We start from the raw sequence: 57018 nt of genomic DNA on the forward strand, positions 1-57018 counted from the left end.
GGCATGATCCCGGGATCCAGGATCAAGTCCCACATCGGACCCCTTGCAGGGAGCCTGCTTCTCCCTCTGCCTGTGTCTCTGCCTCTCTGTCTCTCATGAATAAATAATTTGTCTTTAAAAAAAATTAAAGTGCAGATAATTAAACCAGGTTCCCAGGTTCCTATGGCATGAGTGTGTATGATGACATGCTTCAGAGGGTGCAGCAGGTGGAAAGTAAGGTCTCCCTGGTACCAGTTCACCAGTCAAGGCTCACAGAGCACTCCCATGGGGGAGACTGGGAAAAGTGAAGCCAACGTGGTGGAGTCAGGCCTGTGGGACTTGCTGGGGCTCTGGAGAAGGGAAAGCCAGATGCTGACCAGTGGGAAACTATGATCCAGGGTCTGAATGACTCAGAGAAATGGGAACTGTGGGCACCAGTGATGGGGGCTCTGAGTGGGAGAGCTGTTAAGTTTGGACAGAATGTTGGGGAGTGAGTTACAGAGCTATGTGGTGGAAAGTCTGTAGGTTGGGGGATCAAGGATCCTAAATTCTCCACCAAGGGAAAGGACCAAAGGTACTTTGAGGCAACTCCAAAATGTGGGGTGATGCATACTGTTGGAGGAAGGAGGGGCAGGTGCACAAGCACCTGGGTAGGTGAGGCATAGACTGCTCACACTGGCTACATGTCTCTCAAGGCCCAGCACATCTGAACCAAGCCTCACTGCCCCTGCCCCTTCCCAGGAGGCCCCTCTGATCACACTCCTCTTTGACCAACACTACATGCCCTATAGTCTGTTGAGCTAGAAGCAAATTTCCTGGAGTAAAGGTACCACCTAAGTGGACCAGGTGCTGCTTTCTTTGAGACTCAAATCCTACATTCATTGGTACCTCCTGCCCCACCCGTTCTCCACACCTGCCCATACTGTCAGCAAAGAGACCCTCATCACCCTGAGTGGCTCAGGACACTGGTCATTCTCCTGCCACGTCTAACTTATTTTGTTTCTGGTTGGAAAGCTATCCTTGTCTGGACTTTCTGCCTTTGGGTTCTTCACGGTCTCTTGTCTCAACATCATGACAAATCATAATTAGGAAGTGGATTACTGCCCTTCGCCATCATCAACCAAGTTGGCCCTTAAGACCATCCCCCAGGCACCATGCCATTCCTGGTCCTAGCATTCTGCAGACCCCAGGCCTCTCCTGAGACACTATTTCTGTTCTCCTGGGAACTGCACCTACTGTTTCTCATGCTTTTGCTTCCATCTAACCTCAGGGAAGTCGGGAGGTGGGGTGGAGATGGGGGGGTCAACAACCTCTCCTCTTATTCCAAATTTTACCTTCCTTGCTGTGTCTGGCATGGTGTTTACATTCCCAGTGTTTTGCTGGAAAGTCAGCTCTTCCTAGGAGGACAGCACCGTTAGCACATCCATATGGATGTGGATGTTGGATGTGGGCATATGGAGGAAAGAACAATTCAGAGGAAGAAAAAGACAGAATGAAGCAGAGAAAGTGAGGTAGAATGAAAGAGTACAATAAAGGATGGGGGAGTGGGTCCAATGGGCTCATAAAGACCAAATAGCAGCAAATTCCGAGTGATCTAGACAAGATTCAGTGGGATAAATGAAAACAGAAGTTGGAAAAAAAATGTTGGACCATGAGAGATGAAGGACAGAACAGAAGTAGGCCTTAAGAACAGCATAGGGCATAAAGGAAGGGCAAATGTCATAATTATTACATTTTAAAATTTTTCTAAATTACTTCCCACTCAAAATTTATTGTCACAAGACCTGAAAATATTCCTCAATCTATGTTAAATAATTTTACATAATATGTATTTTTTTTTTAAGATTTTATTTATTCATGAGAGACACAGAGAGGGGGTGGGGCAGAGACACAGGCAGAGGGAGAAGCAGGCTCCATGCAGGGAACCCGATGCGGGACTCGATCCTGGGACTCCAGGATCACGCCCTGGGCCGAAGGCAGGCGCTCAATCGCTGAGCCACCCAGGGATCCCCCAATATGTACTTTATAAGAATATTAGATTTTTTATATTAATAAAACCTTGTATAACCAGTTAGTCTAATATCCAGCAGTATCTCTGCTATATGTGATCTTCTGACTTATTGAGCAGTGAGCTCAACAAGATTCATAAACTGCATAGAGCCATTTCTAAAGAAGAATGTCAGGCAAAAAAAAAAAAAGAAAAGAAAAGAAATTAAGAGAAGAAAGGAAAAAGAAAGGAAGGAAGAAAGGAAGAAAAGGAAGAAAAGGAAGGAAGGAAGGAGAGAGAGAAAGAAAGAAAGAAAAGAAAGAAAAGAAAAGGAAAGAAAGAAAGAAAAGAAAAGAAGAAAAAGAGGGGAGAGGGGAGGGGAGGGGAGGGGAGGGGAGGGGAGGGGAGGGGAGGGGAGGGGAGGGGAGGGGAGGGGAGGGGAGGGGAGGGGAGGGGAGGGGAGGGGAGGGGAGGGGAGAGGAGAGGAGAGGAGAGGAGAGGAGAGGAGAGGAGAGGAGAGGAGAGGAGAGGAGAGGAAGGTCAGGCTTTCCTGTATCTTTTACTCATAATTTTCATGCAATCAAACATAAAACCTTGCCTTCATGCCCTCTTTTTTGCCCTCCTGTGAAAGGACTCCCTATTTTGTTATTATAAAATATTACTGAGAAAACTGACTTCATCAACATGCCAGAAGGATTTTTTCCTGTCTTCCTCTCTAAGAACACTGATTAGATCCAGGATGAGAGGGCCTTTGTGGAAATTCAGGAATCCCGCAGAGAAGTTCCAGCACACTACTGGAGCAAGAAAGAAAAAAAAAAAAATCAAAGATTGGGTGCATTAAAAGGGTAAGAGTGACAGCGTGACTTTAACTGTATCACAATTCCCCCACGATGGCACAGCTCTGTGCCAGGAGAGACCATCCTGGCCCATTTTCTCCCATGGGGAAAGGGAGAACATCCAAGTGAGTGACCTGCTCCTCTAGCTGTGTGAGAGGCTGCCAGAGAAACCCTGTTCTTTCCTGCATGATCTACAACACTGGGGTGTGCTGTGTGATTCGGGGCTGGGAAGCACCTGTGAGAAGAGCAGAAGGGTCTTACAGGGCATCAAAGAGATGTGGATCCTACTGACTCCACTACCACCACTCCAGGAGTAAGCCTGTCCACAAGCTGCCAGGAACACCGCACCTCTGAAACCCACCCCAGCTGGCCCACGGGCAACCCCTCAATGCTCAGTGCACATCACCCACACATCTCTAAACCTTGTGGCCAGCTTCCTGCATACACTCGCAACTGTGTTCAGAGGGAACTCTGACAGATGGATAGTGAGAATGCCAACAACACTGCCCCAACCTGTAGGACCGTGAGTCAACACAAACCAGGAACATTTAGCAGCACAAGAGAGAATGCAGGACTAAGGCTGTCAGCACCTAACTTTGCAGTAGCAAGAGAAGGCATACATGTCCACAGGAGGAGACAAGAACTGCAGAACAGGACTATACACAGAAAATGTATGGGAAAAGACACAGCAAACACAAAACTTAAAAGAACATAAGTGCACTTGGGTGGCTCATTCAGTTAAGCACCCCACTCTCAATTTTGGCTCAGGTCCTGATCTCAGGGCTGTGAGATCAAGCCCAACACTGGGCTCCATGCTTAGCAGACAGTCTGCTTGCAATTCTCTCTCTCTCTCTCTCTGCCCTTCTCCCACTCATGTTCTCTTTCAAATAAATAAATAAAACTTAAAAAAAAATTTTTAGAAACCTCCCCAACAATACTTCACCTAGCAATGTTCTTTCCTAAATGGAGAGACAAAGACATCCCCAGATAAACAAAAGATGAGGTAATTCATCACCAATAAACTTCCTTATAAGAAATGCTGAGGGGAGTTCTCTAAGTTGAAATGAAAGAACACAAATAATAACCAAAAAAAAGCATATAATGTAGTAATATAGCCAAAATCAGAATACTGCAGTCCTACTGTATGGTGATTACTTCCAGCAGAAAGGTCAAAGGAAAAAAGAACAGAGAATAACTACAGCGACCATAATTTTTAAAGGACACACAATATGAAAAGAAATAAATCATGACATCAAAAACATAATGCATGAGAGGAGTAAGGTTAAGTTGCTTATCAGCTCAGACGGTTCTATCTAGATGTTTTACAGAAGTCATACAGTAGCCACAAACCAACTGTAGATACAGAGAAGATAAAAAGGCAGGAATCAACAAGCATCAATACAAAGGCACAGACATGAGTGAAGGATCAAGACAACTGCAAAACATCCAGAAAAGAACTAATAAGATGGCATTAGTAAGTCCTCGTCTCTAATCATTATTTCAAATGTGAGTAAATTCTACAATAAAAAAGACTGCATAGTGGCTGACTGAATAAAAAACAATACCCAAATATACACCACCAACACAAGATTTGCTTCAGCTTTAAGGACACATATGGACTCAAAGTGGTGGGACAGGAAAACATATTCCAGGTCAGTGGAGAGAGCAGAGGTAGCTCTACTAACATCAGACAAGACAGACTGTAACTCAGAAGCTATAACAAGTAACAAGACCACTATATGGACACAGAGATGAGCTCATCGTGTTTAAGTGTATTAAACAACGTAATACTCAGACTAAAATGAATAGAGCATTTTATACCGACAGAATAAGGAAGACTTCCAAAATAACATACAAAAGGTAACAGCAGGAATTAAACATTTACATTTCACTATATAAAAATCATAACTAAAACAGATCAAAGTGCACACATGTATGTGTATATGACTGTGTGTGTGCATAAAACTATGTAATATAAAATATTATATAAAATTACATGAAAAATGAACCAAGTAGGAAAATTGACATTTCTATAAATACAACTGTGTTAATAACATTTATTCAGTAATCAGTGAATTATAAATGAAAACAATAGCCATTTTTTATTATATACAAAAGAAAGAATGTAAGTCTTGTCTATATCTGAGTGAAAAGCCCACATTTTGGGGTTGACAATATCACTGCAACTCTAGGCAGGGACTGTCTTGCCAGAATCTACTAAACATGAACACACGCACCATACTTCAAACCAGCACTCAGACTCCAACCTGCCCAAAGCATAGGAACACATAGACATCTTCAGAGAAGCCACTGTGCTCAGAGGCAACCACTGAGATTCTTTACAAATCCAGTAATGTCAAGGTCTCTTGTATGTGCTGCAAGCTATTTTTAAAATGCTCTTAGTCATTTAGGTTGATCTCATTTTTACAAAGCAATTGTGGAATAAAACCCACCCTATCACATGGATTAAATGCAACCTTGATCTTCATGATCAGTTTCTGCATTCTCCCACTATATTCCAAGTAATGATTATTTTGAGGTCAGATCCACACAGGCGCACTTTGCCAAGGTCAGAATGTGCTACAAAGTCAGGTAGGATCAAGTTTTCTATTACCAATCTTCTCTTCCAGGATTTTCCAGAGATTCCTACACACCAATCAACAACTTCCCTGTGCAGTTTTTTTTCCCCCTGTTCAGTTTCTTTAACTCTTACTCATAGAGAATTGGCAGGACATCCTGATACCCTAGGAAATCCCTGCTACCTTACCCAGTTGAAACCACAGTACTCACTCCCCAGGCTCCAATACATGTGTGAATATGACGTCCTTCCAATGATTCAGCCCCAAATGGAAATACTTCACAACTCTCACATCAGTAGTTCATAGAGAGATGGATCATGGTTCAGGAAACACCATGAGTGACTGTGAACAATGTGTTAGGATACTTGAGCTGAAGATTAGCAGGCTCTAAAAAGGCATTTCAGGAGGGAGAGGACATAACAACCAAGAGAATAACTTTTTTTTCTAAGAAAAAGGCATTCCTGACTCCTGCTCACCTTCCTTCTTGTCTGAGCTTCCTTACAAGGCAAGATCACTCTTAACTCCCTTGTGAGTGCTGAGACTATGCCTTTCAGGGCTGGAAATCAATATACCCCTTCTTGTGTCAAAACCATACACGCTGGAAGGAATTCAACATGTGGAGATGAGTCCTCTGCGTTCTACTGAAATAGTGGGACACCTCCCACAGAGACTCCTACACTGGATTGTATGGATGGAAGTTTCTGTGATGCGTCCTGCATAACCCACCACCCCAAACTGCAGGGACATAGGCAGGCTAAAGCAGGTTTGTAATACTCGTGCTGCATGACTGACCTCGGGGGCCCGCTTAGTGGACATTAGCTGGCCTCCTAGTCAGAACTGGCGCTCTGGTCTGCACACCCAGGACTGTAGATCTTGTCTCGCATCCCCTCCTGCTCCAGGCTGGGTTGGCCCCCCAGAATGGAATGCAGGAGGGGAGGCAAGCACACATGGCCTGGGCTCCTTGAAGATGTGAAGACATGAAAATGTGGAAATGCAGCTCATTCCATACTGCAGGAACACATACATGTTTAACCTCAGACCCCATCACTGGCCCCATAATACAGCCCTGGTGGGGATGGTTGAGGGAGAGGTCTCACCTGAGAGGAGGATGTTATGCCTGGGTGTGTGTCCAGGGGGCTTCCCCAGCTGATGAGGTTGGACTCTGTAAGCACTTAATGCAACTATGTCATATTCTCCTTTACTGCTCACTACTGCCCTCATCTAGGTGCAGATCTCCCTTCTATTCTTTGTTTCTCTTCTGTTAGATTTTTATAAGATCAAGGAAGTGGTTTCTCATCTTTGCAAGTGTTTGGCTGCTTGAATCTCTTCTTCAGAAGATACATGGATGATAAACTCCAACATGAAGACCCAGAGTTTGGTTTTTCTGCTCATTTCTTCAGAAAGTTTTTGTATCCTAGTTAAAGCCACATGTCACTTGGCAGCAGTGGTTTGTGATTAGGGGACTGGCCTTCACTTGAAATCAGACAGTGAAAACACTTGTAGTTCCTGCTGAGCAAAGGATCTCCGGGTGAAGATGGGCAGAGACACTTGTTTTTCCTGTTCCTGATCTTCCCAGGGTCCCACTCCTGATTTGTCACCACTTCACCAAGAGCCCCTGTTCTTGGGAGACACATCTGTGTTCCGTCTTGTCCTCTCCTACTGCCTGCAAACCCTGCTCCCATATATTGGGCCAGGCAAGAAAGCCAGCGGAAGCCAGCAGGACGCAGCCACTGGTACCCCTGCAGGGACACTGTGATCTGAATGCCCTAGGGTCAGCCCTTCTCTTCCCTCCCCTATGTCCAAAGATGACAGACCACACTGCAGACTCCTCAGCAAGAGCAACTTATCTGTCATGGTTTTAATCATAATGATCACAAGTATCTCACTCTTCTAAAACATCACAGTGAACTATCAGAAATTAGGAAGAATTCATTACTGGCCCTGGAAATCATGAAGGACGGCCACCTAAGTAAACGGCTCCTCGTGACCCACTCCTGAGCAGACAGGTTTGTTACAACACCTCACCCTTCAACCCTGGCTGCGAAGGCATAAAGGGAGCAAGTCCTTAGTGGGAAACTGTTAGTTCACAGCCCACAACGTTAAAGTATCACCTTAAAAAATGAAGGCATAAAGGGAGCAAGTCCTTAGTGGGAAACTGTTAGTTCACAGCCCACAACGTTAAAGTATCACCTTAAAAAAAAAAAAAATCTAGGGCAGCCCGGGTGGCTCAGCGGTTTAGCGCCACCTTCGGCCCAGGGTGTGATCCTCGAGTCCCAGGATCGAATCCCGCGTCGGGCTCCTTGCATGGAGCCTGCTTCTCCCTCTGCCTCTGTCTCTGTCTCTCTGTGTTTCTCATGAATAAATAAATAAAATATTAAAAAATAAATAAAAATTTTAAAAAATTAATCTATTATTAGACAAACCGGTTAAACAAAATTGTGACTGTTAATCCCAAAATAAAAAATAAAGGTCACTATCCTTAACAAATGCACATTGAAACAGTGCAAAATGATGAACTTCCAAAGATCTTCTACAATAAGGAGCAGAAAGCTTCATAATCTAAGCACGACACAATAAACACAGAAGATTATGAGAACAAACTATGACGACTCTGATAGCTGCCCTTCGGTCACCGCCCTCCTGCTCCGCTGCGCTCCGGCCTCCCTCCGGGGTCTGCGTCCTTCACAGTCGGAGCGTGCTCCCCCGCCCCCACCTCCTCCCCACGTGCACACGGCCCGTCACCCCCTCTTCGCCCCTCCCCACGTGCACACGGCCCGTCACCCCCTCCTCGCCCCTCCCCCACGTGCACACGGCCCGTCACCCCCTCTTCGCACGCACACACCCGACCCTTCCCCGCCCCGCGGCCACCTCCAGGTTCCCACGGACGGAATCCAGATGGTCCCGGAGGAAGTTGCCGGCGGGACCGTAAGCACACCCCGGCAGGGACAGCCAGCCGCATGGCATCCGGGACGCAGGGCAGGAGGCGTCCGGGGAAGCGCTGGTCGTACCCTCCCAGCGCCGGGCTCAGGGGGAGGACCGGGCCGCACCCCCACCGCGAGCGCCGTCCTGCGCTACGAGACCGAAGCCCGCGCTCACAGGCGGGAAGGGCGCCCCCGGAGAGCGCTTCCGGGTCACAGGTCGCGGGGAGGCGGGACCTGAGGAGGGCGGGGCCAGTGCGAGCGGACGCAGCACGTCCTTCCGCCAGGCCGCGGCGCTTCCGGTCTGTCCTAGTCCTCGAAGAGTCCGCGCAGGTGCGCCGGGCGGCGTGCGTTCTGCGGGTCCTTCGGCGCCTTGCAGGTTACCGCCGAGAGGAATAAGCGTCGTCAGCGCCGAGATGTTTCCTTCCCAGCCTTGGAAGGGCTTCTTCTGTCACAAAAAGCTTTTTCAGGGGCGCCTGGGAAGTCAGGGTGAAGGGCTGCCTTCCGCTCAGGTCAGGATCCCGGGGCCCTGGGGTCCTGGGGTCGAGTCAGGTCAGGATCCCCGGGTCCTGGGGTCCTGGATCCTGGGGTCGAGTCAGGTCAGGATCCTGGGATCCTGGGGTCGAGCCCCACATGGGTGGGGGGGTCCCTTGTTGGCGGGGAGCCTGCTTCTCTCTCTGCCGCCTCCCCCTACACCCCGCCTGGTGGTCACTCTCGCTGGCTCATGCTCTCTCTTAAATAAGTTAAAACATTTTTTTTAAGAAAAGCTTTTTCTTGGTTTCGGCTTAGGTGGCCGACGACCGCGAGGCCGGGGAGGGCGGTGGGCGCACCAGGGTCAGGGAGCCGGGGGAGCAGGTGGGCTGCAGAGGCCGGGGACCAGGGCCTGGCAGTCGCCACACTAGGCCAGGGCGGGGACTCCGCAGAGCCTGACTGGTTTCTGGCCCGCGACTACGCAGGGGTTAGAGACGCCGTCCCGGGCTCTGCACCTATAGTCCTCTTTCCGTTTAGTTCATTCTGTTCAGAAGGTGTAGAGATGATTAATAAATTCTGATGTCTTTGAGTTAAATGAGGGTGGCATTCCATAATTAGTTTTTCAATATTTCCAGGCATATTTGTTATGGATGTCTGTTATTTTACATGAATATTTGAAAAATAATAAAACTCCATTTTCGAATTTCAGAGGCCTCAGTAATACCTTTAGCAGGTTTTAAGATTTTATTAATTAGGGCAGCCTGGGTGGCTCAGCGGTTTAGCCCCTCCTTCAGCCAAGGGCCTGATCCTGGAGACTTGGGATCGGGTCCCACATCAGGCTCTCTGCATGGAGCCTGCTTCTCCCTCTACTTGTGTCTCTGTCTCTGTCTCTGTGTCCCCCATGAATAAATAAATAAAATCTTTAAAAAAAATATTTTATTAATTATTTGACAGAGCTCTAGCAGCACAGTGAGAGGAGCAAAAAGAGAGGGAGAAGCAGGCTCTCCACTGAGCGGGGAGCCCATCCCAGGACCCCAGGAGCTCACAAAGACAGATGCTTCACCGGTTGAGCCACCAGGTACTCCCCTATTTACTTTAAAAATTCTTAAGTTTTTGCTGCCTGGATTTTGGCAAGATCAAATCCCAGTCATTCATGCTGCTTTTTTTTTTTTTTAAGATTTACTTATTTACTTACTTGAGAGAGTGCAGTTGTGCAGGGGTGGGGGTCCAGAGGGAAGAGGAGGACTGAGAATCCCCACTGAGCACTAGAGCCCCACCTCAACCAAGAGTTGAATGCTTCACTAACTGTTCCACTCAGGTGCCCATCATGCTTCAATTTCATAGAGTGTCTCTAAATCTGAGCAGTATTCTGACATTTCCATAAGTAATACCAGTTTCTCCCAACTTTTGAGTATTTTTTATATTTTTAAATATATTGGGTTTAAATTGTAGAAAATAACTCTCTCTTAAGCAAAGGAACAGAAACTAGTAGGACTGAAAAAGTGGAGGAGAAATCATCTCCACTGCTGCTCCAGGACTGAGTTCCCTTCTGCTCAGACTTGCAGTAAAGTAGGTGCAGATAAAGGAGTGAGGTCTGCGCATTACTTGATGGTCAAGGAATCTAGGTTTCCAAAACCTCCAATTTAAGTTTCCTTCCCTCTTTTCATTGGAGTCCAGCGATAAGACTTCTGTCGGTGTAAACTCTCCAGCCTCCAGCCACCTCCCTCACATCTCCTGTGTTTGTATTTATACATAGTGTGTGTCTGAGGTAGAAGGGACGTCCCCTCGGCTCTGAGTGTCTGTTTACCTCACTGGAGTTAGAGCCAATAGAAATAGGCCAGTAAAAGGAAATGACAGGGCACTGAAGCATAACTTATTTGCTTTTCTTTGCTGCTATTACAATTAAAAAAGGATTTCCAGGCATTCGTTTGAAGAGCCCCCTGATAAATAAGTATTCCTATTTTCAGGAAAAATTCAGCCCTACCTAAGCACAGTAATGCTCAGATGGCCTCGATGAAGAGGTGGCCTCTCTAAAATGCAATGCAGACACAAAAATGAAAAACAATGCAGTACACAGAAGGGACCCTATGTCCACTTCATTCCGTGAGGGATAAGAATTCCTCCTTGTTAGGACTCTGGTGTCCTCTCATCTTAGGGAACCTCTCATCTCCAGCTTGAGAGGAGAAATCTGTTGAGAACTTGCTGCACGTCAGTTCATAGGTTTGGTTAGGATGGTACAGAAAGGAAGCCCCCATTCCCCGTTGTGAGGACAGGAGCACATGGCGTAGAAGGCCCTGGGGTAGCACCCATGTTACTTTTCAGTATTAAACTCATCTCTCCAAGCTGTGTCTTGAGCACGTGCACAGGTCCTCCAAAATCACTGCATGGGAAGTGAAGAAAACACAGCAATCCTTGGTGAATATGTGAGCAAAATCCATTGGCCAATGGCCCTTACATCCAGACGTAGATACACCCTTAGAGGCCCTGGCCTCACGGGAGACCTCAGTCCTATCTACGGGCAGACCTCCATGCCCCAGGCAGCACAGAGTCACCCCTGAACCCAGACGCTGTGGCTGTGCACGGGGTCCACCAGGCTGCAGCACAGACAGCCAGGGTGTGCGGGGGTCCACAGCACAGCACCTGGCACACAGCACATCCTGGCAAACCTGAGAGCACACAGTACATGCCCAAACAAGCTTGCTCCAATGAATGCACATGTGTTTCTCAAATACTGCCTTGCTCAGACACTATTGACCTCTCCGTTTAATAAGAGCCAGCGAAAGAGGTAACCACAGGGGGAGTCAAAGGGGATACCAGTTGTACTGAGAACTGATGGCTGTGAGGCACTAGTGTGTGCTGTGCTCACCCCCATAGGGCATGTGAGGGGCATCTGGGGGCGCCCATGTGAGCACCACCAGTGACTTTTTTTTTTTAATTTTTATTTATTTATGATAGTCACACACACACACACACACACACACACACACAGAGGCAGAGGGAGAAGCAGGCTCCATGCACCGGGAGCCCGACGTGGGATTCGATCCCGGGTCTCTAGGATCACGTCCTGGGCCAAAGGTGGCTCTAAACCGCTGAGCCACCCGGGCTGCCCAAGATTCGGGTTTTTAATAAGATACAGGTCCTGGGACCCCTGGCTGGCTCAGCAGTTGAGCATCTGCCTTTGGCTCAGGGCATGATCCTGGAGTCCTGGGATCAAGTCCCTTATCCGGCTTCCCTGGAGGGAGCCTGCCTGTATCTCTGCCTCTCTCTGTGTGTCTCTCATGAATAAATAAATAAAATCTTTTTAAAAAATTAAATAAATAAGGTACAGATCATACCAACCTCCTTTTTATTCCCAGATAAACTTTGATGAATAAAAATAATTTACAAAATGTCTTCAATGCTTAAAAGTTAAGATACCTGCATAATATGTCAAATTTGGAAGAATTTTATTAATAATGAAATAATTTTTTAAAAAGACATACTTACAACAGCATCTGGCTGGCTCAGTTGGCGAAGCATCTGCCTTCAGCTCAGGTCATGATCCCTGGGTCCTGGGATCAAGCCCCATGTGGGGCTCCCGGCTCATTGGAGAGTCTGCTTCTCTCTCTGCCTCTCCTCCCTGCTCAAGCTCTCTCTCTCTCTCTCTCAAATAAATAAATAAATAAAATCTTAAGAAAAAAAAAAGCCAAAATATACAGGACGATAGACTATTCCCCATGATGATTTTCACTGAAACACTTCAACAGAGCCAAAAACTCTTATCTCTGGAGAGGACACTTTAAAAACTACACACCAGGGATGCCTGGATGGCTCAGTGGTTGAGCGTCCACCTTTGGCTCAGGGTGTGATCCCAGAGCCCCCAGGATCGAGTCCCACATCGGGCTTCCTGCGTGGAACCTGCTTCTTCCTCTGCCTGTGTCCCTGCCTCTCTATCTCTCTGTCTCTCATGAATAAATAAATTAATAAAATCTTTTTTTAAATAAATTAATTAAATAAATTAAAAATAAAAATAAATAAAAACTACACACCACATAGGTGGGTCCTTTCACGGATTTTATCAAAATGTAATCATTTGCAGACCAAATGCAGATTAATAGTATTCTATTTAGATTATAGTTTAAAACCTACTCACACAACTTGACTCATTTTTTAACAAAACTAATTAAAAATAGTTCATATTCCAGTTTAATAAGTTCCTTTCTTTTTTTTAAGATTTTATTTATTTATTCATGAGAGACATAGGCAGAGGAAGAAGCAGGGTCCTCCCAGGAAGCCTGATGCGGGATGTGATCCCCGGACCAGGATTACACTGAGCCGAAGGCAGATGCTCAACTACCGAGCCACACAAGTGTCCCAATAAGTTCCATTTTAAATACAATTTCAGGGGCAGCCCGGATGGCTCAGCGGTTTAGCGCCGCCTTTAGCCCGGGGGCCTGATCCTGGAGCCGCGGGATCGAGTCCCACGTGGGGCTCCCTGCATGGAGCCTGCTTCTCTCTCTGCCTGTGTCTCTGCCTCTCTCTCTCTGTGTCTCTCATGAATAAATAAATAAAATTAAAAAAAAAAACTTTAATTATAAATACAATTTCAGGAGCACCCGGGTGGCTTGGTGGTTGAGTGTCTGCCTTCAGCTCAGGTCGTGATCTGGAGACCTGTGATCCAGTTCCAGATGGACTCCCTGCAGGGAGCCTGCTTCTCCATCTGCCTATGTCTCTGCCTCTCTCTCTCTCTCTCTGTGTCATTCATGAATAAATAAATAAAATCTTTTTAAAAATACAATTTCAGGGGCAGCCCCGGTGGCTCAGCGGTTTAGCACTGCCTTCAGCCCAGGGTGTGATCCTGGAGACCCAGGGTCAAGTCCCACATCAGGCTCCCTGCATGGAGCCTGCTTCTCCCTCTGCCTGTGTCTCTGCTTCTCTCTCTCCTCTCTGTGTATTCTCATGAATAAATAAATAAAATCTTTAAAAAAAAATACAATTTCAGTTTATATAACTAAATATGTGGTGTCTGCATGTGTCCCCGAAGTGCTGTCTGGGATTCCAGCATCTGCACACATGCCAAGCTGGAGAAGCACTGCAGAACCAGAAACAGCTGCCTCTTACATCTTTGTCCTTGTCGATGCAGCAATAACCTCCAAGTCACATGAGACAAGGATGCATTCACATCCTGCAAGGGGTCTCCCTCCCAGTCATTCTTCTCAGGGGGACACCAGAGGTCTTCACAGAGGACACTAAAGGGGACATAGGGACAGCATCTGGAAAAACTGAGGCGTCTGAAATTGAGGTGTATGCTTCTCAGGTGGATGGAATGAGAGCTGCTATGAATCTGGAGCTTCATCAATCGCCGTCTACTGTGCTGAAGACCATTCTGAAGGATTGGCCTAGAACATGGCTGGATGGTGAAGAATGAGGACCAGTGCAGGTGGAGACGGCATTCAGATGAAGTCTGTGCTCAGAACCTCAGCTGCCATCTTCCTGGTCATGTGGGGTTTTCCTTTGGTCCAAGTCCAGTTGTAATGGATAGAAAGTGGAGAGTTTGAACAGTGTCCAAATCAGGTCTCTGAGGCTCTCCTGGGTGATCTAGAAGGGAAGGAGTCTCAGTTTATTTGGGGGCTTATGGGGAGTCCAGATGGACATCTGGTCAGATCTTTTGCCTGATACCTTGAGGCTGAGCTTAGAATCCTGGCCCAGTGTCCACGCAGCAGGCCATGAGTTCAGGTTTGAGTTTACATCATGACACTAGATTTGTGCCTGATGGATTAGGACATGGCCCAGTCCACATGTTTTAGAGGCAGCCCAGGGAACATCATGGGAACAGACTTCAGGCCCGTTGTCTGCCAAAGTGATAATGAGGGCAGGGTCTGGGCCACAGTGCCTGGACAGTGTCATTGTGTCAGTGACAGCTATTTCCTATCTTCTCTCCAGTCCATGAAGTGAGGTAAAGCTCACTTCAGGTCTTTCAATGGGAGACCCTATAGAGCAGATGGTTCTCATAGGTTTCTTTCCCAGCAGCTGACTTGTGAGAATAGGGTTCAGGGTAGATGTCTTCTTGGTTCTGTAGATAAGCATAGGTCTGTCTGAATGCTGTGGGAGGCCACACCACACACACACACACACACACACACACACACACACCATACACACGTATGTATATACACATATAGCTGACCCTTGAACAACACAACTTTAAATTGTGTGTGCCCACTTCTGCATGCCTTTTTTTCAATACAGTAGGATACAGTAAAATTTTAAGATTTTATTTATTTATTCATGGGAGATAGAAAGAGGCAGAGACACAAGCAAAGGGAGAAGGAGGCTCCCTGCAGGGAGCCCTATGCAGGACTTAATCCCAGGACCATGGGATCAGGACCTGAGGCGAAGGCATATGCTCAACCACTGAGCTATACCAGGCAGTTCCTCCCCCTTATGTTTTCTTAATATCAACTCTTTTCTCTAGCTTATTTCATTGTAAAAATACAGTACAAAAATGTGATATTGATTATGTTATCAGTAAGGTATCCAAACAACACAAGGCCATTAGTAGTTCAGTTTTGGGGGGAGTCAAAAGTTATACTTGGATTTCCAGCTGGTGATATAAGTGTTAATTAACTTGACTGAGAATTCTCCACAATGTATATGTACATATATGTACATCAAATCATCATGTATGGGGATGCCTGGGTGGCTAGTGGTTGAGCGTCTGCCTTCAGCTCAGGGTGTGATCCTGGTCCAGGGATCAAGTCCCGAAAACAGGCTCCTTGGGAGGAGCCTTCTTCTCCCTCCACCTACGTCTCTCCCTCTCTCTGTGTGTTTCTCATGAATAAATAAATAGAATCTTAAAAAATCATTTTGTATAATTTAAATATATTCCACTGCAATTTTTTTTTAAAGCAAGACCCATCTATTTGCTGTCTACAAGAGACTCATTTTATTTTTTTTAAAGATTTTATTTATTTATTCATGATAGACACAGAGAGAGAGAGGCAGAGACACAGGCAGAGGGAGAAGCAGGCTCCATGCACCGGGAGCCCGACGTGGGATTCGATCCCGGGTCTCCAGGATCGCGCCCTGGGTCAAAGGCAGGCACCAAACCGCTGTGCCACCCAGGGATCCCTCCACTGCAATTTATTAATTATAACACAACAAAGCTGAAAAAAGTAAAAAGTTTATTTAAAGTGTTAAAATCTATATGAATATTATGTATACATAAATACATTAATATACATATATACCCACAGACCTACAAGCAACATTAAGACAATGCAGAGATCATCTTAGGAGTGAAAGGCTAAATCAGTACTTCTTTTCTGAATCAATACTTTTTAAGTGAATATAATTCACCATATTATCACAACAGTGAAAACTCAAGAGATGCAGGGAAACAACAAATTTCAATATCCAGTCATCTTGCACACTCCAAAGATACCAGTAAGGGAAGGGAATTCCTTTAATCTGGTAAAATGCATCTACAAAACAAACAAAACAAAACAAACAAACAAACAAAAACCCTAGAGCTAACAGGATACTTAGTGGTGAAAAGGAAAAAAAAAAAATGCTTTCCATCCAAGATCTGGAACTTGTCAAGGATGTACCTTCTCACCACACATTTCAGGGCACCCTGGGCTCGGGCCTGGGAAGAATCAGCAGGCTATGAGTGGGGGCCATGAGCCCATGAGCTTGGGGCCATGAGCAGAGGCTGTGAGCAGGCGGGGGGGCTGGTTATGGGCCGACTGTGTCCCTCACGGTTCCAAAGCCCTGGCAGCATCCGATCAGTGTCTGCAGGCTCACAGAGCATCTCCAATGTCACTGCTTTGGTCTGCTCTCCATTTCTGTTCCTCAGCTTGTTCATTGCTGGTATTACTATCAACTTTTACCCTTCTTTATTTTTATATTGTTTTTTTCTAAGTCATTCTCTTATACTCTTGTCTTTGCTATTTCCTTACTTCTATATGCTTCCTGAAGGAAACAAAGGTGACGGATTTCATCTTTCTTCTACTCTAATGTGTCCACAGAAGTCTATAATTTTACACAAGACATTGATTTAGTTGGGTCCCATGGTTCTCTCTTGTCTTCTCAAACCCTGTGCCCCCCAACCATGTCTGTCTCCAGCATCACCATGCCATGTTTTCCTCTGTATATTTCCAATGCCTGTGCCCACAACCCATGTCTGTTGTCATGTGTTTCCAATCACTCTGCCAGTTCTCACCAGGTCTCAGAAGTCTACGTTCTTTCTGCCTACATCCTATGCCAGCACAGGGCTCTTCATCCCTTCCGACAAACACATCATGGACCTCATTTCGCCATCTCCCCATGTGCACACCCCATGCAGTTTCTGCTGCCAGGAGCTCACTGGCCTTGTGGAGAGAGACTCAGGTGCCAGGTGTCAGAGCAGCAGACAAAGCATCAAATCACAAATGAAAGCTTTGATCCTATAATCACTCATATGATGGCACAAGCAAGAGCCTTTGCCACAGAAGTCCTGGCTCCCCCTGTTCGACTCCCCATCCCAGGCAGTGTCGTACAGATCACAGATCAGGTGAACACAAGCATGGCATTGGTCTCACTGTTTAGGAAACCCCAAACAAAGTTTATGGCTTCATTTATTTATTCATAGGAGATAGAAAGTGGCAGAGACACAGGCAAAGGGAGAAGCATTTTCAGAGATCCCTGGGCTGGAGAGAGACTGAGAAGCACTAGGGGCACAGTACTCAGTACCATGTCAGAGTTGGAAAAGTGTCTTCCAGGTTTTCCCTTCTCTTCCTATAAGGGGGTCTCAGCAGAAGCATCTGCGGAGGACCTCATCTCAAGATTCAGATGAAGATAAGCGTGTGTTTCAGGAAATGTTGTCCTTCCCTGAGGTTTCTTATGCTGAAATCCAATTGGCTGCTAAGCCTCCAATTCCTGAGTGGCACCATCATTTTATTATGAATGGAGAAATGGGATTCCACAGGAATGTTAGGAGCATTTGTCAACAGTTCAAAATGAAAAAAAAAAAAAAAAAAAACAGTTCAGAATGGGCACAAGAACGTAATGTCAAATATTGGCATCAGAAATAGAGACCAAAAAAAAGAGAAATAGAGACAGATCTTTGCAATTCAGTGTTACTTAATATATAAATGTAGAATATATATGTGTCTGTGTGTATCCATAGTAGGGATAAATATCTATACTTGATACAGGTATACATATAGCTTATCACTTACCTCCACAGAGATGAGATTCTAAATTGAACAATGTAAGAGAAACAAGTAAAAGAGAGGCTCGACAGCCAAGTCTTTCAGAGTCTACCTTAATTGGAGTGATCCACGTGGAAACGATCAGCCATGGAACAAGAAAGCACAGCATCACTTCATCACTTCTACATTATTACTGACTTTTAAAAAATGCGGAAATAGGGCAGCCTGGATGGCTCAGAGGTTTAGCGCCACCTTCAGTCCGGGGCCTGATCCTGGAGACCCGGGATCGAGTCCCATGTTGGGCTCCCTGCATGGAGCCTGCTTCTCTCTCTGCCTGCGTCTCTGCCTCTGCCTCTGCCTCTGTGTGTGTGTGTGTGTGTGTGTGTCTCATGAATAAATAAATAAAATCTTTTTTAAAAAATAAACACTGGACAAATTTATAATGCAGAACAATCTAGAAAGTGACTGGCCCGCAATCTTCACAACTGCTGAGGTTGTAAAAGTCAAGAAAAGGCTGTGGACCTATTTCAAGTTAAAGATGTCGGAGGAGACTTGACCCTTAGGGTCAGATTCGGTGACCGTGCAGAACAAGACTGGGACGGCTGACCACACCTGAAGAGGGCCTGAGGAGTAGAAGGTGCTAACCCAGCACCGGGAATGCGCTGAGTTTGATGCTTATACCCATTTACACAGAAGAACATCCTAGTTTTTACTAATGATACATCCTAATTCCTTGAAGCTGATGTATGTTACCTGACTTGACTGAAGAGATTACAGATGTGATTGAGTTAATATTTTGAGATGGGAGACTGTAGGGAATTTTATTCAGGTAGATCCTTACACAGGAAACAGGGAAGCAGGAGAGTCACAGGCACAGATGTGATGATGGAGGCAGAGGTTGGAGTGGTGTGACTCCTGGAAGGGATATGTGAGCCAGAGATGTAGGCAACCTCCAGAAGCCAGGAAAGAAAACAGATCCTCTCCTGGAGCCTTCAGAAAGAACGCAGCCCCACTGACAGTGTGATTTTAGTCCATTAACATTCATGTTGGTTTTACCGTTCTTATTCCAGAACAGAAAGAGAATGAATCTGTGTTCTTGTAAGCCAAATATATGTAAAGGGGGCGGAGGAATTAACAAAAGGAAACGCACACACAAAAGCTAGGTTCATACAGTCCAAGAGAGAAGCTCCATTAATGAATTATTTCATAGTATTGCTTTAGTCGATCTTTCCCAGTGGTTTTATAAACACTGAATATAAGGCTGATAATAGATCTTCCCATAGATTGGCCCATATAATACCTGTCAGACAAATTGGACATATGCAAAGAAATGTTAAAGTATTGCACAAAATATAAGTAAATATTCATCAACTTAAGAAATATCATACCATGATCAAGTGACCTTTATGTCAGGATGCAAGTGTGATTCAGATTGAGGATATCCATTAAGACAATTATATCAATAGAAATGTGAAAATTATGTGTTCATGTTCATAGATGCAAAAACTATATTGGAAGAATTCTACAGAAACTTGGGGACTAAAAAAAAAAGAAAAGAAAAAAGAAACTTGGGGGCTGTAAAAAACATTTTAATTATTTAATTGACAGTACACAAGTAAAGCAGCAGGCATAGGGAAAGGGAGAAGCAGACTCCCCGCTAAGCAGGAAACCCGATGCGGGACTCCATCCCAGGACCCTGGGATCATGGCCTGAGCCAAAGGCAAATGTTTATTTTTTTTTCCCAAAGGCAGATGTTTAACTGACTGAGTCACCCTGGTTCCCCAGAAACTTGTTCTAGTCAAAGAAATAAGTAAACTCCACAGAACAGAAACTATGTCTGTACCCAATCTGCATGCTCATTCAGCTAAACACCACCTTGCTGTGTGCACAAGAAAATTTAATGTAGGGTAACTGCTAAAACAGGAAATAAGTGAAAAAAGAAATCACCAGGAAGATAAAAATCTATGAAAATAAGAGAATTCATAATGGAGAAGCTATTTTATGGAAAATCATCAGAAATTATTAATAGATCAAGTAAGGTCTGCTGGTATGTCAATTGTCCTCCTTTAAAAGGACATGTAGTATTGCTACCAAAATTTCAAAAGTAGTAAGGGACACCTGGGTGGCTGTCAGTGAAGCATCTGCTTTCAGCTCAGACCATGATCTCAGGGTCCTGGGATTGAGCCCCACATCTGGCTCCCTGCTCAGTAGGGCATCTGCTTCTCCTCTCCTGCTGCTCCCCACTTGTGCACGCTCGCTCTCTCGCTCTCTCCAATAAATAAAATCCTTTAAAAAGTTCGTTCTCAGGTTTCAGCACCCCCCCAAAAAAAAATCTTAAAAAAAAAAAAAAAAAAAAAAAGTCAGTGCAGATGTCTTCCTGCAGTTGGAAGTAATCCTCCCAAACCATGGGACTGTATTATAATAGCTTTCTTGCCTGTAAAAAAAAAAGCAGCCAAGTTTGGGAATTCTGTCGGCCAACACCCCATCAACTTGTTTTCACTCCCTAGTGATGTCTCTCCCCAAGATCATCAGTGTCCACACTAAACAGGTGCTTCAGGTGTGGAAATGCCTGGGGACCTCACCGTTCACAGTAAGGGCTTTTACCCATGTGGAATCCTAGTGCTTATATTCTCTTCTGGTCCCGCAATCCCCTAAACTTTCACAAATACACCTTTGAAGTGAATATTTATTTCCTACTATTATCTCACCTCTACTCACCATGACTTACCAGGAAGCAAAGCCCCAATATTTTGCTTGCACGAAGTTCCATCTTATTTCTCCTAAGCCCAGAAAGGCTTCACTTTTCTTCTGGGTCTCAATCTCCCTCCCTACTAATGTTCAATTGCCCCAGGAGAAAATCTAGTGTGGATGAGGCAATCATCTTCCTGTGGACTCCCCTAGACCCATCCATAGTGCCTTAAAAATTCCTGTTTAAACAGCCTACAGGGGCGCCTGAGTGCTCAGTAGTTGAGCATCTGCCTTCAGCTCAGGGTGTGATCCTGAGCTCCTAGGATCAAATCCCCACCCCCCCCACCCCCCCCACCACCACCCCCACCCCCGCATTGAGCTCCCCGCAGGGAGCCTGCTTCTCCCTCTGCCTATGTCTCTGCCGCTGGTTCTGCTCTTTGCTGGTTCTGCTCTTTGGGTTGCTCATGAATAAATAAAATCTTTTTTTTTTTTTAATTATTTATTTATTTATGATAGTCACAGAGAGAGAGAGAGAGAGAGAGGCAGAGACACAGGCAGAGGGAGAAGCAGGCTCCATGCACCGGGAGCCCGACGTGGGATTCGATCCCGGGTCTCCAGGATCGCGCCCTGGGCCAAAGGCAGGCGCTAAACCGCTGCGCCACCCAGGGATCCCTTTAAAAAATATATATATATATATATTTTAAAAAATAGCCTACATACTGATGTCTTCAAAGACATCTTTTACTTCAAAGATTTGTGTACTTAACCAGGTTTTGATGTTGCTTTTTATGGGTTGCATCAACAAAATCTACTCACTCATGGCAGGAACTTCAATTCTTTTACTTCACATATCTTCAAGCAAAGAATACTTTAATATTTTTTATGTATGAAACATTTATATCCAAGTTTTAAGAGAAACAGGACTGCTCTGACAACAAATCCTCCTGACAATTTGGAGTCATACTGAATCCTTAGTGCATTCTCAGGGGACCCTGGTTACATTTTCTGGATTTTTTCTATGAATCTTTTTGCTGATATGCTTGTATCAAACACCTAGTGTGCAGATCCTTAGCTCCCTGTATCCTACCTACACCATCTGCCAAGAATAAGCACTGCCAAGCACTGATGGGAGGTCCACACACATCCTATCCCTGTGCCACAAGCCTCTCCCCTCTATGCATGGAGTTTTCATGTTGATGTCAAACTGGGAAATGCCTCATGATCCAAACACACATGCACAGCCAGAGTCCCTCCATACAAGGACCACATGTCTGCATCACCAATTCTATGCGGCTGCAGAGTATACAGTCATATGATCTGCATAGTTGTTTCCCTGTTTTTTTCTGGGTTCTTTTGTATAATTTTTTTTTTATTGGAGTTTGATTTGCCAACATATAGTCTAACACCCAGTGCTCATCCCATCAAGTGCCCCCCTCAGTGCCCATCACCCAGTCACCCTTCCTTGGTTTTTCTGACTTTGAGGGTGTTGGCCATTATATAGTCAGGGCAGAAGGTCAACGTGTGATCATTAGAACTCGTATGTCACCCGAGAGAATGCATGGTCAGTGTGCCGTGTTTGCTGTGGATGAGTGTGTGTGATGACATGTTTCAGAGGGTGCAGCAGGTGAAAAGCAAGTTATCCCTGGCACCACTGCAGTCAAGGTCCACAGAGCACTCCCGCTGGGGAGCCTAGGAAAAGTGAAGCCAACATGGTGGAGTCAGCCATTTGAGACTTGCAGGGACTCTGGAGAAGGGAAGGCCAGATCCTGACCAGCGAGAAACTACGATCCAGGGTCTAAACAGCCCAGAGAGGTGGGAGCTGTGGGCATCAGAGTTTGGAGAGAACACTGGGGGGCTGAGATACTGAAATATGCAGTGGAAATCCTGTAAGTTTGGGGGTTATGTCTTGAAGGTCTTCTAAGGTAAATGATCATGGGGACAGCAGTTTGAATACCTCTAAGGGATCAGCAATGGGTGTCCCTCAAGGTCAGTCACCAAACAGGTAAGGGATAAAAACAAACATCCTTACAGTGGTTTGGTTTCAGGAGCACCGTTTACCCCAGTGAACACCACATTCCTCCGATGGGAGAGTGCCGTGCACTCAACAGTCACTGCTCATAGAGAGCACCAGGCAAAATCCCTGCAGGAATCAAAATTTGCTATAGGAGTGTGTGGGTGCCACTATCAGTTAAATGTCTGGTTCTTGGTTTTGGTTCAGGTCATCATCTCAGGGTCGTGGGACTCAGCCCCTGCATCGGACTCTGCACTCAGTGGGAAGTCCGCCTGTGCCTCTCCCTGCCCCTCCACCTGCTCACATGATCTCTCTCTAAAATCAGTAAAATCTTAAAAAGAAAAAAAAAGGTAATAATCTCCCAAAATTTAAAAGACCCGTCATCACTGCCAGCCTAAGAGACCTGACCAACAACTAAGGACATGAATTTTAGAAAATCGTCATTTAGGAAATACATGTGAAAACGTTCCATTTACATCATAGATCCTATTGAAAAACAATTTTCCAGGCAGCCCCGGTGGCACAGCGGTTTAGCGCCGCCTGTAGCCCAGGGTGTGATCCTGGAGGCCTGGGATCGAGTCCCACGTCAGGCTCCATGCAGGGAGCCTGCTTCTCCCTCTGCCCGTGTCTCTGCCTCCCTTGCTCTTTCTCTGTCTCTCATGAATAAATAAAATCTTAAAAAACAAAAACAGCTTTCCAAGTTTGATCAGGGCCAGAACAAGTGTCTACTCTCCCTAGGACCCTTCTTGCCATTTGGAATGGTCTGCTCTATGTCTACTAACATATAGTGGAGTAGCTACACTCTGCAAGGACTCTAAAAAAGTTTAGAAAAATTGGGAAATATGACGGTTTGTAAATGAAGTGACTATGTATGCAGAAAGCCCAACTATATTTACACAAATATAGAGGGATGCTTAGAGGGATGTCTGGGTGGCTCAGGTTGTGATCCCGGGGTCCTGGGATCGAGTCCCACATCAGGCTCCCTGCAAGGAACCTGCTTCTCTCTGCTTAGGTCTCTGCCTCTCTCATGAATAAAATCTTTAAAAAATAAACAGAAAAAAAAGCTGATAAATAGCTATTAAATGTATCGCATTCAGAGAATTCAAGGTCATGTAACTCAATTATACTTGTTAGCAATTAGTCAATGTAATTAAAATATAAGCATTTACAAAAGCATAAAGGTATAAAATCTGAAGATGACTGTAATTAAGTTGTTTGAGCTTCTATGGACTTGGGCCACTTTCTCCTCTACTGGGCGCTAGCACCTCAGAAATGTGAGATCATGGGTCTTCTTGCTGCTCAATTTTACTATAATGGACCCCAAAGTCCTTGTTGCCTCTTCACAAAGCAACAGCCTCTGGCCTAAACTCTCACCTAGGGAAGTCCTCTCCTTTCTGCTCACATCACTCTTCCCCAACCTGGCACCCAAGGAGGTAGATCTGGTGACTTTTCTGCCTCTCAGAATCCTACTGTTGAGGTTTCCTGGGAGTGTGCTCTTCCTGGTTTACTTGCCTCACCCTGCCTTGGCCCTTTTCCTCTTGGCCTCTTTATTTCCATGCTCTCACCTTCATTTCCTCAACTGGTCCTGCTGGTAACAAACATCAGCCTTCCTTCACCCATCCCCACCCCTCCACCCTCCCCTAAACTCAACACCAGCACCTGTTCTCCGCAGGGCAGCAGTTCCTGATATCCTTCCTCCCCCCAACCATCAGGTCCCAGTACCCATGAGGTCTGCACTTGGTCCCTAGAGCCCCCTTTCAGCTGTTATTGTCCGGGGATCCTCTCCTTCCCCGCCTCAAATCCCTGACCATCATTTTGTCCCTCTGTGGCCTTGACCCCATGGGCAAGGGAAGAGGGGTGGTGGTGGTCAGAGCCAAGAATCTAGAAGGGTACAGAGATGATCTCCACAAGTTTCGTGGGTGGTATGTTGATGGGCCTTCTGTGGCATGCACAGCATGAGCAGACTCTCTGGAGCTACAAACAAGTCCCTGAAACTGCTGGAGATTCCAGCACCCAGGTCAGCTCCTCCAGAACTCACACTGTAGTGCCTGGCCAAGAGAGGAAGGCAAATATTCTTGTCCACTCTGCCACCCTGAAAACAAGCACTGCAATGAGAGGCAGACAGATGCGCATTTATTTGGGATTAATGATTACAGTTTGGGGAGCACAGACTCAAGCAATAACCAGAAGTGTCCCACCTAAAGAGTGAAAACCATGGGTTTTTATGAGAAATAGGGCAGCTACGTGGCTTGGTTAAGAGAGAAAGCAACTTTCCAATGGTCCTGACAGGTCCTAACATATGCTCAATCCTGGAGAATGTCTCATGTGCACCTGACAAAAGGATGCATTCCGCTGCTGTTGGAGTCTTGAGGATCCATCTGTGAAGTCCATCTGATCTAATGTGTCACTGAAGTCTGTTTTCTTACAGATTTTCTGCCTAAATGATTTATCCATTGATGAAAACGTGTATTAAAGTCCCCCTTCTAAAAAAATAAATAATAAATTCCCCGTTCTATCACTGTATTGCTGTTTCTCTCTTTAGCTATTTATATATTTCATATATATAGGTGTTCCTTTTTTATATATTTAAAAGATTTTGAGAAAAAGCGAGAGCAAGAGTGCAGGAGGGTCAGAGAGAGAGGGAGGAGGCTCCCCACTGAGCAGAAAGCCTAATACAGGGCTCCATCCCAGGACCCCAAGACCATGACCAAAGCCAAAGCCAGGCGCTTAACTCACTAAGTCACCCAGGTGCTACTATATATTGGTGTTCCTATGTTGGATGCAAATATTTACAGATGTTATGTCCTGCTGTTGAACTGGCCCTCCTTATTGTTCTGTTATACCCTTCATCCCAATAATAGCGTTTTAAAATGAAAATTTAAGCGAAAATCAGTCACAAACTATCCATGTATCAATATTTAATTCATCAAGATCTACATACAGGGTTAACAATATGTTGTAATGACACATCATTCTGTGTTGTTTTACAGTTAATATTCAAAGTTATTTCTAGTTGAACCCAATCATAATTATTGCTGTATGGAAAATAGGACCTGACCAACGTAATGGATTTTCTAGCAACAACTTTGCTTCATATGCATTTCTAAGTACTAGTTAAAAAAAAAAAAAAAAAAAAAAAAACCATTATTGTCACAAAATCCTGCATTTAGAATTCCCAGATGTAATAATCCCACGTTTCTTACACTTTTATAATAAGCCATTAGGCAAAACTATAACGTCTAAACTGTTGTTTATGTTGTTCATTCTTGATATGTTTTTCCTAGTTGGGAATTTCTGATGCAAACTCTAACCTTTCATCTGATTTTAGCAATGGCATATATACAGTGTGAGAAAATTGCATGTTGACTAAAGAATTAAAAATCACTGAAGACTTCCATTCATTCTCTATTCTACAGAGTGTGAAACTTCACATGCCTACAAGTTTTTCTACTAATAAAGATTTTTTCCATGCATATTACAATGAATAAGCTCTCCAGCATTAATTTTTGCTATTCTACTAGAGTGACCTCCATCTGTAATTGTGTAATTTCCCATTTTAGGGAGGTTAGATTATTCATAGTGAATTTTCTTCTGCATCCTACATCCGGAGATCATCTAATGTCTCTTCCTCCTTTATTATAAATATAAGGTTCCTCCAAATGGAGTTCACTCATGTTCTGTAATGATAAATTAGAAATGAAAGCACTTCCATAATGAATATGGCCATAGAATTTCCCCCATTTAGGAGTTCTGGGATTGGTTTGAGCTGTGGCTGAAGGCTCTTCTGTGTTCATTTACTGCATTTAGAGTTGAGTTCTTTCGTGTCTTCAAAGGCAAGAGCTTGTAACAAAGGCTTTTCCACATAGAGGACATTTATATGGGTTCTCCCCAGCATGAGTTCTCTCAAGTTCTCTAAGATTAGGGCTCTCAACAAAGGCTTTTCCACATAGAGGACATTTATATGGGTTCTCTCCAGTATGAGTTCTCTCATGTTCTCTAAGGTTAGAACTTGTAACAAAGGCTTTCCCACATAGAGGACATTTATATGGTTTCTCTCCAGTGTGGGTTCTCTCATGTTTTCTAAGACAAGAGCTTGTAACAAAGCCTTTTCCACATAAAGGACATTTATATGGTTTCTCTCCAGTGTGAGTTCTCTCATGTTCTCGAAGACAAGAGCTTGTAACAAAGGCTTTTCCACATAGATGACATTTATATGGTTTCTCTCCAGTGTGAGTTCTCTCATGTTCTCGAAGATTAGAACTTGTAACAAAAGCTTTTTCACATAGAGGACATTTATATGGTTTCTCTCCAGTGTGGGTTCTCTCATGTTCTCTAAGATTGGAGCTTGTAACAAAGGCTTTTCCACATAGGAGACATTTATATGGTTTCTCTCCAGTGTGGGTTCTCTCGTGTTTTTTAAGACAAGAGCTTGTAATAAAGGCTTTCCCACACAGATGACATTTATATGGTTTCTCTCCAGTGTGGGTTCTCTCATGTTGTCTAAAACAAGAGCTTTGAACAAAAGCTTTCCCACATAGATGACATTTATATGGTTTCTCTCCCGTATGGGTTCTCTCATGTTCTCTAAGATTGGAGCTTGTAACAAAGGCTTTTCCACATAGGAGACATTTATATGGTTTCTCTCCAGTATGAGTTCTCTCGTGTTGTTTAAGATAAGAGCTTTGAACAAAGGCTTTTCCACACAGATGACATTCATAAGGCTTCTCTCCAGAATGAATATGCTTATGTCTAGTTAAAGATGAAAAATACCTGAAATGACTCCCACACTGATTACAGACAAATGGATTCTCTCCCGTGTGAGTTATTTTATGGGAACGAAGGTGGGAGTTTCGACTGAAATGTTTTCCACATTCATCACATTTATAGGGTTTCTCTCCCGTGTGAATTCTCTGGTGTATGCAAAGCTTTCTTCTATTATGGAAATATTTCTCACATTCGTTACATTTATAAAGTTTGCCTTCCATATAAGGTTTCTGGTGTCTATATAGGTCATTTCTATGACTGAAAGGTTTTCCACATTCACTCCATTTATAGGGTCTCTGTCCAGTGTGAGTTAAAACATGCTGAGTCAATGTGTAGGGGTGAGTGAAAACTCCATCATACCCAATATGTGCAAAGGGGTCTTCTCCTGAGTGACATTTCTGCTGTTGGGAAAGAGATGACAGACTGTTATAGGACTTCTCCCAAACATTCATCCATTCAACACTCTACATATGAATTTCAAGCTGACCATTCAGTCATCATCTCTAATTAAAACCTTCACCAGGTTACATATATGCACATGGGATATTCACCTCCTGCATTCACAAACATTTTTGCCTTTGTGTATTTTATGGATGGAGGTTTCTGTGATGTGTTCTGCATAACCCACCAGCCCCACCTGCATGGATACAGGCAGGCTAAAGCAGGTTGTGAGACTTGTGCTACATGACTGACCTCGGGAGCCTGCTTAGTGGACATCAGCTGGCTTCCCGGTTAAAATTGGCCCTTCTGGTCTGGACACCCAGGACTATAAGTCTGTCTTGCATTCCCTCCTGCTCCACGCTGGGCTGGCCCCCCAGAATGGAATCTGGGAAGGGAGGCAAGCACACATGATCCAGGTTCCTTAAAGATGTGAAGACATGACAACATGGAAATGCAGCTCATTCCATACTGCAGGAACACATGTTTAACCTCAGACCCCATCACTGGCCCCATAAATACGGCCCTCGTGGGGATGGTCAGGGGGTAAAGTTACACCTGAAAAGAGGACATTCCACCCAGGCCTCTCCAGCTCATAGATGCTTTGTGGACGGTAACTGGGAAACATGATGTCATTCCTAGCACACTGGGGATGCTGTTTAACAGTCTACAGGAGAATAATACTAAAACCCTGTGCTCAGTGCAGGAGGAAAAACTACAGTTAGAAAAGAAAATATCTGATTTATAATCTAGGATGGCCATCCTTCAATGTCAGACTTATGTTCATCCTGACCAAGTTCACACCCACCAGTACATGGCACAAAAAGCAACCACAGAGGTGGCCAAGTCTAAGTAAAAGAGGAGAGGGAAGATGGAACACTACACAAGTGCACGCAGCTACTGCTTCTGCTGGGCCTAAAGTGGGACACTGACACGTGGATGGCAACATCTAGGATGATGATGAGACCAGTACAGACTGGAGCAATGATGGCAAAGAAGCTTGCCCCAGAGAGCCTCAGCCTCTCTGATGGTGGCACCTACAGCATCACCAGGCAGAATATAAGAGTTTTTCTGAGAACTTTGAGAAAAGAATTCCTCATGAAGAAATGTCAAATACAAGATATTGTGCTAAATGAAGTTTAAGAAAAAGGTGGAATACATTGGAATACATCTAAATCCATTGCTATACTCTGTGGCAGTTTCTTTTTTTTTTTTCTTTTCTTAAGATTTTATTTATTTACTCATGAGAGACACACAGAGAGAGAAGCAGAGACACAGGCAGAGGGAGAAGCAGGCTCCATCAGGAAGCCTGATTCAGAACTCGATCCCAGATCCCAGGATCACGCTTGAGCCAAAGGCAGATGCTCAACTGCTGAGCCACCCAGGTGTCCCTCTCTGGCAATTTCAAAAGAGATTTTACCCAAAGCTCACAAAACATTACAGACCTTAAGATTGGTAGAAATAATGAAAATGATTCTGTATGTAGAAAAGTAGGGGATAGGGGATCCCTGGGTGGCGCAGCGGTTTAGCGCCTGCCTTTGGCCCAGGGCGCGATCCTGGAGACCTGGGATCGAATCCCACATTGGGCTCCCGGTGCATGGAGCCTGCTTTTCCCTCTGCCTATGTCTCTGCCTCTCTCTCTCTGTGTGACTACCATAATAAATTAAAAAAAAAAAAAAAAAAAAAAAAAGAGAAAGAGAAAGAGAAGAAAGAAGAAAGAAGAAGAAAGAAGAAAGAAGAAGAAGAAGAAGAAGAAGAAGAAGAAGAAGAAGAAAAGTAGGGGATATATAAAATAGACATAAGGAATGGGAATGTATTTTTGTTGAAGGTAAAAGATGGTAATTTTGTCCTGGATGAGACTAGTTGCTTGGGGAGAAATGGCTTGGGACAAACTCTGAAAGCTAAGTAAATTTGTAGATGGTTTGTGAAGGGAAATCCTTGGAAATGAATTTATGTGTGGTAGGACAGATTAAGATAGAAATGAGTGGATTTTAAAAGTATAAAATTAAAATTCTGTTTTTCCCTCTGTTCAAAAACAAAGTTTCTTGAATTATTGGTCTGTACTTTATAAACAGATGTCTTCTCTGTCTGCTCAGAAAAACCAGTTTCTATGTTTTGGCTTTATCAGGTCTTTAAAGATCTATAATCCAACTTAGACATGTACTTTTAAAACTTTGTAGGGTTTTAAGAAACTTTCCAAGATTTCAATTGTAAATGAAATCTTTTTAACCAAGGAGGCCTTTTATTTTGTATGTTACTTGAAAAACACGGTCAAACAAAAAATAAGCCTCAGGTCATGCTGTCTGGGTAAATGCTCTAACTATTCTAGAGATCTTTTGTAATAAAGTTTTAACAAAGGACAAATAAGCCCATGTTATCTCTGTTGCAATTTGTTGGCAAAAAGATGACTTAAAATAATGGTTAATTTTCTGTCCCAAAGTTTTCATGGATAATTGTTAAGATAGCTTTCAAAGTCTCTGATAACCTGAAACTTCCAGGTTTTGCTTGGATGATAAAATGGGATTGAATTCGTTGGAAATCTAGGTCTTTTCCAAACAGGATAAAGTGCTAAAGTATTGATTACTGAACATAAAGGTTGCACTTTTAACTTCTTGTTGCAGAGAAACTAAGAATATTTGACTCTTTTTTTAAATATGCTTTGTGCTTAATTGACTCATAAATTTGCCATCCAAAGAATTCTGGTATAAGAGTCCACAATTTAGTTACTAGTTTTTACTGAAGACTCCTATGGGAAGATACCTGGCAATGGACCCCAAATACTAAAATTACTGTTTTCAAAATAAATAAATAAATAAAATTACTGTTTTCCACGTAGATCCTCAGTGTGCTCACCTCCACAGAGCAGATCTCCAACAAAGTAGCTGACCCACTAGCCCAAATCACAGCAAATAGAATTGAACCTGTGACTGACACCAGACTGGCACAATGGACGCAGGAGAAAAGCAGACACTTAGGTAAAGCAGGCTATACAGGTGGGCCCAGGACTCTGGCATACTCATCACTCGGGATGCCATAAAAGAAACCACAGTAAAACATCCAACTTGTCAGATTTGGCCAAGCAAGAAATTCCACAACGGTGGGATGGATGCCTGGGTGGCTCAGCAGTTGAGCATCTGCCTTTGGCTCAGGGCGTGACCCCAGGGTCCTGGGATCGAGTCCCACATCAGGCTTCCTGCATGGAGCCTGCTTCTCCCTCTGCCTATGTCTCTGCCTCTCTCTGTGTCTCATGAAATAAAATCTTTAAGAAAAAAAAAAAATTTCCACAACAGTAAAAAGGACAGATACAGAAAGGAAGACTCCCTGTCCAAATTTGGCAAATAGATCATATGGGGCCAGTACCCCCTTCCGAGGTTGTCAATATATTTGTATGGCAGTGAACACTTTTTCGGGTATTTAATAGCTTGCCCATTTGTCCCACATCCCCCCAAAAAATACTATCAAAATCTTAGAGACTATTATATTATGACGTCCATATTCAGATCCAGAATGATAATAGCTCCCACTTGATAGGTAGTTTAAAAGCTTTTGCTGCCTCTTCTAATACTGAATGGACTTATCATATTCCCTATTGACCCCAGGTGGCTGACTTGATGAAACAGATAAATGGACTGCTTATATAACAACTTAAAAAATTAGAAGAGGTCTCTTCATCAAAATGGAAGTTATTTAACTGAGGCTAAAATGTTACACAAGAGACATATTGGTCAAAATGAAACTCCATTAGGGTAGATGAAGACCCTTAATTTCCAAGTAAGCAATATGCAAAACCCTTCCAGCACCATTAATATGATAGAATATTCATTCAGGTGCTTGACGACCTTACAAAGCCACATAACTACATCCCCTCTCCCGCTAAGGTAACTGTTCAAGGAGGAGATGCTACAATAACAGTATTGTATTCCTTTAATAGGTTTCCCTCTGTGACTCTGGATGTAAATTTGGATCCCATGCTTTCCCATTGCCTGGACACGCTATCCCTTGGACCCTGAAGACTCAACCCGAGGCTTCTCTACTGAAGCAGGACAACCACTGATCCTGTCCTGTTGGACCAACTGTTCTTTACATGTAGTACCAATATGCTGGTATCACGATGAAGATGAGATTTACTTCCAAAACATGTATCAGACATTTTCATAACCACAATGACCAAATTTGTCGAGGTAACTGTAATTTCACTGTAGGATTAATGGCCATCACCTTGAATGATGACAGTGAACATATGTGTGTAAAACTGAGAAAACAAACTCCCACTGATGTCAGTTTTAAACAAGAATTTCTGCTTGCGGGCAGCCCAGGTGGCTCAGCAGTTTAACGCCGCCTTCAGCCCAGGGCATGATCCTGGAGACCCAGGATCGAGTCCCAGGTCAGGCTCCCTGCACGGAGCCCGTTTCTCCCTCTGCCTGTGTCTCTGCCTCTCTTGGTGTCTCTCATGAGTAAATAAATTAAATCTTAAAAAAAAAAAAAAAGCTTAAAAAAAAAAGGAATCTCTGCTTGTGACAATGCCAATTTTCACTACCAACTGTGAATTAATCAAATCAATACTTCCTATAGTTTATTTGACTAGTTACCCCATTAGGGAGGGATCTAAAGGATGCTTTACTTATAATGAACTTCATCGTACTTATAATACATTGTTGGATTTGCAGATGTGTAAACAGTGCCTTGTGGGTACATTTGGTGTCTTATTATGCATGACAACTCAAAGAACAAATAGATCATATCAACGGAGGTTTCTGTGATGTGTCCTGCATAACCCACCATCCCGACCTCCATGGACACAGGCAGGCTAAAGCGTGTTATGTGTGAGACTCATGCTACATAAGTGACCTCGGGGACCTGCTTAGTGGCCATCAGCTGGCCACCCGGTCAGAACTGGTCCTTCTGGTCTGGATGCCCAGAATAGAATCCAGGAGGGGAGGCAATGGGCTTCTTGAAGATGTGAAGACATGACAACACAAATGCAGCTCACTAAGCACTGCAGGAACACTTGTTTAACCTCAGACCCCATCACTGGCCCCATAAATATGGCCACAGTGGGGATGGTCAGGGGTAAAGTCTCACCTGAGGAGGAGGATGCTCCACCCAGGTCTCTCCATGGAGACTCCAGCCCAGGTGTGTGCAGGGGGCTTCCCCAGCTCATGGGGTTGGATGCTGTAAGCACCCCATCTGACCAAACTCTGTCCTATTCTCCTTTACTGCTCACTACTACCCTTGTCTATGCACAGATTTCCCCTCTCTTCTTTCTGTTTCTATCTGATTTTTATAGTATCAAGGAAGTGTTTTTTCCCTTTGAAACAGGCTGCCATGAATCTTTTGTTTAGAACACCTTGGCAGCATCTTTAACAGAGAGCTAAGTATTTTAAAGATATCATGAATGCAAATATACCAAAGTTATACAATTATTCTTTTAGCAGAGCCACTTGAAGTTCAAATCCAAGCTAATTTTGTCCCCAGATTTAAATTTGAAACCACATTCTGTGACAATATGTAACTATTCTGAATTGTTAACTTATCTCACCCCCAAGCCTTTAACATATAGATAGGAGGCGTGTCCTTGTGAAACTTACTATTATTGTCTTGTAGTTAGATGCATCCTCCCTGCAGATGTCTTCCATAGATATTATTTCTTGCTTTTGATAGCTGTTTTCCAAGCCTGAAATAACTGAAGATAATAAATAAAACTAAGAAATATCTTAAATAGATTAGGGGAATTAATGTGTTGAAAAGCACACAAGACCCATATAAATGTGTTCCAAACACTGACCACTGCATGACCAAATAATGTCAAATTGAGGAATATACTGGTGAATAGACATACATTTTAGAATAATATCAATTAGAGAAAAAAAGTCAATGTTTAATTTAAAGAAAAAAAAATAATGATGGGCTATTGTAGAGAATATGAATATAAAGCATTAGAAAAAGAGAGACCAGAACTCATGACAAAGACCACAATGTGAAATTTTACTTCCATTAAGGACAGGATCATTGCTTCCCTGAAGTCAAATGTAAGTGTAGATACATGAAGAGAAACTGACATGTGACACATAATGACACAATCTGAGGAATGCAGTCCCACTGGCCGCTCGGTTTTCTGAAGCTACCACTCACTCAGGGACCCGTGCACTGACATCCGTGAGATCCCACTCACACATTCACGAGCCATCTTGCACTGAGCATGAGTGTCCAAAGCTCACCTGGACCCCAGCCTTGGGCCAGTCCTCTCTCTTCCTTCCACAGCTCCCCTCCTTGCTCCCACTGGGCAATCATATCTGACTGGAAGAACTGACAGCCTGTATCAGTGGGAGAACAATACGTGAGTTTGTACTTCTGCGTGGAGAACGGTGCATAGCATTCGACAGTACAAGCTACTGTGGACAAACACCAGGAGCACGTAGAAGTGCTGTGGAAGCATCAGGTCACATCAGCAAAGACCTCTGGCGGCTCATACTCCCACCTAAGCCAGAAGGCAGCAGAAGGCTCGGAGTGTGCATCCAGAAGGAAACGTCCTCATAAGGGGGTTAACAGTATTTTCAAAGGAATACAATAAACATAAGCTCCACGAGAATATTCTGTAGTTTTACATGGAAGGTGATACAAGATGTTAGATTTTCTCCTGTGCTCAGGCTTCACCATAATTCCCAGAGCGGAAAATATTTCAGATATTTATTTATTCATTCAAAAAATATTCATTGTATTCCCAAGACTGTTCTGGGTCTTGGATAAAGTACAGTAGAAAGATACACAATTATAGCCAAGAAGCCTAAATTCATATTATTAACATACTTGACGAATTAAAAAAAAACATACTGGATGAAAATGAAGAAAATGACATATTCCATCTAGTCAGAAGTGCTACAGAAGAACAAGTTAGAGTAGAGAGCCATTAGAATGCAGGAAAGCTGTCCTGGACACAGGGTTGATAAACTAAGAAACAGACACGGTGACAGACTCACCTACGGAGACCAGATGAGTGATATTCTCCAGCATTACATCAATGTACAGCTTTCTCTGGGACCTATCCATCAGGGTCCACTCTTCCTGGGTTAAGTCTACAGCTACATCTTTGAAGGTCACAGAGTCCTAAAATATCACAGATACTGGGTTTCAACAGGGCCATATTTAGTAATCCCTGGGGGAGAACTGTCACCATGATAGTCATTATGGCAAAGGGGGAGCTATGTATAGAAAGTTCAAACTCGGGATCCCTGGGTGGCGCAGCGGTTTGGCGCCTGCCTTTGGCCCAGGGCGCGATCCTGGAGACCCGGGATAGAATCCCACATCGGGCTCCCGGTGCGTGGAGCCTGCTTCTCCCTCTGCCTGTGTCTCTGCCTCTCTCTCTCTCTCTCTGTGTGACTATCATGAATAAATTAAAAAAAAAAAATTAAAAAAAAAAAAGAAGGGGATCCCTGGGTGGCGCAGCGGTTTTGCGCCTTCCTTTGGCCCAGGGCGCGATCCTGGAGACCTGGGATCGAGTCCCACGTCGGACTCCCGGTGCATGGAGCCTGCTTCTCCCTCTGCCTGTGTCTCTGCCTCTCTCTCTCTCTGTGTGTGACTATCATAAATAAATAAAAATTAAAAAATAAAAAATAAATAAAAAAAAAAGAAGAAAAGAAAGGTCAAACTCCATTTGTGGTTCAAACTCCCATGCTGGTCTGCCCTGTGTCTTTCAGACACATTCAAACAGAAATACACAGTAAGCACACAATTACTTCATTATACAGTAATCTCAATGTGAAAGAACCTGGCAATTTCCCAATAAACTGGAAATTTTGAATTCCTAGTTAGTGGTTAGTGATTATAACCTAGATTAAACAGTAGCAATGGGCACCTAGCTGGCTCAGTTGGAAGAGCATGTGACTCCTGATCTCAGCGTCAGGAGTTTGAGCCCCACATTTGTAGAAGTTAATGGGGAAAAAAACAACTTAAAAAAATTTATCAATAGTGATGTTGAGATTTTCAAAGAACTAATGTGCAGACACTTTTTTTACAGCAAACACTGAACACATACTCGTGATAGGTCCGTTCATATTAACAGGTAGAGAATCATGAAGCAATGCCCAGCACTCTCCAGGATGACAACAATGACAAAGAACCTACGGTCAGCAGGGTGAGGATCTGTCATCTTACAGAACTCACTTGTTCTTTAGAGTCTATGAAGGCAGACAGGTCCTGCAGGAGAGCGTGGGACTCCTGAGATGGCTCTTCTGAAGGACAGCCCCAGAGTGATCCCTCTGGCAGCGAGCTCTCCATTCTTAACACCAATTCTCGTGGTAGCAGTTCTCTGGATGTTAATCCTGTTTTTCTATTCAAAGGCAATAAAATCCTCTTGATTAGTTCTGACCTCTCTTGGTCCTTCAAAAATCGTTTCAGGATCTAAATTTTACCACAATTTCTACACACATTCTGCCAAACGCGCAGTTAATTTTTAAAAATTAGGGACGCCTGGGTGGCTTAGCAGCGGAGCGTCTGCCTTCAGCTCAGGGCATGGTCCCGCGGTCCCAGGATCGAGTCCCACATCGGGCTCCCTGACATAGAGCCTGCTTCCCCCTCTGCTTATGTCTCTGCCTGCCTCTCTCAGTGTCTCTCATGAATAAATAAATAAAATTTAAAAAAAAAATTACTCCCTGGGCACTGTTCTTGGGTTTATAATTTTAACAAAGTTTAATCACAAAGAGGGAACATAGGTAAGAGGGATAAGGTAGTAGAGAAGATTACAGTCATCTCCGTTAGTTTCCAAACTAATTCAAGTATGTATTATTAAAACTTTAGTAAGTATTGAGAGGAAATAATGATTTCTTCTATCTTCTCTTCCGCAGATGTTTCTCAAGTTCTCTGGGCCACGGCACAGCTCCCCTGCAGGTACAGCTGTCCCCTCGTGGGCGGACCGTAAACCCCTGCCCCTGCTCATCTGTCACCCCACCACCACATGCCTATGTGCGACGATGATGAATGAGTAAACTATTTCTCAACTAAGTCTATACAATGGAGAGAAAAACTATGCAAATTTCTTTTCTGCAAGGACACTCTTAATAGAGAATGAGATATACTAGTGTCACTGTTGGAAGGGAAAGGATTTCCTGATCAATCCCGGACTACACAGAAGTATCCCTGAGTCCTGAGAATTAAGTAGAGCCTAGATCCTAACATTGCCTGGATACACGGAGAAGTCTCAGGCCAAGAGAAGCCTTCCCGTCCACTGGCAACAGAGGTATTATATCCACAGAAAGATCACATCTCTACTCACCTGCAGTTGCATTCTCAGGAATTCAGCCACCACCTCGCCTCCTCTGGATCTCCCCACTCACGGACAGTCCAAGAAGTTAGGAGGAAAAGCTGGGCAAGGAGAGAGAAGCCAAGAGACTCCAGTCTTACCAGAGACCCTGACCACAAAATCCCGATGCACCTGCATGCAACCCCCCAACCCCCTTTCAGGAACACGCCATGGCCCTCAGACAAGTGGGAGAACTCTCACATCTGCATGGATCTCAAGTGAGAAGGCTTTGACTACCAATGCTAGTAAATAAAATACGAACATTCTTTCTATTTTCACACAAGGAAATGAAAATCATTGAATTTATAAGTTACCCAGAAACTTTTTTGTAGGGTTATTTAATTCCTTCCCTGAACTGCAAACCTAAAAGTCCCTGCTTAGAAAATGTAGAATGCAGGGGACTCACAGGGAAATATATTTGTTCAATCTAACATTTAGTAAAGTTATAACTAGAATACCATCCTACACTAATCATCAGCACAAACAACACCCCAGCATTTCATAAATCTGTATTTTAAAGTTCTGGTAAACTTTATGGGGGTGCCTTGGTGGCTCAGTCCGTAAAGTTTCTGATTTTGGCTCAGGTCATGATCTCCTGAGTCCAGCCCTGCGTGGGGTTCAGCAGAGTCTGTTTCTCTCTTTTCCTCTTCCTCACCCACCTCCATCTGCACTCTCTTCCAAAAAAATATAATCTTTAAAATAAATAAATAAGGATGCCTGTGTGGCTCAGCAGTTAAGCGTCTGCCTTTGGCTCAGGGCATGATCCTGGGGTCCTGGGATAAAATAGTCCCTTTATTAATTTCACTGCAAGTCACCCACTTGGAAGGCCATCTGTTTGCTAATGAAGCCCTGGCCCATCGGCACCCTCAGGAGGCAGACACGCTTGGGTTCTTCACAGACGGTCACTGTCATTTACTACAGGGGGACCCTGGACAAGTGATTTAGTCTCTTTAAAACAGTTTCTTGGGGGGCACCTGGTGGTTCAGTGGTTGAGCATCTGCCTTTGGCTCAGGTTGTGATCCAGCGGGGGTCCTAAGACCGAGTCCTGCATGGGGCTCCCCACGGGGAGCCTGCTTCTCCCTCTACCTATGTCTCTGCCTCTCTCTGTCTCTCATGAATAAATAAGTAAAACTTTTTAAAAAATAAAAAGGGCAGCCCTGGTGGCGCAGCGGTTTGGCGCCACCTGCAGCCTGGGGTGTGATCCTGGAGACCCCGAATCGAGTCCCACATTGGGCTCCTTGCATGGAGCCTGCTTCTCCCTCTGCCTGTGTCTCTGCCTCTCTCTCTGTGTGTCTATGAATAAGTGGGTAAAATCTTATAAATAAATAAATAAAATAAAATAAATAAATAAATAAATAAAAGTTTGGCAAACTTGAATTCTTACCAAATTTGCTAGTACTTAATTGTATAAAAACGGGAAAATGACATTATATCACAAACAAAAGTAGATTTAACTCCCCTCTTTATACCTAGAGTCCAGGAAATTAGTAAGACAAAATTAAAGTTTAAGAAATAGGACTCTCTGCTTGAAAATTTAAGCACATTCACTTACTTAATACTTAGACCCTGCTCATTTTGGTATATTTACTGTTATGGACTAAACCCCCTTGTCCCCTCCAGCCCCAAGCAAATCCATCTGTCAAAACCCTAATTCTCGGGATGATGGTAGGTGGAGAGGTGAGGCCTTTGGGAGCTAATTTGGTTTAGATGAGGTCCTGGAGCAGGGCTCCTATGAAGAAACTGGTGTCACTATCAGGGCAACAGAGCACAGCTCTCTCTCTGCCACACTGGCACTGAGGGCCAGGCTTCTGCAAGCCTAGAAATGGCCCATCCCCAAGTCCTCCATCTGCTGACACCTAGGTCTGGGGACTTTCCAGGATTCAGAACTGTGAAAATTTAATGTGTTGTCTAAGCCACCAAGTAAGTCTGTGGTATTTTGTTACAGAAGCCTAAGATAACTAAAACATTTACTTATTTAACAAATGGCATTAAATGCAGTTTCAGAAAGCTTCAGTAATATGATGAAATTACATGGCTAAAGAATGATACAGCTAGTGCTTGATTTTTGGTCTGCTTCCCAAGCTCCGATCTGTAAACATGGTCCTCTTCAGGGGTATAAATGACTCCTAGGTAGAATAGGAGTGCCCCTGTCACATCAAGACACATAGACCATCTAGCAATACCTGCTTTCCCTCCTCTCAGCCTGAGTTCAGAGTCACTCCTCCCACCAGAGTCACTCCTCCCACAGCTGAGTCCACCTGCAGTCTTCCACCCCCATGCCATCCATCACTGTTACTGTCCATTCCAATCCCCATTTACTCCTTTTCCCATGTATCTAGGACAAGAAAATGCAATTGTGTCCCAACTGTCCTAATGCCTGGTTATATGGCTTATACTCAAAGATATCTGAGGTCGGGGTGCCTGAGTGGCTACATCAGTGAAGTGTCTGCCTCTGTTTCAGGTCATGACCCTGGGGTCCTGGAATCAAGCCACACATCAGACTCCTTGCTCAGCAAGAAGCCTGCTTCTCCCTCTCCCCCCCACCTCTGCACTCATGTTCTCTTTCTCTCTCAAATAAATAAATAAATAAATAAATAAAATCTTTAAAAAAAATCAGGTAACAAAGATCCTATTTTGTTTTGCCTTATCTCCCTAATACATCCATTTCTTCCAACCATTTAATGATCAATACCCTGTAACACACAGCAGTCACAGTTCTCAAAATCCAAAATTCGAATAAGTAGTCCTTTTTCTTTCACACCAGTAACGAATTCTCTGACAGCAACTGGGTGTCCTAGGGTTGCGTCCAACTCTGATAGTGTCTTCCTGGAGTCAGCATCAGATCCCACAAGCTTTCCTCTATTTCAGGGTGATGAAATAGCCACAAACCAGCCACAAAGGTAATGCCCCAGCTACCCACACTTCTGCTGAGCACACTGCAAGTCCAGGGCTTCCCATAACCCCTCACATTAGGTTTGGTAATTTTCTAGAATGGCTCACAGAATTTAGGAAAAGCTTTCCTTAGGTTTACTAGCTCAGTATAAAGGACAAAAATGGGGACGCCTGGGTGGCTCAGTAGTTAAGCGTCTGCCTTTGGGTCAGAGTGTGATCCTGGGGACATAGGACCGAGCCCTGCATCGGGCTTCCTGCGTTGAGCCTGCTTTTCCCTCTGCCTACGTCTCTGCCTCTTTCTCTCTCTGTGTCTCTCATGAATAAATAAATAAAATCTTAAAAAAAAAAAAAAAAAAAGGACAAAAATGAACAGTCAGATGAAGAGATACATGGGGTAAGGTCCAGTAGGGTCCCCTTGGAAGTGGGGTGCATGACCCTCTAAACCTGGTTGTTGAAGAGTTTACAGAGCTCTACCTGCAGCGACCTCTCCCATCCCCAGTGGGACTGGGTGGGACTGATTTCACTTACAAACACAAATTGATTCCAACACTCTCCAGGTCTAATTTCTTCCATGCTTTCTCAGTGACCTTGAAGTAGGACCTTGAGACCTGCCACAATCTTCAGGCCCCGAAATCCTCTAGATGCTGCCCTAGCTCGTCCATGTGGCTTACCGGACTGTGCTCTGCTCCCAGCTCCTGGGCCACAGAAGGTTTTGCTGGTCTCAGCAATTTACACAAGTTGTTACCAGGGTGGGGGAAACAAAATCTCCAAACTTATTCATACCTTCATGGGTATGTATTCTTTTTTTTTTTTGGGGGGGGGGGGGGGTTATTTATGTATTCATGAGAAACAGAGAGAGAGAGAGAGGGAGAAGCAGGCTCCATACAGGGAGCCTGATGTGGGACTCCATCCCAGGGCTCCAGGATCACACCCTGGGCTTAAGGGAGGCACTCAACCGCTGAGCCACCCAGGCATCCCTCCATGAGTATATATTAAGACTTTGCTCAAATAAATTTTCAAAAAATTAACTAAAATATCTGTATTTTACACAAGAGTTCTCTTAAAGAATAGGATGGATATCCTTTAGGATTATATACACAGGTTTTTCTTTTTAATTTCTTTAAATTGTATCTGCTAAATTAGCCTTTAAACAACACGGAGCTTGACAATTTATCCTTTTTTTCCTCTAGCATAACTAGGTGTCTGGCACAAGCCTTGTTCAGAGTCTCCCACAGCACACACGCCTCTCTGACGAAGAGAGGTCACTGTTGCCTCAAGAACACTGCAGAGTGAGCAGGCTGGCCAAGACAGGAGGATATGAGAGAACCATGGAAACTGAGTAGTCCTCCATTACCTTAAATGCTTGCTATAAAAGCAATACTCACAGTTATTATAGGCTTGCTTTTATATTCGATACAAATACACTGAAAAAAAAAAAAAAAAAGACAAACTTCTTTCTGGAATCAACTGCTTCTGCCTATAATGAAAACATATTGCCTGATCATTTTCTTCAGAAGTAATTTGTTCTTTTATTGAGATAGGTCCTGAGACTTATAAACATTTTTGTATTATTAAAAGATAGTTGAAACACTCTATTTATGGGAAAAATAACACTAACAGTATAATTTACACTTCGAACGTGTAGTATTTTGATGCATGTCAAGTATTAGTCATTAGGATTTCAATCAATCTGACCTAAAGACATCTGTGTTGGATGGGCTTTCTCTTTGCCCAGGGCTAATGGAAGAAGAGAAGAGTCTGCATATAAGTTTCATCTGCCTGGAGATGAGCAGGAGGGCATACTGAGGGCAATGTCCTGGGCCTGGAAGGACAGAGAACTCCTTCCCCTCCAGGTCCTAACTACAGGCACACCTCAACTTAGTGCACTTTGGACACAGTTATCTTTACGTAGGTGTGTGGCAGTGCCATGTTGACAGCTGCCATTTTCCAATACCATTAACTCACTTTGTCATCTATATGTCACATGCTGGTAATTCTCACAATATTTCGAATGTTATTGTTATTATTACATTTGTTATCATGATCCTTGATGTTACTACTGCCATTGTTTTGGGGTGCCATGAGCTGTGCCCATATAAGATGGCTAACTTGACCAATAAATGTGTTCTGACCACTCCACTACCTGCTGCTCTCCCGTCTCTTGCCCTCTCCTTGGGCCTCTATTCCAGGAGACACAACAATATTGACATCAGGCTAATTAATAACCCTACACTGGCCTCTTAAGTGTTCAAGTGAAGAGTCCTATGTGTCTCTTTATTTTTTTTTTTAAGATTTTATTTATTTATTCATAGAGACACACACAAAGAGAGAGGCAGAGACAGGCAGAGGGAGAAACAGGCACCATGCAGGGAGCCTGATGTGGGACCTGATCCCGGGACTCCAGGATCACACCCTGGGCTGCAGGTGGCGCTAAACCGCTGCGCCACCGGGGCTGCCCTATGTGTGTCACTTTAAAGCAAAAGCTAGAAATGATTAAATTTAGTGGAGAAGGGCAGCCCCGGTGGCGCAGTAGTTTAGCGCCGCCTGCAGCCCAGGGTGTGATCCTGCAGACCAGGGATCGAGTCCCAGACTGGGCTCCCTGCATGGAGACTGCTTCTCCCTCTGCCTGTGTCTCTGCCTCTCTCTCTCTCTGAATAAGTAAATAAAATCTTTTTAAAAAAAATAGTGAAGATATATTAAAAAGCAGGCTAAAAGCTAGGCCTCTTGTGCCAAACAGCTGGCCAGGCTATGAATTCAAAGGAAGAGTTTTTAGAGGAAATTAGAAGCGCTAGTCCAGTGAACAGGTGGATGCTAAGAAAGGGAAACAGATTTATTGTTGATATGGAGAAAGTCTGAAGAGTCTGGATGGAACACAACATTCCCCAAGTCAAAACCTCACCCAGAGCAAAGCCCCATCTGAATTCAGTTCTGTGAAGGCTGACAGAGGTGAGGAGGCTATAGAAGAAAAGTCTGAAGCCAGCAGAGGGTGACTGGTGAGGACTGAGGAAAGAAGCCACCTCCATCACATGAAAGCACAAGGTAGGGCAGCACTGGTATCACAGTGGTTTAGCACTGCCTTCAGCCCAGGACCTGAACCTGAAGACCCAGGATCGAGTCCCATGTCAGGCTCCCTGCATGGAGCCTGCTTCTCCCTCTGCCTATGTCTCTGCCTCACTCTCTCTGTCTTTCATGAATAAATAAATAAAATCTTAAAAAAAAAAAAATGAAAGCACAAGGTGAAGCAGCAGATGCTGATGGAGAAGCTGCAGCAGGTCCTCCAGAAGATCTAGCTCAGAGAATTCAGGAAGGTAGCTACACTCAACTAACAGATCATTAGTGTAGACCAAACAAAGAAGATGCCATCTAGGACTTTCAGATATGTCAACGCCTACCTTCAAAGCTTCAAAGGACAGGCTGACTCTCCTGTTAGGAGCTAATGCAGCTGGTGACTCTTAAGTGGAAGCCAATGCCCACCTACCATTCTGAAAATCCTAGAGCCCTTCAGAAGAATGCTATATCTACTCTGCCTGCGCCCTATATATAAATGGAACAATACAGCCTGGGTGACAGTACATCTGCCTACGACATGGTTTACTGAATATTTTAAGTTCAGTGTTGAGACATTTTGCTCAAAAGAAGATTCATTTCAAAATATTACTACTCCTTGACAATGTGCCTGGTCACCCAAGAGCTCTGACGGAGATGGGACAATGAGATGAATGTTGTTTTCATGCCTGCTAATATGGCATCCACTCTGTAGAATGGCAGGGGCAATAGGCCACAGACATATGGATTCAAGACCCAGAACTTGGGAGACCTGGGTGGCTCATCAGTTGAGCATCTGCCTCTGGCTCAGGGTGTGGATCCTGGAGTTCTGGGATTGAGTCCAGCATCGGGCTCCCTGCATGGAGCCTGCTTCTCCCTCTGCTTGTGTCTCTGCCTCCCTCTTTGTGTCTCTCATGAATAAATAAATAGAATCTTAAATGAATAAATGAATAAAATAAGTAATAAATGAATAAATAAGTAAAATCTTTAAAAATACAGATTTAAAAAATAAATTGTAGGCACAAAGAGCTAAATAAATTGTAAATACAAAGAGCTGAATAAATATTTGTTAGGGAAGAAAAAGTGTTTTAAAAATGTGTTCCGAGGGATGGCTGGGTGCTCAGCGGTTGAGAGTCCGCCTTTGGCTCAGAGCGTGATCCTAGAGTACCACATCCCACCTGGGGCTCCCCACAGGGAGCCTGCTCCTCTGTCTGCCTATGTCTCTATCCCTTTCTCTCTTCTTATGAATGGATAAGTAAAAATCTTTAAATATAAAATAAATAAATAATAAAAATTTCTTTAAAAAGTGTTCAGAGAATGCAGGGCTGATAAAGCAACATTTGTGTAGTCTGAAAAGTGCTGCTGGCAGTTATTCATGAAGAGGCCTGGGGAGACCAGTGCAAATGCCCTGGGGTGAGGCAAGCCTGTCAGGAATTAGCAGGTGGTCTGTGTACTGCAGCAGTGAGAGTCCCAGTTAACATCCCTCTGGTGACAATTAACCACCCAGGTTTTAATATTTATTAAATCTCATTTTTGTTCATTGTTCAGCTCTGGCAAACAAGTATTAAAATCCGTTTGTGTATTTTTTTGGCAAACAAAAGACCATAGGGAAGTTTCTTTGTGAAAGGAAAATGGATGGAAGTGTTAAGATAAAACTGCTGAGACTGGGCTCCTTATATTTACCCCTCTCAGTTATTAAAGGAAAAAAATTAAAGATATTTAAATTGAGTGTGAGACAGTTGGCTTCCTACTGCTGGTTCCTTCTGTCCTTAAAGTTAGCAGTCCAGGGAAACTGGGTGTTTATCTGATAGAACATAAGCAGTGTTCATTTCAGAAAACAGTAAGAGAATAACAAGTCCCTACACTGTCCCCTGTTGACACCCACGAGAAAGCCCATGCATAAGGCAAAATTCCCATGATTATATGAAGTAATTTATAACCTCAAAGAGTAATTTCCACATAACAAACACTGCTTATGTAGGGATGGATTTTCTCTTGAAAAAGGGATCCAAGGAAACAGACTCAAAGACACGGTACACAGAGTGTGCTTTACTCAGACACCCACCTTATGGGCTCAAGTTTGTCACAGGGAGATAGGCACCCAATACAGACCCAAGAGGTCTCACTCCATGTGATGGAGACTCCCCTGTACATATTCTTTTTTTTTTTTAAGTTTTTTTTAAAGATTGTATTTATTTATTCACGAGAGACACAAAGAGAGAGCAAGAGAGGCAGAGACACAGGCAGAGGGAGAAGCAGGCTCCATGCAGGGAGCCTGACGTGGGACTCGATCCCGGGACTCCAGGATCATGCCCAGGCCGAATGCAGGTGCTAAACCGCTGAGCCACTCAGGGATCCCTCCCCTGTCCATATTCTATATAAAACTCAAAGTGGAGGGGCAGCCTGGGTGGCTCAGAGGTCAGAGGCCTCTCTCTCTCTCTATCATAAATAAGTAAAAATTAAAAAAAAAAAATCAAAGCTTTATTTAAAAAAAAAAACTCAAAGTGGAGGAAGTGGCTGGATGGGTTACACAGGCTACGATCACGTCACTGCTGTGTAAGCAGAGACAGGATGAAGAAAAAGTAAAACAGAGACTGCAAACGTCAGGGCCACCTGACCACCAACGGTGTGAGTCCGGGCTCCTCCTGGGGAGTCCCCGTTCCCGCAGGTCTGAGAGCGAGAGGAAGATCTGGACACTGGGAGGTGCCCCCGCTCCCTTGTGCACAGGCACTCGAGTGCTGACCGTTCCACTGCCTAACAAGTATCTTCCAAATTCTCAATTGATCTCAGTTCAAACGTTAACATTAAATTAACTTAGAAATTTTGAGGGCAGCCCGGGTGGCTCAGCGGTTTAGCGCCTGCCTTTGGGCGGGGCGTGATCCTAGAGACCCGCGATCGAGTCCCACGTCGGGCTCCCGGCATGGGGCCTGCTTCTCCCTCTGCCTGTGTCTCTCATGAATAAATAAATAAATAAAATCTTAAATAAAAATAACTTAAAAATTCTGAGAAAGCCAGAAGGGTATCTCCTTGGCATCAACAGTTGCAGTTCTGGTATTGACAAATTCCAACCGGCATAAACGTCACACTTTCCAAAGGAAACCGAAAATATGAACTTACGTCTTCATGCAAAAAACTTTATTAAGGGCATAGACGAAGCTCCTAAAATTTGAATACCCAATATCTGGTTATTGTTTCTCACGCTCAGGCTGCGAACAGGTCCCAGCCAGGCCCCCACGTGGGCGGGACCCCGGCCCCGCGGCCGGAGCAGGCTCCCCTTCCCCCGCCCCGGGCCCCGGCAGGGAGCAGGCGGCCCGCGCCCCCGGGGCACCGCAGGTCCCTCTCCCAACCACCCCCACTCCCACCCCCACCCCCACCCCCGCTCGGGACCGCAGCTCCGCCAATGAGGCGCCGGCACACTTCAAACGCCCCGTTTCCTCCAATGGACTGGAAGTTCACAGAACCCTTCCCAACTTACCCCTTTTCTCCTTAAAAAACACGCCTGTCCTTTGTTCCCCTCCTCGCCCGCCGTCCCTCCGCAGCCCGTTCGTCCCGGGCCGCACTCGTCTCCGTCCACATAACCCAGTTACCTCGTCCGCTGCACTGGTCTTACTCTTAAGGTCAACAATGGGAAACAATAAGCACCCGTATCGCGTGTCCCCGGAGACTGAAAAATTAATTTTTCATTAACTAAAACCGAAATCCACACGTTTCCCAAGCAGGATCCGCTCTGCAAGCCTCATCGCCCTAACTCGACAAGAAACACTAAGAAACAAAACAAAACCACTGATCGGAACACGGCGCACTTCTCCGACGGCCCCGGCCGCGGCCGCCCACGCGCCAACTTGCAGCAACCGGAGACTTCGCGACCCGACCCGACCGGCGCGGTGCCCAAGCCCCGGCCGGCCCGGCTGCCCCCGCCGGCCCGACGCGGCCGGATCCCCGGCGGGTGGACCTCGGCGCGCGCGCGGGAGGCCTCGGGGCTCCACGTCTCACCTGGAACTGCCCGGCGCCGCCCCCCGCTGGCAGGCGGCAGCGGCCGGCTCCCCTGGACGCCCAGTCCCGGCGGACCGACGCGAGCCGCCAGCCTGCCGACGCGGGACACACCGAGGGGCCGACCCGGAAAGTCTGCGGCCGCCTCTTCCTGCCTCCGTCCGCACTCTGCCCACGCCCCGCCCCGCGCCGGCCGCGCCCCGGCCCCGGCCCCGCCCCTCGCCGACCGCGCCCCGGCCCCGCCCTGCCCCTGCGCCGACGTCCCGGCGCGGCTGCGCGCGCACTCGCCCCGGCCCCGCCCCGCCCCGCCCCTCCGCCGGCGTCCCGGCCCGGCTCAAGCTCGCCCTCCCCAGGCCCCGCCCCCCGCCGACCGCGCCCCAGACCCGCCCCCCCGCCCCCCGCTGACATCCCAGTCCCCGCTCCGAGGTCACCTCCCCGGGCCCCGCCCCTCCGCCGACGTCCCGTCAGGGCTCCGAGTTCCCTCCTCACGCCCCGCCCCTCTGCTGACGGCCTATCTCCGGCTTCTGCTCACTCCCCCCCCCCCCAGACCGCGCCCCACGCTGGCTGCACTGGCCCCGCCCCGGCCGGACCGCGCCCGCGCACTGGCCCAACTCCACCCCACGCCGAGCGCGCTCCCGCACTGGCCCCGCCCCACGCCGACCGCGCCGCGCTCTGGCCCCGCCCACCCCGACTGCGCCGCGCTCTGGCCCCGCCCCACGCCGACCTCGCCGGCGCACTGGCTCCGCCCACGCCGACTGCGCCGCGCTCTGGCCCCGCCCACCCCGACTGCGCCGCGCTCTGGCCCCGCCCCACGCCGACCGCGGCGGCGCACTGGCCCCGCCCACCTCGACGGCTCCGCGCTCTGGCCCCGCCCCACGGCGACGCACTGGCCCCGCCCACCCCGAACGCGCCGCGCTCTGGCCCCGCCCCACGCCGACCGCGGCGGCTCCGGCGCGGCCCCACTCCGCGGCCCGGGCTTCTGCAGGCCCCGCCCCCGGCGGCTCCGCCCCCACGCGCAATTTCCTGGCGCCAGAACTTCTGTTGGCGCGAAGGTCCCCCTGCGGTGGCGGGTGGGCGTTGGTGTTTGTGGTTCCAGGCCGCCCTCCGCAGCCCGGTCCCCGCCCGTCCCGCCCGCGTGGGGCTCCGCGTCGCCCTTACACGCCCGAGGCCGCGCGCTGGGCCCGAACCGGCGTCCGCCCGCTCGGGGCGGCTCCGAGGCCTGCACGCTCGGCCGCCCGCGTTCCGCCCTCCCCGTGTCCTCATTCGGGACGGAGGTCCTGGCCCCGCACGCACAGCCCCTCGGCGCCCCCTCCCCGGCGCCCCCCGCCCCCCCGGGGCTCTGCCGGCCCGGGTCGTCGCCGGCTCCCCGCTGCCCCGGCCCGGCCTCCCGCCCCCCCGCAGCGGCTCCCGGGCCTCCCCGCCGCCGCCGCCGCCGCCCCCGCGGGTCCCGGACACGTCGTGCTCCCCTGTCCGCGCCCCGGCGCCCCCGGCCGTACCTGCGGTGGCGGGGAGGCTCCGCGGGCTCTGGGCAGCTCTGCAGGCAGCCGGCATCTGCGCTGGTCTGCGAGCGGAGTGGGCGGGGAGAGGGGAGCGGAGCCCGGGAGGGAGTGAGAGGAGCAGCTCGGAGGATGCGAAGTGGGAGGTCCTACGGAGTGGGCTCGGCGGCGGCGGGGTCAGCGAGCGCCCGGGCTGGGCCGGACCGCGGGAGGCGGCGGGGGGGGCGGGGGGCAGCTCCCCAGGCACTGCCCCCCGTGAGCGCTGTCCCGAGGCCCCCCGTGCCGGAAGCCCTGTGCTACTCGGCAGCCGCGTGCTGGTGGACCGGGCACCCCGAGGCCTTGTCCGCGCCCCTGCTTCGCCCCCGTGACCTGCAGGCGTGGGGTGGGCCGCACTGTTCAGCCGTCGGGTTTCCTGCCTGGTCTCCCTCCCGAGGACTTAGGACAGGAGTGGTTTGTCGGTGTGTACCTCACGCAGATGGGCATCCCACCCAGGCCGGCCCAGAAACCTTCCCAGAAGATTCCCGTTGGGGCAGGGGGGACGGAGTGGCACAGACCCCTCCAGCCTGCCCGGGAGGACGCTCTGGCCCTGGGGCCCTCCGAGTGTGAGTGTCCGAGCTCGGATGGAGTTCACTGGTGGTCCCTGGTGGTCCGTGGTAACGAAAGTGCTTCCTGCTCGATTTAAACTTTTTTTTTTTTTTCCTGGCTTCGATGGGCCAAAATGCCCCCTGTCGTTTTCACACGTTTCCCATTTCCCACTAGGAAAAGGAGCTAAAATAGAGGATGCAGGTGCTCTAATGGACCTGGAAAGACAAAGTGAGAGTGAAGGGCAATGAGCAAGTGTCCTATTTTGGTATTCAGCCTTTACCATAGTACCTACAGCACAATATCCGTGTTTCCTCTCCAAATATTCCTTCACAGAGTGCAACTTCAGTGAGCTTTCAGTATTTTTAGAATGGAAATAAAAAGATGAAATAGATAAGGCTTCTTTTCAAGAAGTAACCTGTGAAGTGATTCATATATGATATATGTATCATAATGATGTATATGATACATGAAAGACCAACGGGACAAAGGTTTTTGTTGTTGTTGTTATTTTTGTTTTTAAAGATTTTATTTATTCATGAGAGGCAGGGACATAGGCAGAGGGAGAAGCAGGCTCCTCACAGGGAGCTGGATGTGGAACTTGATCCCAGCACCCAGAGATCAGGCCCTGAGCCGAAGGTAGACACTCAACTGCTGAGCGTCCCAACAGGACAAAGTTTTCATGTTCATGATGTGTAATGAGTCATGGAAACATTCATATCTTATGTAGCATCATGCATCAGAAACATATTCAGGGGAGCAGGAACTCACTTTGATAGGGCTCATGATTTTTGTCAAGGAGGTCAAGTGAGGCATGGAAAGAATCGAATTTAACATAAAAAACTACTTGCATGGATTTTGTTTACCTGAGATATGGTTTCCAGGTGACACGTTATATGTTTAGTACGCATCTTGTTTACATCAAGGACATCCTAAAAATAATAATAATAATAATAATAATAATAATAAATAAATAAAGAAGGACATCCTAGAATACATGTTCATATGTATTTCTTGTATAATCCAACTCCTGTCCTAGGAGCAATATTTTGTTATTATTTATATGTATCTATTGTTCCAAAATGCTGAAAATAGAAATTAGCATAATATGAGAGGGCACTCATCTGGAAAACAACCTGTCAGGCAGTTCTTTGGTTCCTATAGGGGTGTGTGTGTGTGTGTGTGTGTGTGTGTGTGTGTTTCCCAGGGAAGCTGGACTTGGGATCCATCTTTGCCTCTGTCCAGAGCCCTGCCTACAGCAAACAGGAGGCCGCAGCCCTGTCTCAGTGCCGACTTGCCTTGCACTTTCTGCTAGCCACCCTCATGTTTGGGGCTGTTGACGGACCATGAGACCAGTGCCTAGGCATCCTCCTCAGTGTCCACAGCCAGAGGCGGGTGACTTGGGGGTGGCGTGAATGGCTCCCAGGTTCTGAGATGTACTTAGGAAATTTTGTACAGGTGCCAGTAGGTGGATACTTCTCTCAAGACCCCAACCTGCCCCCGTGGATTTTGTGCCCCAAGGGTCTTAGGAAATCTGAAGTGACTGGAGGTCTGAGGATGCCCTCCCAGTACCTTTAGGCAGCCATGAGCCCCCACTGGACTCCAAGTACCTTAGAGTATTTTCCAGGAGCTCAGACAGGACAAGATTCCCCCTTTTAAGTCTGGGCATCTGGACAGGGCATTGAAAATTTCCAGGCACTCCCCAGGAGAAATGACCTCCAGTGAGGGAGCACCTATGTGTTTGTGTTGAGAGTACTTGGTCACCCTATCCAGTAAATCAGATCCTGATTGGCTGGAGAAACATGATTTAATGTTTTATGACAACAGCGGTGTTTGATAATCGCAGCAATAATTACAATAATGCTGATGAGGGACGCCGGGGTGGCTCAGTGGTTGAGCGTCTGCCTTCTGCCCAGGGCATGATCCTGGAGTCCTGGGATCCAGTCCCACATCAAGCTCCTTCCCTGGAGCCTGCTTCCCCCTTTGCCCATGGCTCTGCCTCTCTCTGTGTGTCTCTCATGAATAAATAAATAAAATCTAAAAAAAAAAAAAAATGCTGATGAACATCAGTAATATTGAAGACATTCTTTATGATGATGACGATAATAAAAACCATCAGAAGGGTCCTCCGAAGATGGGAGAGTAAAATACAGGCCTCCCAGAGCGAATGACAAAGTGCCCACATCAGGACGTCTTGAGGTGGAATATGCTCCTGGGGAGGACACCGTGAAGGTGGTGAGATGACTACAAAGGATTTAGACCCTCATATAAATTCAGCAGCCCTGGGGTTTGAGAGGATTGGCTCAGATTCTGAAAGAAGTTCTACTGTGGGTGAAGTGTTCTCAAACAGCATCAGAGAAAATCTTGAAGAATCCATGGATGTGGCAAACTTTACCCGTTGTCTTACTTTAAAGATTTATTGATTTATTTTGAAGAGAAAGAGAGAGAGTGAGCTGGCAGGGGTAGGGATCAGGAGTTGAGTGCAGAGTCCAGCGCGGGGCTCCATCTCAAGACCCTGAGATCACAACCTGAGGGGAGCCCCGAAACCTACTCGGATGCTTCACTGACTGAGCCAGCAAGGCCTCCCTGTTGTCTTAAGAAACTGCCTCAATCACCGCACCTTTAGCAACCACCACTCTGCTGGTTTGGTGGCCGTCAGCATGGAGGCAAGACCCTCCACCAGCAAAGGGGCTAACCAAAGGCTCACATGAGGGTGAGCATTTTTTAGTAATGAAGTATTTTTTTAAAGATCTTATTTATTTATTCATGAGAGAGAGAGAAGAAGAGACACAGGCAGAGGGAGAACCAGGCTCCATGCAGGGAGCCTGAAGCGGGACTTGATCTTGGGATTCCAGGATCATACCCCGGGCCCAAGGCAGGTGCTAAACCGCTGAGCCACCCAGGGATCCCCTGAAGTATTTTTTAATGAAAGGCAGTCACATTGGCTTTTTTAGACATAATGCTATTGTACACTTAATAGGCTACAGTATAGTATGAATATAACTCTTATACATGTCAGAAAACAAAACAAAAAAAACTATATTAGAGTCACTTTACTGCAGTATTTGCTTTGTTGCAGTGGTCTGGGGCCCAACTGCAGTATCTCTGAGGAATCCCTGGTGATGTGGGAAATGAGGCAGAAGAGAAAATAAATGTCCTCACTTCCTACAACCCACCGACAAAGCCATGAGACAAGCAGTGACTTCTCTGGGAGCTCAACTCCCTAGGTGGGGATACTCTGCTGAGGGCAACAGGCAGTCCTAGCCAGACCCCAGGCTCTTGTGAGTCTATTTTAACATATAAAAATCCCTTTGGAAACTTCCTTTATCTCTACCCTCCAAGATACGAGTTGGCAATCATCGCCCAAGGATATAGCCCACTGATGTACATCCAAAGAGTCTCATGACTCAGGTTTTATTAGATGGTAACAAATGACCTTCCCCAACAATAGCTAGCCCCCTCAAGGTCCTGGAAACATTGCTTCCAAAATTACTTAGAGACTCATGCTCTCCCTGACCCCCCCACCCAGCTTAAAGACACATAATCACCAGCCCTCACAACCCCAGGGCAGGTCTTTCTACCCACAGTTTCTGTCCCTGTGCTTTAATAAAACCATCTTTTTGGGACACCTGGATGGCTCAGTGGTTGAGCATCTGCCTTCCGCTAAGGATCCAGGATCGAGTTCCGCATCAGGTCCTAGCAGGGAGCCTGCTTCTCCCTTTGCCTGTGTCTCTGCCTCTCTCTTTCTGTGTCTCTCATGAATAAATAAATAAAATCGTTAAAAAACAAAACCAAAAGCACCTTTTTGGGATGCCTGGCTGGCTCAGAGGTTGAGCATCTGCCTTTGGCTCAGGGCGTGATCCCAGATTCCCAGGATAGAGTCCTGCATTGGGCTCTCTGCATGGAGCCTGCTTCTCCTCCCTCTTCCTATGTCTCTGCCTCTCTGTGTGTGTCTCTTGTGAATAAATAAATTAATTATTTAAAATAATAATAATAATAATAAAACCACCTTTTTGAACCAAAGGCATCTTTCTCGGCTTTCAACTTTGAACCCTAGTGTCTTTCCTATGTCACTGGTACCTCCAAAGTGAAGGAAAAGGAGCAGAAAGGGAAAGCAAATCAGGAGTATAGCAAGTGTGCAGCTGAGGGTTCCTGGGAGGACGCTGGCTGAGAGCATGCTGGGAACCCAGCTGCTGTCCAGCTGGCAATAGGGCAGCAGCTACCCTACTGGGCTCAGGACTCCTGACCCACACCCACATCCCTGCAGTGCAGCAGCTAGTCTGCCATGAACTTTAAACCCCCAACAGTATGTCATCCCTCAATACCATGCTACCCAATCTGCTCAACTCAGGCCCAGGAGGTCCTGATCCCTGCTTGCAAATGCCCACCCAAAGACACTGGGGAGGGCACTGACCTCAGTGATCCAAAGCCAGAGGGGGAACACGGGCCAATCTTTGTCCAGGAGCAACCTCTGCTCTTCACATCTTCCTTCACCAGCACCTACCCACCACCCTGTATGTCCCTACTCACCTTGCATCAGTTTGCTGTGGGGAAATCTGTATTATCTGTCCCTGAAATCCATACAGAATATTACAGTGTGATACCATAGCTTGAAGCTTCCATCCAACGAATGGCCATCCCAAAACCTGCATGGAAGTCATCCACTAATTCCACACCAACATGGCATCTTGGTACAGATTACAGTGTGAAAAACAGACCAAGTCCCTCCCGCCTTCTTGGAGCTTACACAAACAAATGAATGTGGCTACATTCTGGCACACAGGGATGTCAGAAAAGGATGTCAGATTTTTTTTTTTAAAGATTTTATTATTTATTCATGAGAGTACACAGAGAGGAGACAGAGAGAGGCAGAGGCACAGGCGGAGGGAGAAGCAGGCTCCATGCAGGAAGCCCGATGCGGGACTCGATCCGGGGTCTCCAGGGTCACACCCTGGGATGAAGGCAGGTGCTAAACCGGTGAGCCACCCGGGCTGCCCAAGGATGTGAGATTTTTATATATAATTTTTATACATCCAAAATAGACTTCTTCTGGCATTTTTCAAAATTGAAGAACATAAGACATCCAGAAGGCAAGATCTGGCACACTAGGATGCTGACTTGCATCATTATTTCCAGAGCCAAGTCTTTCATTACTAAGAGCATTATTGTAGGTAGCCTCCACCCAGCTTCTACCTCTACTCACTCAACACGTTTTTCAAGTCTTTTATTGATGTATTCATTTTGACATCATGTGTCTTATGCTCAGAACAGAGCTGACTTCAGAAGGAAGACCTCAGCAGTTCTAGAAACTTTTGCCTAGCAGTGTTCTGTATTTGATTTTCGTTGGGTTAAGAATTCCTGTGCACCTCTTACCTATGTCCCCTCACAACTAAAACTTCTCTGATTTACATCAGTGGAACAGCACTTGAGTGACTGTGCCACATCCACCCACGTTTGTTGTACAAAGTGCATGAATTATTATTATTATTATTATTATTATTATTATTATTATTATTTTGAGAGAGAGAGAGAGCAAATGTGCTTGCAGGCAGGGTGCAATGGGGAGGAGCAGAGAGGGAAGGAGAGAATCTTAACCAGGCTCCTGGGAACCCTGGGTGGCGCAGTGGTTTAGTGCCTGCCTTTGGCCCAGGGCGCGATCCGGGAGACCCAGGATCGAATCCCATGTCGGGCTCCCAGGGAATGGAGCCTGCGTCTCCCTCTGCCTATGTCTCTGCCTCTCTCTCTCTCTCTCTCTGTGTGACTATCATAAATAAAAAAAAAATTAAAAAAAAAAAAAAACCAGGCTCCTCATTTAGTGCTCAGCACAGAGCCTGCCACAAGGCTTGAACTCAGGACCCTGAGATTGTGACCTGAGCTGCAATCGAGTCAGAGGCATACCCGACTGAGCCACCCAGCCGCCTTTCTATCTTGATGATTTTTGTCTTTTTTTTCCCCGAAAGATGTATGTATGTATGTATGTATGTATTCATGAGAGACACAGAGACACAGACAGAGGGAGAAGCAGGCTCCCGGCGAGGGAGCCCGATGCGGGACTTGATCCCCAGACGGAGATCATGACCTGACCCTAAGGCAGACGCTCAACCACTGAGCCACCCAGGCGTCCTGATTTTTGTCTTTGATTCACTGGGGAAATCATATGACCTGGCTTATCAAAAGTGTTGATTCAGCAGATAGCCAACTCTGGATAAGCGTTCAAAGATCCTTCCTGGTTATTGAAAGGAATGTATCTTAGGGCAAAGACTTTGCCTTTACTTAGTTTGCACACTACTAATACTATTACTGATGATAACTGTAAATCTAAGGAGATGTGAGATTCGACGAACAGACTTCTTGAAGTGTAGTTACTAATGTCTGGGCTCAGGGTGTATTTTAGATTTAGGCTCCTAGGGTTACACAAAGAAAATTGTCCCCTAGGCAAAAATGACAGACTGGATGGAATAGAAACCCAAACAAGAGGAGGGCATGAATGAGCTTGGCAAGTGCACAGAACCCTAGAGGACAGGCCTGATGGGTGGAGGCAGATGCTCCAACCCTGGTCTCAGACTGCCCATCATGTGACGACCAGCAGATTGCAGAGCTTTGGCTGATGGAGGGGCTGGGTGCCCTGTGAGAAAGGCAGGAGTCAGATCTGCACGGCATGCAGAAGCCGTGCCTGGGACATACGTTAAGAAAGGAGCACACTGGGATCCCTGGGTGGCGCAGCGGTTTGGCGCCTGCCTTTGGCCCAGGGCGCGATCCTGGAGACCCGGGATCGAGTCCCACATCGGGCTCCCGGTACATGGAGCCTGCTTCTCCCTCTGCCTGTGTCTCTGCCTCTCTCTCTCTCTCTGTAACTATCATAAATAAATAAAAATTAAAAAAAAAAAGAAAGGAGCACACTCCCCTCTTAGCATCCCGCTGCCCTTCTTATTATTTTTAATTTTTTTTTTTTTTTTTTTATTTATGATAGTCACACAGAGAGAGAAAGAGAGGCAGAGACACAGGCAGAGGGAGAAGCAGGCTCCATGCACCGGGAGCCTGACGTGGGATTCGATCCCGGGTCTCCAGGATCGCGCCCTGGGCCAAAGGCAGGCGCCAAACCGCTGCGCCACCCAGGGATCCCCCTTCTTATTATTTTTAATTTAAATTCCATTTGGTTAACATATACTGTATTATTAGTGCCAGGGGTAGAGGTCTGTGATTCATCAGTTGCCTATAACACCCAGTGCTCATCCCATAATGTGCTCTCCTTCATGCCCATCCCCCAGTTATCCCCCCACACCCGGCAGCGACCCTCAGTTTGTTTCTAAAGTTCAGCGTTGGGATTCCTGGGTGGCTCAGTGGTTTAGCGCCTGCCTCCGGCCCAGGGCATGATCCTGGAGTCCCAGGATCGAGTTCCATGTCGGGCTCCCTGCATGGAGTCAGCTTCTCCCTCTGCCTGTGTCTCTCATGAATAAATAAAATCTTTAAAAAAAAATAAAGTTCAGCATCTCTCATGGTTTGTCACCCTCTCTGTTTCCATCTAATGTTTCCTTCCATTCTGCTTGCCCTTCTGCCATCTATTCCACTCAGACTCCTGGAGCCCAGAGGTCTCTATTACATATCAAGGCCCAAGGCCCAGGAGTGTTGGAATGAGAACTCCCCTGAGCTCCAGGGGACCCGACGCAGTGGAGGGTGACAAAGGCCTGCAGACCCCTCTCAGGGAGCCCAGAAGGACTTAGAAAACTAGGGGCGGGCAAGCTGCCCTCACCTTCCAGCACAGCTGTGGTCTTTCTTGGGACAAGAGGACTCAATGTTTCCAGAAGCTCAGATGGGCTGATGATCCCGTTTTGTGCCTCAATTTTTTTAAGATTTTATTTATTTATTTATAGAGA

At 46.0% G+C, this 57018-nt stretch overlaps 2 protein-coding genes across 5 annotated transcripts; one reads left to right on the forward strand and one right to left on the reverse strand.

Moving 5' to 3' along the window:
* Nucleotides 1–2856: 2856 nt before the first annotated feature.
* LOC125753633 (collagen alpha-1(I) chain-like) lies at nt 2857–37119 on the forward strand. The gene is made up of 4 exons (XM_049101284.1): nt 2857–2927; nt 8325–8811; nt 9725–9848; nt 36685–37119. The coding sequence occupies exons 1-4, from the start codon at nt 2857–2859 to the stop codon at nt 36756–36758; spliced, it is 756 nt and encodes a 251-aa protein (XP_048957241.1). The 3' UTR covers nt 36759–37119.
* On the reverse strand, nt 25546–48613 carry LOC112669799 (zinc finger protein 596-like). Of its 4 annotated transcripts, none has more exons than XM_035720273.2 (7): nt 48563–48613; nt 37113–37201; nt 36005–36170; nt 34822–34948; nt 34063–34158; nt 33433–33518; nt 25546–27804 (listed from the first exon to the last, which is right to left on the reverse strand). In XM_035720273.2, the coding sequence occupies exons 3-7, from the start codon at nt 36116–36118 to the stop codon at nt 26470–26472; spliced, it is 1758 nt and encodes a 585-aa protein (XP_035576166.1). In that variant the 5' UTR covers nt 36119–36170; nt 37113–37201; nt 48563–48613; the 3' UTR covers nt 25546–26469. The 4 variants fall into 4 exon arrangements, with proteins under 4 accessions (XP_035576166.1, XP_035576165.1, XP_035576164.1 ...); XM_035720272.2 differs by having other exon boundaries at nt 25546–27807; XM_035720271.2 differs by having other exon boundaries at nt 33433–33527.
* Nucleotides 48614–57018: the final 8405 nt, after the last annotated feature.

Source organism: Canis lupus, chromosome 25, assembly GCF_003254725.2.
Source record: "Canis lupus dingo isolate Sandy chromosome 25, ASM325472v2, whole genome shotgun sequence".
NCBI classification, from domain to species: Eukaryota; Metazoa; Chordata; class Mammalia; order Carnivora; family Canidae; genus Canis; species Canis lupus.

Bases quoted from the DNA above. Each gene is read 5' to 3' on its own strand.
- LOC125753633 (XM_049101284.1), top strand. From the start codon at position 2,857: ATGGCACAGCTCTGTGCCAGGAGAGACCATCCTGGCCCATTTTCTCCC. The intron at 8,812-9,724 runs GTCAGGATCCCG...ATTATTTGACAG, and splicing joins AAGGGCTGCCTTCCGCTCAG to AGCTCTAGCAGCACAGTGAG. The intron at 9,849-36,684 runs GTACTCCCCTAT...TCTCTTCCGCAG, and splicing joins TTCACCGGTTGAGCCACCAG to ATGTTTCTCAAGTTCTCTGG.
- LOC112669799 (XM_025463218.3), bottom strand. From the start codon at position 36,118: ATGGAGAGCTCGCTGCCAGAGGGATCACTCTGGGGCTGTCCTTCAGAA. The intron at 34,159-34,821 runs GTGAGTCTGTCA...CCACTGATACAG, and splicing joins CACTCATCTGGTCTCCGTAG to GCTGTCAGTTCTTCCAGTCA. The intron at 33,528-34,062 runs GTGAGCTTTGGA...TATTATCTTCAG, and splicing joins GGCCCAAGGCTGGGGTCCAG to TTATTTCAGGCTTGGAAAAC.